Source organism: Cotesia typhae, unplaced genomic scaffold (genome assembly GCF_013202065.1).
Source record: "Cotesia typhae breed Kobodo isofemale line unplaced genomic scaffold, CoteBio_Ctyphae contig_43, whole genome shotgun sequence".
Taxonomy (NCBI): Eukaryota; Metazoa; Arthropoda; class Insecta; order Hymenoptera; family Braconidae; genus Cotesia; species Cotesia typhae.
In genome coordinates this window covers 4,345,807-4,400,769 of record NW_027423752.1, presented here as the reverse complement: position 1 = coordinate 4,400,769, position 54,963 = coordinate 4,345,807, and the positions used below count along the sequence as shown (strand labels likewise).

Here is a 54,963-nt window from a genome sequence, read left to right as displayed (position 1 = left end):
ATCCTTTCTTAATTTGTTTGAGAAGGATACAAAACGAAACGACCGATCATTAATAAAAATGTTTAAAAAAATATTGAAAAAGAAAGATATGAAAAATAAATTAAAAAAACCGTTTAAAAATTTATCAGGAGAAGGACGTCTATATTCGCAATCAAGTGTTTCTAAATAATAAAATATATATTTTGTAAAATAAAAATGTGACATTTATATCATAATTGTGAAAATTAGTTTATTAAAAATTCAAAAAAATTTTTAATTGTTATTATTTAACTAAGTAGACCCTTATCATGCTAGATTATAAATTATTTTTAATCGGAATTAAGTTATAATTACTATTAAGTAAAAAAAAAAAAAAAAAAAAAAAACAAGTTATATTCATTTTTTTCTTTATTTATCATTTTTACACCATTATTTTTTATTCATACTTATAAAACACTATTATTATTATTATTATTATTATTATTATTATTATTATTATTATTATTATTATTGCTACATATTTTTACCGAAGAGGCGGATTTTCTTTTTACAAGGTTCATTATTCACTATAGAGGGTAATGGTCTTTTTTTTTTGGGGAGAGAGCGAGATTTTATGAACTCCTGAACTGCCCAATCTGTCTCCTGTGATAATGAAGATGGCTCTTTTTCCAGTTGATCAGCCTCAGATGACAAGTCAAAAATATCATTCGATTCATCGTCCTCCAGAGTGACCACTGGAATAGCTGCAGTAACTGCAGTGCTCTCTTCTTCCAGCGTAATCACTGGAACTGGTGTGATAACTGAAGTTTCCTTCTCCGGTTCTTCTGTTTCCAAGTCGTCAGTTTCTTGGGATGTACACAAATCTGAAATTATAGAAATACAACATAAATAAATATACATAGTCTAATAGGAAAACAGCATAAAATATTATACATACCGACTCCTTTAATAAAAAAGGCCTCTAAAAGACCATAGATCAACTCTGTAGACTTTTCTACGACGAAATCATGCAAGCCACTTTGTCCTGAAAAAATAAAAAAGTTTATTACAAATTCAAAAATATTCCAATTGTCAACAAAATTTTGATAATTACCTTGATGACCATATGCCATGTAAAATGGGGCGATATTGATAATAATTGTTATTGATTGTTGAGACAATGTTTGCGGCTGTCTCCTTTAAATAATCCTTTAAATTTGTAGATTGAGTGTCAACTGCATCTTCTCTGATGAATTCTTCGGCTAACGTGAGAGCTGAAGTGAAGGACATCTCGCCCGGAATTATTTGGGTGGATGTAGCTAAGGGGCACTCGAGGACTCTGTGTGTCCAGTCATCCGTGCCAACTATAATTTGGCTATCGCTCACTCCACAGTCAAAACTATCATTATCAATATTATTGTTTGATTCACAAACAAACGCATCATACGCGTTTAAAAAAAACTTGTCACTAACGTCTTCCGAGCTATTTTCCATGTTTTTTTTTTATAATAGAACACAAAACTTAAAAGGACTTTATACTTAAAGAGGAAGATTGAGTATGAGGTCCTTTCCCAAAAACAGTAAAAATTTCGTAAGCATCCCCTCTCCATCTTAGTTTTGCTCATCATATAGTATTTTTCCCTTACCATGGTATAGTGTAGGAGGATAATATGGAAAATAATGAATTCCTGCCCCCCCAGAAATTATCTTTCCATACATCCTTTACTGCCATTGGATGTTCAACTATCCCAAAGTCTAGGGAAGGAGAGTTTTTCATCTCAACAATTTTTGTAGTGTGGTTGAACTGCATCAGAAAAGTAAGATATTTCAAATCTATGGTTTTTGGTAATTTCTCACAGTGGGTTAAGATAAAAGAACATGCTAAACTACAGAGTGATGGGGGGTCTTGTTTCACTTTCCAAGATTCCTGCTAATAGTAGCTTTCTTCTAGTCCTGCTGGTACACATAATTGTGGAATTTTAATAGATTTTTCAAAATAACTCGTTTCGTCATTTATTAAAGCTGAAAACTGCCAGTTTTTGTATACTCCAGGCTTATCTGATTTACATAACTTACACTGATTTTTCTCACTCAATGATTTTTGAACATGTATTTTCGAAATGGAAAACTTGCAGGGAACTGTTGTATTTATTTTTATCTTCCGTGTGATTATCCGGCGTCTACGCTCAGTTAGCTCATCTTTTAGGGTTTTACAGCGTAATGACTTTAAATTATAACCTTGGAAAGACATTTTTAGATAACTACAAGAATATAACTAGAAGCTTATACAAAATTCAAAATTTTCCCGAGGATCATAGCATTTCCCCCTCTCTGTCATTATATAAACATAAACTGTATAATGATTGGCTTGAAATATCCCCTCTCCTCGTTAAAATGCTATAAATAATAGGTACATACCCCCTCCCTTTTTAAAGTTATTAGGTTTATTTTGATACAATTAGTAATCAGTTTCATCTTGTACCTTCTAAAGCAAGTATTGAAAATGGCAAGCAGCCCGTTTGTATATTTATCAAAAGTATTAACATTAAATAAGTCTCAAACCAAGCAAGTGCGCTGCGGCTTAAAATACAGTGAAAATAATTTTTATCCTGTAGTTCAAATAATAGCTACTCATCCACGAAGCCTAATCCAACTGAATTTAAATGAATGGAAAAAATTGTGTTCTTCATGTGATACATTTTCAAACTATTTTCATGAAGAAGTAAACAGGAACTTTTATCGAAAGTTCTGCTCCATTCAGTGCGAAGATCTAAGAATTGACTTTTCTGAATTTAAACAAGAACGATGCATAATACTGAGTCACCAAGACTCTCGCATTTTCCTACTTGATCAATCAGTAAATACATTAAAATGTATCACCAAAAGTGTAAATCATTGGATGGATCATCTTGAACAACTTCCTATTCTGGACTACATAAGCTCCGTAGGAGAAAATATATCAAACTATATTTTAAAAAATCTGCTACCAAACGTTAAAGAAACACCAAATTTAGTAACCATTTTGAAGTATTTTGAAAAACATTTTCTCGATTTATATAAATACTCCGTACGAGCACCATCATTCAAATCAAATCTTGGGGACCTCGGTTTTTCATCCTTTTGGGAGTTACTGTACCATCATGAGGATCTAGCACAACGAATAATCTACGAAATTGATAACCAGTTATCAGCTCGCTTCACCCTATACTACAGTGCAACTGAGGGAAAAGACATCGCCGATTAATATGGACCCAATATTTTTATCTCTAATATTATCATTACTATTATTATTATTACTATTAACATTATTGTTTTAAGTGATATTATTATTATCATCAGCATTACGATTATTACTAATTATAGATGAAAAAACCTGTTTTTATAAGTATGAATGTAAGTGTGAAGAAAATTGGGAAATAAAAGAAAATATTATATACTTGTTTATTATTTAATTATATATATTACATCAGATATAATTTTATCGTTTAAATCTAAATCGATAAAATCATTAAAACCTAAATTATAATAATAACTATCTAAATTATAATTTTGCTGCACTTCCAACAAATGGTTAATCCAACGATCATGGTTATCATCGCTAACAATATTAAATTTTTTAGTGTACATTCTTCGTGATTGAATCTCACACTCAATTAAATAACATAAATTACAATCTCCATATTTCTTTCGCATATTATAGAAATGATAAGTTCTTACAATACTTTTCATTTCACTATAATGCGCTTCACAGTATTGATATTTTTTATGGTAAAAATTTTTACATCGAGAGTGATAAACATATGCTCGACATGGGTGTATAGGAAATACAATTTTATTATATAAATATGTAATCATCGTATTCCATTTATACATACACATGAAAAAAGTATTAATCCACATATTAAATTAAACACAGTAAACAATAAGATTCTTAATATAGTCACGTAATATAATACTACGGATACAATTTTCTAGTATGACTTTTGCAGATCCTCGTCCCCGAGGATTATATAACATCACACTTCTCCAAAACCCCCTCCTCACACCCCCTGCTGCGACCAATTTTAAAAAAAATCTCATCAGATCTTCAAAAATAAATCCTACATCTTTTTCCCATTAACCCCATGCCATCACTAATTTATGACATACGTCTTTATCACCCCATATACTAAAACCCCTACCCACTTACAGGAAAAACTTCAGGTACAAAATTTACCAAGAGAATTCCTTCACACGGGGAAACCCCCCCCCTCACCGCGGGGAGCGGAAAAGGTCTGGCGCCAGTGGCCGAGGAGTGGGGGTTTGTTGTGTCTCGCCATACGTGCCCCTAACTACTAGAATAGAATTTCGAGAAAAAATTTTACTTCGAGCAACAAGCTTCGGTCTTCTTTCCGGTACCCAAAAATTTTCTTGAGCCAAGAATTTTGTTCTCCAGTCAAGAAATTTTTCTTTCTGTGCTGATTAAATCCAAATACTGAGTTTTTAGACTGAAATACATTTTAATGTTGCTGAAACAAAATTCATACTCCAAATTTTTTTTCTCAGTATGAAAAGAAATTTTAATTGAAAAAAAATTTTCATTATCGGTATTTTTCATAATTAAATTTTTATCCATATAAAAAATTTTTTTAAATAATATGCATTTCAACAAAATTTTAATCTTGAAAATAAAAGTTCTTTATGTTAGCATAAAGAGGATCCCAAATCAAATCGGACAGTTTTAAGGAATTTTATTTTTAATTCTTTCAATTTTTTTGGATTTTTCAGTTGTTTTTTTTTTATTTTAAAATTTTCTATTTAATTTATACAAAAATTGTATTTTCACGCCAGAAAAGTGAATAAATAAAAAAAACAATTTGTAAAAGCTTGAGCATAGCATGAATAAAGTGTCAGTTAACCGATTGAATTGATCAGCATTCCTGCTTGGACCAGCGATAACGTGAACGACTAAGGACCCTAAGGACGCAAGTTCGAGCCCAACTCTCGACAAGGATTTTTCCGACCAATGATTTCGTTTCAATACAAATTAAATAATTACTAATGAGTAATGTAACATGAGTATCTAATTCTATATTATTTTTAATCTTTTCGAAGATCATAATATTTTTTCTTTAAAAATTTGGATTGGGTTCTGATGGGGGTTTCCCCATTGGGACCTGAGAGGAATTTCCCAATGATGGCCACATAGGACTTTGCGTGACATCCCTATTTGGGGTCCCTATTAGGCAGCCCAATGAGGACCCAATAGGTCTTACATTAACATTTCTAGTCGGGTTGCTCGTCATCAGTTTTCAAAAAATTCAATTATACAATTGATAGTATTTGAGGTATTACTGTGATTTACTGTGTGATAAATTTTTTTTATGGCAGAACTAAAACACTTACACTAGCGAAAGTTAGCAAGAATGAGTTATAACATATTCACTACTACGAACTACGGTAGCCTATCACACAGATAAACCCAAGCTTCGAATTTATTTGAAAAAATTGAAGATCGCTTCGGCTTAACCGCCAAGTACCTTCAATCCTTGCAATTTATTACGCATTCGATAGCGCTTGGTTAAATTAGTAACAGCAATTCATTTCGTGTCATCCATTACTAATTCGATACTGCGAATTTTTTTATAAAATATTAATTTTTAATCAAAATTTATATTTAAAAAAAAATTGAGCTGTAAAGTTTTTATAAAATATAAAAATGCCTGGTGAAACGATCCAGCAAGACGGGTACTTCTATGTTGTTGAAAAAACACGGGGTAGAAAAAAGTAAGTAATTATGTCATTTTTATGGATTAAATATTTAATTAAAATCTCATTTGTTTTTCATTTTCATTTTCGTTGAAATAGTTCATCCGTCACATGTCTGTTAATTTTTAGATCATACATTTTATCAAAATGAACTAAGCAAATATTTGATAATTTTTAAAATTAAAAAAAAATAAATTATGAAAAAAAATTGACTTTTAGAAATTAAAAAAAAAAATGTAATTTTAAAAAAAAATTTTTCGGAAAAAATTTGTTTGTTAAATAAAATTTAAAAATTGTCAAGTGTTTGTAAATTTTGATATCATTACATTTTCCTTCATATCTGTTTTTCATTCTTATCTGTTTTTAGGTACGTGTATTGCGAGAAGAAAAATTCCAAAAGCTGTCCAGTTCGTGGTGTTAAAATTTTAAACAACCCGATCGAATTTTCTCCTTCAATGCGGCATACTCATGCGTACGATTTACTCACCATTGATGTTAAGAGTTTTAAGAACGCATTAATCGCAGCTTCTAAGAAACATTTCTATTCTATTGATGACATTTATTTTAATATTTCAATATCGTAAGTACCAAATAAATCATATATTCGAACACTAGTTGAAAAAGAAACTTAATTGAAGAGAAACAAATCTTAAAGCCACAACGTAATTTAAAAATAATTAGATCATACGGAATCAAAAACATTTTTTAGTTCAACAACGTTTCTGTGTGTTTCATGATATTAAAAATGTTTTTAACACTTTTCTTAGTTCAAAAATTTTGTCTCTTCAATTAAGTCAATATTTGTATCAATAAATGCCTGGTAAAATAATATTTATTCATGTTTTTTATTTTTATAAATTTTTCAATAATTGTTTCAGTCACGTTGATGAAATTAAAACAAGATTACCATTAAAAATGGTTAAAGCAGGAATGCGTAATCATCAAAAGAAGATGGCTGCCAGCTTGCCGATATTAAATACTTATGGTGAAGTCGTAGAATTTCTTACAGAGCATATAAGTTTGACAAAATATTCTGCAGATAAGCTTATCATATTGCGTAATGTCGGAAATTATGCTCTACTACTTGGGGACCCTGGATTCGCGGCATCATGTCAATTTGATACATTACACATAAGTTCTACGATCAATGTTCTTCCTGCTTTTGGAAATACTCGTATCCTCACTTTTATTTTAGGACAATATGAACATTATGTAACTTATTGAGCCTTTTCATAGTTTTTGATAATTAAATTAATGACTTTAAATTATTAAGTACAAAAGTAATTAGATTAATTGAATTTCTTCATCAATTAGGCATTTCTTATTGGGATTGTACTGTAGGCTAAACAAACCGCAGAAATTTGCACGGAAATACTTCGTCAGATTAAATTCTTCTTGCTCCCTAGTATCAACTTATCAAAAATCTACGTGGACTTTGATTAAAAAATTTTTGTCAAAGAAGTTTTTCCGGAAAGTAATATTCATGGCACCTACCCATACAAAGTTCGAAAACCGGCCCTCGGATGGCCCATCGACGGGCAAAGGATACTGATTGACGGCCGATCATTGGCGACTTTTAATGGCCCACGGACGGCTGAATGTCCAAATGATAACAACGGCCCATTAACGGCAGTTGATTATCGGCCGATTGTAAAAAAAGTTATCGGGCCGTTAACGGCTGATCATCGGCTGAGTATGTTAAAATAAAAAAAAAAAAAAAAACTAAAAATTTAGCCGATATGCCGTAGAATTTTCTATTCCTATAATCGTATTGGCGTTATGAAGTCAAGTAGTAGAAGATGTAGCACAGAAGCGTCGATCCTAGTCGGATATTCTGAAAAAATTTTCAAGGTTAAGTGGAAGTGGGAATCGAACCTGGTTCGTCTGCGTAAAAGTCTCGATCATTACCGGCTGCGCTGCATGCTAGAATCTAACTGAAAAATTCTACTTAGCTATTTGAATGATTGAAATATATTTTATTACTGCATATACAGATTATGAAATTTATTAGTACTCAATTTTGTCGATTTTTGTATAAAGTTTTTAAATGTCTGAAGACGATTATTTTTTTTTATTCTAAATTTAATTTGCACCAAACCTATTTAGGCTAATCCCTTATTAGAAAAAGAGATTCAAAAAGATTACCTCAATGTAAAGTGTATATCTATGTAGTAGTAAAAATAAAATCTTTTTCAATTTTTTCAAACAATTTTAATCTTTTTAAATCTCTTTTTCTAATAATAAGGGACAGTTGATCCTTCCAATAGTTATATGTTTGTTTCAAAAATTATGCCATCCTTTTCTCAAGTCAAACTTCGAAATCACATTTAAAATTTTTATTGTCTTGTTTTATTTGCTCATTATTTTTGTTTAGATCTACGATAATCTTGTATAAAAGTTTATATATTTTTTTATTTATTTATATAAGTTTATATATAACTTCTATTTGGATCAATAATAATCTTAAATAAACATTACAATATCTTTTTTAATTTTTTAAATATTATACTTCGCGTGATGCATCTCCGAAAACCCAAATTTGTGTTATTATAAAATAACAAATTGGCCAAGAACAGCCAGACTTTGGGCGATAAATGGATATTAATTGCAAAACATTAATGTCCGCAATAGACGGCGACCAGCGTTTAACCAAGTATGGCCCGTTGACATATTCCTATAACTGGCCAATCGTTGGCTGCCAGATATCGGCCGATGGTTGGGATTGTTTCCATTAACGGCAACTTTGTATGGGTACAACAATTACTGCCGCGTAAGTTACTTTTTCTATAAAAAATAAAAGTACCTATTTCAAAGAGATTATAAAAAAAAATATGCTTTAATTACGATGTTATTTTTATTCGTAGATATTATATCATGAGTCTTATGAGAAAAATGTGAGAATCGTTAATCCTTCTCATGAAGAATTTTTAAAAAGCTGTTTTTCTCTTATTCTTCTACCCCATGAGAAAATAGAGGAAGGTTTTAACGAGTTGGTGAACAATCTGACACACGATGCAAATGTTCAGCTGACAAATTTTATTGGGTACTTCAGGACGACGTGGATACACCCGGGTCGAAAAATTTACACGGTTTCTGGTCAAAATAGTCTGAGTTTGAACTTGTACATCTGTTTTTAAACTAATATGAAAAATTTATTCTGTTTTTATTCTAATACCAAAAGAGGTTTAATCTGTTTTTGTACTAGTTGAATTGTTATTGAACTTTCACAAGAATTTTAGTCTGTTTTTAGTCTACTACCTTGAGTAATTATTTTATTACGAGAGATCAAAAGAAGACTTATTGAGGAACTTAGTAAAAAATTTATTGTAAAAAGTACTAAGGACAAAACTAGATGAAAACTTGTACTTGAAATTTTTTCTCATGCAAATTATATTCAGAAGATTATCAAAAATAAACAAAAAATTTAACCTTTAATTGAAGAATAAAATTTTTGAACCATGAAAATGATATTATTGATATTTCAGTAGAAGTTTATAGTTGGAAAATTTTTCTTGGTACACAGAAAAAAAAGTTCACTTGAGCCAATACCAACAATTATTACTCAAGAAAATTTCTTCAGTTAAATTGTTCATTTTGAGTCAAAATAAAATTTTCTTGGCTTATTTAAATTTTACTCAGTCTAAGAATTTTTTTTCTTAGCTCAATAAAATTTATCTCTTCAGATCAATTATCTGGATTCAAGTCTTTGTTTCTGTGTAATAAATTTTGCTTGTACTCAGAATTTCTCTGTCTTATTTAATGTTTTAGAAGGAATTTTCGAAATAAACAAAGATCAAAAATAATTTTTCATTACAAGAATATTTATTATTAGGTAAAAGTATTTACAATATGGGACTGGGTATCTTGAAAAATTTTTGTTAGTTAATTAAAGAAAAATATTATATACATCTTTTAAAAAAAAATATTTAGGATAAAAGGTAAGAAAATAACAATAAAAATTACACTTACAGTAATTTAACTGTGAAATATCATAGTATTTACTCACGCTCGTGACTATTAATTTGGCATCCTAAAAATAATCTATTATCGTTACAAACACAATAACACACACTTATTAAGCTTTCTACCGGTATTGAAATAATATTATTTGTAATTTTACATTCATACAAGTACGGTAACTGAAATTCATCTCCTTCGAATGTAAATGTAATTCTATTCTTAATTTGTATACAATTTATGATTGCAAAATGTCTCCCATCACATAAGCATTTATGAGTATTACAATTGCAATTAGAAATTTTTACAAAATAAAGAATTTTTGAAAAGTTTAATCCTTCTACCGATAAATATTGAGCAAATGATGAATTCGTTCGTAAGGAGCGACTGTATGATGTCGAAATATATAAAAAACCGTCTTTTAATAAGCGAAAATATTTTCTAGTCGTTCGGTTATTATTATTATTATTATTATTATTATTATTATTATTATTATTATTATTATTATTATTATCATTATTATTGTTAATATGATGGATACTATCTATGATGTACTGTATTACTGGATCGTTAACTGAATTAAAAATCTTATAAACTCCAATACTATGAATGCCATTGAAAGTTTCACAAATTTTAAACTGTTTTTTATGGCGTATAATAAAATTTCGTAGAGGTCCTTCCGGTAAAGCTTGAGCTTTTGAATTAAATTTTAAATGCTCCCAATGTCCACTCATGATTTGAGTTTCAATATTGGTTGTTCCATTGACACTACCAACTATTTTCCCGTTAATATCTTCAAAGGAAAAACAGCTATTTACCCACAATGGTCCAAATTTCTCTACATCATTCGTCAAATGAATCAATTGATGAATATTAATGCTAGCGAATCTTACTCCATACAAAATTTCGAAATGACTAACGAACTTGTTAATTAATTCAGCAGCCATTTCAATATCCTCAGATGAAACAATATCTTTATTCAATAAAGAAATAGCAGTGACGAATAGTAGATAATGGTTGTAATATTCTGCTTTCATGAACGTAGACATAATTACAGGAGAGTACTGATAACACCAAGCCTTTAGTTCAGATGCTTTCCATGATTTATACTTGGACAGATCTCGTGGTTGACGGTGGACAAAGTGTGGTGCTTTAATCTCAAGAATTTTTTTATCAATCAGATCTAAAACTGGTCGCAGAGAAAAAGGACAATCACTTAAAGAAGGATCTACCCAAAAATAAATGAGTTTCTTTGTGACTCCTTCATATAAAGCATGCATTGAGTCAATACCCGTGCCAGTTACGTAATTAGGCATTAATTTATGCAGGACACTGGGACCTTTAACTCCTTGAATAGTGTGTAAGTGTTTGGGAATTTTAGGGTTGTTCTTATTTATAATTGCTCGTCTTGCAAAATTAACAGTTTCATTCAGAGTGCGATAATCTACCACTGAAGTGTACCGATAGACTCGAATAAATTTTTGACTTGGAAGCTTTGTTCTTTCTGTCTTTATTTTACAGATTGAGCAACCATAGGTTCCGTTAAACTGTTGGAAGTTCAGAAAAACATACTTCGCCGGTAAATCACATGTACCATTTAACAATAGACCTCTTATAAGAATGTTTTGGTCAATGTGCGTCAAATAGAGGTTTATACCATTAAACAAAATTTTTAATTCCGGCTCAAAAGCATCAACAAATAAATGGGGTATAGGTTTATCTGTCCCAAACCACAGTCCCGCGAGAATAGTATTTTCTCTACGAATCCGCTTGTCATATGGAAGCTCATTTATCCGTAGATAGAACGGCCATACTGAAATTTGTGAGCTTTTAAACACCGGTACTCCATCAGTACTCCATGTGTACGATAATGAACCTGGATCAGAAAAAAATCTTCGTGCTCGCGATATATCAAACCGTCTGAAATGTCTTTCAAGGTGTTATTGTCATTTTCATTGTTGTAAGGATTCTGGACTATAAAATTATAATTCTCTGCTCTATCCAAAATTAATCTGGTCTGTTCCACAATAGACAAAGTTACAAAATATCGAGCTTTTACTTCCTTTTCACAGACAAGACAGTCGTCAATTTTTTTCTAGAGTAGAGCCACATGCAGAACAAAAATATTTTTTTGTGTCGAATTGCCTCGGTTGAAATATTTTTATAATAATATAAGTTTAATTTTTGTAAACTTTGAGGAGGACAGTGCATTGTTATGGCATCAAAAATATCATCGACACATGAATCAGAAAGATTATGCTTCAAAACCAAGCTCATCATAACCATCATACTCTCAGCAACTGTCAGAGGAGAACCTTCATAAACAGGGCTTTCATAAGAAGTATCATCATAATAAAAATCATCCCTATTATTATTATTATTATTATTATTATTATTATTATTATTATTATTATTGTTATTGTTGTTCATAATGTCATTTTCTGTTATTTCTTTATTTTCATTTATAATCTCGGATTCATCGCTGTCCTCAGCTTCTTCCTGTTCCGCAATTTCAAATAATTCATTGTCACTTTCTTCTTCATTTGAAGGTTCCTCAATTTCTTCTTCGTCTTCATCTGTTGTTACTTCGTCTTCATTTTCAATATCTTCTTCGTATTCGTCGCCAGGTATAATTATTTCTTTATTTTCTGGTCTTATAACTTCTTCATGCTCTTGTCTCACTATTTCTTCATTTACCTGTGCCATTATTTCTTCTTCATGTTGATCATCATCGTTTAAAGGGACAATTGCTTCAAAATTATTATTATTTTCGTTCGATGTTGACGGAAATGCGGAATCCAATCTGAAATATTTAAAATATACATTACTTATATTAATTCTTATAGTTTTTCCCTTGGAATGATACTTTCACGAAAAAAATTAGATATAGCAAAAGTACTTTCAACCCCAATATTCGCTATTGATAATAAACTTACCTGTTTGTTTTATTTATATTTTTTTTTATTGTATTTGTGAATACATTGCGTGATAATCGTACACGTTTAAGAAATTTATTCTTACCACTTGTACTTAATTCTTCAAAACGTTTTCTCATTTTTTTAACGTTTCAAGAACCATTTAATAATTATATTAATTTGTATATTTATTTTGTTAGGTTAATAAGCACGTCAAAAAATACACTATAATAATATAAACAAGTATATTAATTAAAAAATAATTGTGTATATAATATATGTTTAAGTCTATTATCTTTTGTTTTACATTCAGTAGATAGCTAGCTGTCAAAGATATTTTCAGTTAATGACACTGATATAAATAAAATTTTACTTAAGATGAACAAAAAGTTTTCTTTAATTTACTGGATAAAGAGCAAAAATATCCAAACGCTGGAGTCCAATAAAATTCCTGTAGCATCTAGATATGAAGGAGCTACAGTAAAATTGAAGTTTCAAGATAATGAAAAGAAATCTAAATATCTTGATGCGAAGGTTGTTCGTATGAGCAGTAAGTGGTAGTAAAATGTATCTTTGTGATTTTCCAAGAATCTTCTTGGTTTTTTATCTTATAATTAAGTTGCTCTGAATTAAAAAAATTTTTACTAGATTAAACAAAATTACAAACTTATTACCTTTTTTTTTTTTTTTTTGTACAATAAAGTTTAAGAAAAATTTGACATTGTACAAAAAAACACCTTCTAACACACTTGTATTAAAATATAAAAAAAGATCAAATGTATAGTGAAATCAAAAGAAGCTAAGTTTCAAGTTAGTCGATTCAGCGTGGAATAACTTTTTTAATATTGTCCAATTATAGATGATGATAAAGAATTAAACGAGCTACAGATTGACGAAGAAACTGGAGAAGTTATCGAGCCTTCACAGAAGGCTTTTTCAAAAACAGTTTTAGCTGAACGAGTTTCATTTCATGAGGAAAAAAAGATTGTGAGAAGAAAAAAAAATAGTTGAAAGAAAGCGTGAAGAAGATATAGTAAATAAAGAGTCGTTTTTACAAGAAGGACCAAAATCGAAAAAAGTTAAACTATCAAAAACTTTAAAAATAACGCTCCAGTGAAAAATGTTGATAAAGGACGAAGAGGCATTGCTACGATAGAAACTAAAGATCAATCATTTAATTTATTATTCGATGACCCATTGAAGATACACAAGTCTCAAGTATCTGTAGAAAATTCAACACCTGATACTCATCAAAATAAAGAAGAAGACGACGGGGAAGAAGAAGAAGAAATTCTGGATTCAATATCATCAAAAACGTTTGTTGGATACCTGGTGGTTTGTGTATATTATTTCTTCATCAAATTTTTTTTATTCAAAAATTCTTACAAAGCTATTAAAATTATATCATGACTTTACAGTTTTATTAACAAATGCTTTCAATTAGTATAATGTCAATCAATAATATTGAACACTTAGATAATAATAATATTAATAATAATAATAGTAATAATAATTATTATTATTAATGAATAATAATACCCGGTTTACTATTTTTTTACAGTAACACCTGAGATTTTTGCTTTTTACAAGAATCTACTAGCATCGATGGAATATTCTTTGGACCCAGGACGTCATGATGTCATAAAAAAAGTATCAAATGTATAAATCTCATCTTTTACTGGATAATAATTAATAATTAAATTTTTTATATCAAATTAATTTGATTAATTAATCATTTTCATAGCTGACCAAAGAAATTCTAACTAACTCTGCAGATAAGGTATAAAAACTATAAATTAAATTATAAAAATTAAATTATCATGATTATTGAAACAAACTTCGTAGATAAATCCTTTTTTTCATCAATTTGTTTCATTTTTTAGGTAGAAATATTTACTAATACTGGTTGCTACCTTCCTAAATCCATAATGGCAAGCATAGATCTACTCGATTCTCAAGAAAATGATTGGAAGAAGCTTTTGTCTAATATTTCAGTCCAAATGTTTGGGAACAAACTGAAATATATGTCTGTAAAAGGATATAGAGGGAATCTTGCTCTACATCCAAAAATTTGGCGAGCTCTTTTTAGTACATAGTCAATTCATTTTACTTTTATTTATTATAGTTTAAGAATTCATTTTTATATTACAAAAATATCTTTTTTTAATTAAAATATTCATCTTGATCATTTTTACAGGCTTAATTAATGACAAAGCAGGAACTCAAATCACTCCAAAGGCGTTCAACCAAGTTCTCAATAAAGTATTTTCAAACAGAAAGACCAATATTACTAAAGTTTCTGCAATCATTGAGGAAAAAAAAAGAAGACGGTGGAGATGAAGATGATGATAATTATGAAGATTTTGATAGAGAGTTATCAAATCACCAGTCCTTACCACCACGATATTTATCTCCTTCACCGAGCCTCGATAATGAGTCACGAACATCTTCACCAGCAAGAGTTGATAATCAAGAAAAATTCCAGAAATTTCCAGTGGACATTGAAGAAGTATCAACACAAGACAAATCAGCAACTGCTTCAAATTGCTACCAGAACTCATCGATGATTCCACCAACAGTTCCTTCCATTCATTCAATTATGTATACTCGAACACTGATGTCGACAGTCCCATCAGCAATCACTTCAAATAACTCGAATTCCCATTTTTATACTCAATCAATTATACCACCAATAGTTTCATCCGCTTACTCACATGAATATCCCAAAGTACTATTTATATGAAAATGAATAATAATTTTAACTCATTTTAAATTTCATCTACAGGGTGTCTCTGAAGTGGCGGGAGTAATTGTTGGGGTCGATAGAGAAAAAAATACTGAATCGAAAGTTCCTGAGCCAAAAATTTTTTTGGGCCATAGAATTTGAGTTATGAATTAAAAACGATAGCCAATCAGAAGCGCGCTATTCGAGAAATGAAAATGAGCGGGGAAGTAGAGGAGACGCGAGAGTGAGATGCTGCAATAGCAGCTTACTCGCTCACACAAAGCCGAGCATGAGAGGGGATTGTGACGCTATGAGCCGAGTACGTAAGTGTGAATGAGTGGATGTATGAGGTCGCAAGCGGACGGCTTAATGTATGAGTGTGTGTCCGTGTATCGCAGCATTATTGGAGGCGTTGTAACGCTGAATTAAAGCTAACCGGGTACTCTAAGACAGAGGAAAAAATTTTAATTTTTATTTTTATTCGAAAAAATTTAATAAAAAAATAAAAAGGCCCAAGATTTAACCAGACCCACAGAAACGGAGAGTAAATTTTTAATTCTCATTTATTTTGCTGGGGATTATTTTCAAATACAAAAAAAAAAAAAAGGCTAAGATTCAACTGGAATCTTAATTGCTTAATAAAAGGAGTAAAGTGTAATGATGTGAATGCAAACTAATAACATTAAAGTAAAGTTATCCTTGAACTGCCGAAACACCTGTAGATTTTTTTGAAATGATTTCTTTGCTAAGAAAAAGGGAAACTAAAATATCAAAATTACTAAAACGTGAATGCCATTTCTTTTTCATATTTTCTTCGACATTTTACCTGTCAGTGAATAAAAAGAATATTTAAATTGAAATATCAAAATTATAAGGACTTGAATTCAATGTTTTGTTAATTTATCATTTGACATTTTACCTATCAATTAAGTGATAAATAATTTAAATTAAAATATCAAAATTATCAGGGCTTGGGTGCGATTACTACTTAATTTGATACTTGGGATTTTACCCGTCAATTCATTAGAAATTTATTTCAATTATAAGATCAAAATTATGAGAACATGAGTGCGATTTATTTTTAATTTATTATTCAGGATTTTAACAGTCAATTGATTGATAAACAACTTTAATTAAAATATCAAAATTATCAGGACCTGAGTTCAATTTTTTTTTAATTTATTATTTATTTACCTGTCAATTAATTAAAAATAATTTTTATAAAAATATCAAAATTGTTCGGACTTGAGTTCAATTTTTTTCTTAATTTATAATTTGACATTCTACCTGTTAATTCACCGATAGATAATTCTAATAAAAATATCAAAATTATTCGGACTTGAGTTCAATTTTTTTCTTAATTTATAATTTGACACTCTACCTGTTAATTCACTGATAGATAATTCTAATAAAAATATCAAAATTATTCGGACTTGAGTTCAATTTTTTTCTTAATTTATAATTTGACATTCTACCTGTTAATTCACTGATAGATAATTCTATTAAAAATATCAAAATTATTCGGACTTGAGTTCAATTTTTTTTTTTAATTTATCATTTGACATTTCGCTTGTTGATTAAGTGATTAATAATTTTAATAATAATATCAAAATTATCAGGACTCGAGAGCGATTTTTTTAGTATATTTTTTTACATTTTACCTGTCAATTAACTGATAAATAATTTCAATTAAAATATCAAAATTATTCGGACTTGAGTTCAATTTTTTTTTTTAATTTATTAGTTGACATTTTACCTGTTAATTAACTGATAAATAATTTTAATAAAAATATCAAAATTATCAGGACTCGAGAGCGATTTTTTTCAATTCCTTATTTGACATTTTACCTGTCAATTAATTAAAAAATAATTTTAATTAAAATATCAAAATTATTGGGACTTGAGTTCAATGTTTGTTTTAATTTATTTTTGACATTTTACCTGACGATTAATTGAAAAATTATTTTACAGAATAATTCCCAGCAAAATAAATGAGAAATGAAAGTTTTCCATCCGTTTGGTTGGGTCCGGTTGAGTCTTGGGCAATTCCTTCTGTTTTCAAAAATTATTCCGAGCATAAGAAATAAGTAATAAAAATTTTCTATCTGTTCGTTTTGGTCCGGTTGAGTCTGGGGCCTATTTTCTTTTTTGAAATAATTTTGTCAATTAATAATTGATAATAAATTTTTCAATCAGTTTTTATCGTCTTGTCAAGATTAGGCTGATTTTTGTTCAATAAATTTTTGTTTGTTATTGAAAAGAGAAAATAAATTTTTTTGCATTCTTCTATTCTTGGCTCTGGTCGAGTCTTGGGCATTTTTTTCGTTTTTAAAAATAATTCCTAGCAAAATGAATGGGAAATAAAAGTTTTCGATCCGTTTGTTTGGGTCCGATTGAGTCTGGGGCCTATTAATTTTTTTAAGAATAATGTTGTTAATTAATAATTGATAATAAAATTTTTCAATCAGTTATTCGAAGTCTGTTTGAGATTGGGCCTTTCTTTTCAAAGAAAATTAATCTTGGTGATCAAGTAATAAAAAATTTCTATCCGTTTATTTGGGTCCTGCTGCGTCTTGGGTCTATTTTTTTCTTAATAATTTAGTTAATTAATATTTAGAAATAAAATTTTTCGATTTATCTTTTTCGGGTCCGGTCGAGTCTTGGGCAATTTTTTTGTTTCGAAAAATAATTCCCAACAAAAAAACAGGAATAAAAGTTTTCTTTCCGTTTGTTTGGGTCCAGTTAAGTCTGGGGCCTATTTTCTTTTTTAAAAAATTTTGTTGATTAAAAATTCATTATAAAACTTTTCAATTATTTTTTCTTGCTCCAGTCGAGATCAGGCCCTTTTTCAAAGGAAAATAATTTTGCTGATTAAAAATAGAAAAACAAAGATTTTCAATTTATTTTATTTCGGGTCTGGTCGAGTCTAGGGCATTTTTATCGTTTTCAAAAATAATTTCCTGCAAAATAAATAAGTAATAAAAATTATTTATCCGTTTGTTTGGGTCCAGTTGAGTCTAGGGCCTCATTTGTTTTTTTAATTAGTTTTGATGATCAACAATAAAAATAAAATTTTTGGATCATTTTTTCTGGGTCCGGTCGAAATTGAGCCTTTTATTATAAAAAAGTTAATTATGATGATTAAAAATGAATAGTAAAATTTTTTTATTCATCTCCCTTTCGGTCTGATGGAGTCTTGGGCATTTTTTTCGTTTTTAAAGATAATTTCCAGCAAATTAAGTAAGTAATAAAAATTTTCTATCCGTTTGTTTAAGTCCGGTTAAGTCTGTGGCTTATTTTCTTTTTTAAATAATATTTGATTAATAATAAAAATAAAATTTTTTAATTAGTTTCTCTTAGTCTGTTTGAGATTGGGCCTTGTTTCGAAAAGAAATTAATTTGGCTGATTGAAAATGAAAACAAAATTTTTCAATTTATTTTTTTTTTTGGGTCCGGTCGAGTCTTGGGCGATTTTCTTCGTTTTTAAAATAATTCCCATCAAAATAAATAAGTAATTAAAACTATCTATCTGTTTGTTTGGGTCCGGTTGAGTCTGCGGACTATTTTTTTTTTTAAATAATTTTGTTGATTGAAAATTAATAATAAAATTTTTTAATCATTTTTTTGCTCCAGTCGAGATTGGGCCTTTTTTTAAAAGAAACAATTTTGCTGATTGAAAATAAGGAAAAATTTTTGTACTGTTATTTTTTTGGATCCGATCGAGTCTTGGGCATTTTTTTCGTTTTTAAAGATAATTTCCAGCAAATTAAGTAAGTAATAAAAATTTTTATCCGTTTGTTTGGGTCCGGTTGAGACTTGGGCCCATTTATTTTTTTATAATAATTTTGTTGATTGAAAATTAATAATAAAATTTTTCAATCATTTTTTCTTGCTCCAGTCGAGATTGGGCTCTTTTTTAAAGAAAAATAATTTTGCTGATTAAAAATAAAAAATAAAATTTTTTTCATCCATCTCTTTTTGGATTCCAGTTGAATCTTAGCCTTTTTTTTTTTTTTTTGTATTTGAAAATAATCCCCAGCAAAATAAATGAGAATTAAAAATTTACTCTCCGTTTCTGTGGGTCTGGTTAAATCTTGGGCCTTTTTATTTTTTTATTAAATTTTTCGAATAAAAATAAAAATTAAAATTTTTCCTCTGTCTTAGAGTACCCGGTTAGCTTTAATTCAGCGTTACAACGCCTCCAATAATGCTGCGATACACGGACACACACTCATACATTAAGCCGTCCGCTTGCGACCTCATACATCCACTCATTCACACTTACGTACTCGGCTCATAGCGTCACAATCCCCTCTCATGCTCGGCTTTGTGTGAGCGAGTAAGCTGCTATTGCAGCATCTCACTCTCGCGTCTCCTCTACTTCCCCGCTCATTTTCATTTCTCGAATAGCGCGCTTCTGATTGGCTATCGTTTTTAATTCATAACTCAAATTCTATGGCCCAAAAAAATTTTTGGCTCAGGAACTTTCGATTCAGTATTTTTTTCTCTATCGACCCCAACAATTACTCCCGCCACTTCAGAGACACCCTGTATATTTCCAGAATCACACAGCTATAACATCTCTTCATCCCGACTTGTATCCTCAGCATCAGTCAACAAACCATTCCAATCTTTCAACAGCAAATAATCAGAATCAACCAAAAATCACTCCTAACGATTCAAGTTCATACTCTCACCATCAGCCAACAGTTCCATCAACAATTTCTTCAACTTACTCTAATCCAAATTTTCATACCCAACCAATGATACCACCAAGAGTTTCATCCACTTACTCACATCAATACCCCCAAGTATTATCTATACTCAAGTCACAAATAACCTTAATTTACTCCTAATTTTATCTATATTTCCAGAATCAAGCAACTGTGACATCTCTCCCCCTCATCTGTATCCTCAGCATCGGTCAACAAATAATTCCAATCTTTCAACATCTAACTATCAGAATCAAATAGCAATCACATCTACCGACTCAAATTCATACTCTCAACATCAGCCAACCGTTCCATTAACAATTTCTTCAACTCACCCAAATCCACATTTTCATACCCCACCTATGATACCACCAAGAGTTTCATCCACTTACTCACATCAATATCCCGAAGTATTATCAATAGTCAAGTTAAAAATAGCCTTAACTCACGCTTAATTTCATCTATATTTCCAGAGGCAAGCAACTATGACATCTCTCCCCCTCATTCTTTTCCTCAGCATCAATCAACAAAAATTATAATCTTTCAACACCAAACAATCAGAATCAAACAACCATCACTCCTAACGATTCAAGTTCATACTCTCAGCATCAGCCAACAGTTCCGTCAACAATGTCTTCAACTTACTCAAATTCACATGTTCATTCCCAACCAATGACACCACCTAGAGCTCCGTCCACTTATTCACATCAATATCCCCAAGTATTATTTATAGTCAAATCAGAAATAACTCTATCTTACTTTTAATTTCATCTACCTTTCCAGAATCAAGCAACAATGACATCTCTTCACTCTCATTTGTATCCTCAGCATTCAATGAATTCATCAACAGCCTCATCTTCGCATTCAGATTCATATTTTTACAATCAACCCCAAAATGTTTTTCCCGGATATCATGATGCACCTCAACGGTATTCACACCAACAAAATTTTGATCGAAATTATACAAATATATAATTATTAGAAAAAGGTATTGGTTCTTGTTTAGATTGATCATTTATCTTCATCAGTTGTTTAATTCTAAATGTACTTATGTCCTTTATTTCTTTGCCTTATGATTATTTATTCATATAATAAAGAATACTCGTCAATGTATGGCCATATAGGCATAGATGCTTCGCGTTTTGTCCTTCTTCACTTTACTTTTTAAATAATTGTTCAATCAAATGTTATGATTGATATATTTTACATTATTTTTTTTACTACTGTCTATAACGATGGAATAGAAAAATAATTAAGTTAAGATAGAATGTTATTGCTGTGTGTTACTTGAAAAGAGATTAAAAAATATTCAAAGCTCAGTAAGTATGATTATTATTATTATTATTATTATTATTATTAATATATTTGTTAATATTATTATTGTTATTATTTTAAAAATTATTATTATTATTAGATTAAATCTGTTTTTAATCTAAAGGCAATTAAAACTGCGTAAAAAACATTAAAATTAGGACTGCTTTTGATCTATAGGCAACTAAAAGCCGCCGTATAAATATGTTTAAAAAGTCTGATTTTAGTCTTACAACAATCAAGAATAAATTAGATATTATATTAAAATTGGTCTAGAAGTGGTCTGAATTGGGAATAGTACGAGCAAAAACAGACCAAATCTCTGTATAAAATGAATATCAGTAATAAAATTAAAAATACTACAAAAATTAAATATTTTCATATATCCTAAAACTGATTAAATTTTTCGACCCGGGCAAAGGGTAGGTCCGACAAATATGTCTCTTTTCGAGGAAACGGACAGTTTAAATACTGTACCAGTCGTATTTTGGACATTTCTTCAAAATGAATTGGGCGAAAAACCTTCACTATGGAAATTTTTTGGTAAGAATTTGATTTTGTAATTTAAAAAATTATTCTTCAGATAATAAGATTAATATTTAGATACATAAGAAATAATTTTTCAGACTATTAATTTACTTGATTAATTCCGGAAGGAATAATATTTTTTTTTCATTTTCATATATTTAGATAATTATTATTTATTATTTATTAATTCCGGGTTATTGTTTAACATTATCTACTTTCTTACATATTTTCTTAACTTATATTCTACATTTTTATAGATGATGTAATATATATTACATGCCTTATATATTTTTAATATTTTATATCTGTAAGTCTATCATCACAGCTTATTCGTATCACCCTTGTGACATTTATTTTATTCACTCTCTTTACCTTTATATTGCACCACACATGTATTTAATTATACCTTTTGTCTCGTTCCAATTTCTGAGAACAGAATACAGATGTTTTTAACTTAAATCTTGTCCTTATTTAGAAAAAAATTGATAGTTATCATCAGCAAATGTAGTAAAGAACTAGAACGCATAAAGAAAAAAAAAAAATGCATACATCTCTACTGCCGTGTCTGTTCGCTTATGCTGCAATAAAAACTTAATGATCGACCTGTGGAAGACTTTAAAGAAGTCGAAAATAACACTATTACAATTTTTGAAGACTGCAGCTTCTTACCAGGTTGATCATTATCATGATATACTTCACCATGCAGAAGCCATGGAAGATGAACAATTGGATATTTACCCCCAATTACCGGAAGAAGGTATATATTAAAATCACTTTGAGCTTTTTCAACACTGATAGAAGGATTTATTAACTATTAATAATTTAATTTATTTGGAGACAATTATTTAATTTATTAAATTTTAATAAATATTTTTTAACATTCAATAAATATTTATTTGGGAGGAAACCCTTGTGGAAATAATTCTCTGAAAAAACTCTTGACAAGTCTTTATAACTCTGAATAAGACTTTTCGAAATTCTTCACATCCCTAACTAAGTGAAGGAAAGACTTAATAAGTCTTCAAAACTCTGCAATACTCTTCAAAAGTCAAATTTTCCCTGCAATTTCGGAATTTCTCAAAGTGTTATTAAGACTTGATAAGACTTGTTCAGTTTTACAGGAAAAGAAGAAAATATTTCTTTTCAAAAAAATTACTTATCAGAATTAAATAAAACTATAAAAAAGAATTAATGCATGTTTTAAAAAAATTTTTTTTAAATAATATTTTCATCACGAAAATACTTTGATGGGCATCGAATCACTCATAGTTGAGCAAGTCAAAACATCAACAGCAAATGAAGTGCACTTGCTGTTGGAAACAGATATTACTCAAAGAGTAAATCCAATCCGTATTTAATTTGGACTATCAAATATTAAAGTCAACTTTCTAGGTAGGAAAGAATTTTCTAACCACATGCCACCTATTAGAAACTAAGAACACTCAAAGATTCTAACTGTAAATTCGTAAACTAAAATATGTTAGGTATCAATTAATTCCAGCAGATAGCGTGTGGATAGAAAATTCTTTCCTACCTAGAAAGTTGACTTTAATATTTGATAGTCCAAATTAAATACCGATTGGATTTACTCGTTGAGTAGTATCTGTTTCCAACATCAAGTGCATTTCATTTGCTGTTGATGTTTTGACTTGCTCAACTATGAGTGATTTGATGCCCATCAAAGTATTTTCGTGATGAAAATATTATTTAAAAAAAATTTTTTTAAAACACGCATTAATTCTTTTTTATAGTTTTATTTTCAATTTTCTCTAATTCTGATAAGTAATTTTTTTGAAAAGAAATATTTTCTTCTTTTCCTGTAAAACTGAACAAGTCTTATCAAGTCTTAATAACTCTTTGAGAAATTCCGAAATTGCAGGGAAAATTTGACTTTTGAAGAGTATTGCAGAGTTTTGAAGACTTATTAAGTCTTTCCTTTACTTAGTTAGGGATGTGAAGACTTTCGAAAAGTCTTATTCAGAGTTATAAAGACTTTTCAAGAGTTTTTTCAGAGAATTATTTCCACAAGGGAAGTAAATTAATAAATAGTTAATAAGTATTTATTAATAATTAACAAATATTCGTTAACCATTAATAAATATTTATTAACAGTTAATAAATTGTACTTAATAAATTACTTATTAACTGTTAATAAATATTTGTTAACTGTTAGCAAATATTTATTAACATTTAATAAATAATTTATTAACTGTTAATAAATATTTATTAAATTCTATTATGTTAAAAAATTATTCTAAATTATATTCGACTTTTTTTGTTTGATTTTCTATTAAAGCTCAATTCTTAAGCTGTTATTTATTTTGAACGTAATTTATTTTTCAGTTGAAGCAGAAGTTCATGATAATGATGATCAAGAAGGGATCGAGAATGTTGAGTTTGCTGATTATGATATAGAAAGTAAGATAAAAAATATACTTTAATAAAACTTTAATATTTTTTTTTATGTAAAAGGGACTCCACTGTTTTTTAAGCCAAAAAAACGAATAATAAGCCATCGAAAACTTTTTTTTTTCTTAATTCGTTCTTCACGGCGAATTTACAAATTATTTATAAAAAAATTATTAAATTCCATATATCCATGTTTATTTTTGCAATTGAATAATTTAAAATATTCTTACTCATTTTGTTTTCCATAAAAATTTTCAAGGGATTCATTTGTACCATATTATTTATTACAAGACAAATAGGTATTTTTTCAATTTTATAATTAAAAAATTTTAGTGAAAACAAATGTTTAAAATATTTTGACTGCAGATTCATAAATCTGCCGCGAAGACAAATAAAATGAAAGAAAAGCGTCAGATCACTTATCTTTTCGGTTTCTATGGCTAAAAGAAATTGCAGCCCCACATTTAAACAATTACTCAATTTTTTCTAATTAATTTAGGACATGTATTACTTAAATTTAAATTTTTTATAAACTATTAAACTTTTAGATGAAGTTGTTGGAAATGAAGATGAAGATATGGAGGAGTCGGGAGATGATGAAATCCCTCAAGACAGGTGTCAAATATGCATCAAGGGACCGCGGGAAATTATTGTCCACCCTTGCTGCCACTACCGTATGTGCCAAGTCTGCTCAAAAAAAGTGCAGAAGACAGCTCAAGAGAAACATCTCCCGTTAAAATGTCCATTTTGCAATGAGCTGGCGCAAATGTTTTGTCGTGTTTTCTGAAATTTAATCACTTCTTAAATCATTTGATTTTTTAAAACCATTTTAATTTTTTAAACCATACTTTACTAAAATTTGATACACATCCTATTTGAATAACTGAATAAAAAGACAGCTTAACTTCATTAATATTTATTTTCATTTAGTCATAATATTTTTGTGAGCACTAATTTACCTATAAACAATAACATTAATTAAGTCGTAGAAGTATATATACAGTACACTATTGCATAACATTATTTAATAAAATGAAGTCATAATCGTAGATAATGCCACTAAAATAATGAAAATCAGTTAATTGAAGTAATTGAAGATTTATTGTTTTAATTACCATAGAAAATTAAATTTATTTTTATTCAACTTATTAATTATATATTAAAAACTTTCTTTTTTGAATAGAAAAGAACTACAATTAACTTTATTTTATTAATTAAAAATATTAATTATAAGTCCATTGGACATTTAAGTGGTATTTCTATTTAAGTGGTAGGATTCTGTTTTTAAAATAGATGCGGTATTTTTTCTCTTTTCTTGACGGAGTACGCAGCTGTTGGTAATAAAGGAGGATTCTCTATCGACAAAGTATTTCATTTCGGGAGAATCTTGTTTCTGATCGTTATTACATTTTTTGTTTTCTCATTCGAGTATTTTTCAGTTCGGTTATTTGTTCAGTCCATTTCATTAGCTAATCGAAAAGAATAACTACTTATTATTTACTTTCGAAACATAAATTTTTCTCTTCCAACCCATATTCAAGTATCGTTGATTTCGAACACATTCATTAGTCGGGACTTAGTTCAGAGTCTAACTTTTCTGGCACCCACGACATCTACTATATCATCGTATATAACAGCGGCACTACCCTGATAGCCAGCGCTTTCTCAGTAAGTGTTGACTTCCAGCAGTTACGGTTAATTTATACATCAAGTTGGCGGTAATTCTTCTCTCAACAACAGTTGTAAGCAAATTGACGGAAATCTACGGCCGCAACTTGAATACAAGTTAACAATCAAACTTGTAGTTAAATTTCTTTTCAACTTTACTACAATTTGAAGGAAATACTTGTACAGCAAGTTTTGACGTCTATTTGCAGAGTAAGTTATAGGTAACTAATAGGTAATCGCTCGCTTTGCCAACTCTTTCCGTCAAGTTTGCTTCAAATTGCGGACGTAGATTGACAGTAAGTTATAGATAAGGTGGCTATCAGGGTAAGTTATCTGAAAGTTCTGAAAGTTATATATAGTATGAAATGGCTGTCAGGGTAACATAATTCTGGCACCCGCATCATCCAGCGTCGGTATATTCAGACAGTCGTCAAACGCATCACCGATGTCGCTACTCGAAAAATCCAGTCCGTTGTCATCTCATCAGCAGTCTTTTAACTTTAATAGAATAATTATTTTTCTATAATCTCATAAACAAAACCACTCAAAATTATCAATTAAAACCCCAGTACAAAATTTTCAAACAAAAGCTGAGCCCAAATGAATCTTAACACAGATATTAGTTTATCGTAAAAGCAAGTCTATGAATACTAAACTGGTGATTTGGTGATCTCGAGTCTGCTGAGGTTAGAATTAATTCAATAACCTATTTTCTTGAAATGATAAAGTTAATCATTTAAGCTAACAAATAAAAAACATCTAATGAATTTCACGCAATACATGTTGCCATAAAGTTTATCCGAACTACTATCAATAGCGAGATAAAAAATAGCTACATCGTTTAGAGTTGTATTTGTTTGTGTCAACGTGTCAACAATCATACGTTGTTATTTATTTATTACATATTACATATGTAATTTTATTTAATTACTACTGTCATAGTCTAGATTTTAATTTTTACTTTAATATTTAATTATGAAAATTACTGATTAATTTGGTTAATATCATACCTAATAATTGCTTTTGTATTTGACAGATTTGCAATAGAGAGAGAGAGAGAGAGATATTAAATGGTGCTCACAGGTGCCATGGAAAGAAGAATAAAATTAAAAACTCTCAATAGCCACATTACCTGTAAAATATGCCGTGGTTATTTAATTGACGCAACAACGGTCACTGAGTGCCTGCATACATTTTGTAAAAGTTGTTTAGTTAAGCACTTGGAGGAGAAACATACATGTCCGACATGCCAAATAGTTATTCATCAGTCCCATCCGTTACAATATATTAGTTTTGACAGGACTATGCAAGATATTGTTTATAAGCTCGTTCCTGATCTTCAAGAAAGTAAGTTATTGTTTTAAACATATGAAATCATACTTAATGTTATAAATTACTAATTTTTTTTTTTTTATTACAGATGAAATAAAAAGAGAACGCGAATTTTATCGCGCTCGTGGATTACCATGTCCAAAAGACGTGTTACCAAACGCCGGTGATGTTGAAGATGAAAAATCATCGGCAGATGCTCATGCTGAAGCTGATTATCACCGTGCTGATGAGCAAGTCAACGTATGTTTGGAATGTGTAAATACCAATCTGAAAACTCTAAAGCGACGATTCATAAGATGCTCAGCTCAAGCTACAATAACACATTTAAAGAAATTTATTGCCAAAAAAGTGTTGAATGGAATGGAAAAATACCGTGACGTTAGTATTTTGATAATCTTATCTTTGAGTAACAATACTTATCATGATTATCGAAAATTGTTGTATATTAATAATTTTTTTTTTTTTTTTTTTTTTTTTTCAGATTGATATTCTGTGTAATGATGAATTGTTAGGTAAAGATCACACATTAAAGTTTGTCTACGTGACACGATGGAGGTTTCGGGACCCACCATTACGATTACAATACCGACCAAGAATAGACATTTAAGTAAACTTTATATTTTGAAATAATGATAATGACAACCGACAGTTATTCAAATTTTATCAACGTGTCGATATTCGACAAATCTTCTAATCAATTTTCATTTTTCATTAACTTATCATTTATTATTAACTAGCAATCTAAGTACTGATTGCGTATTTAAAAAAGTTAGCAAGTCACCCAAAGTATTTTGTTTGCATTGACATGAATTTATTTAATTATTTATATTTTTCATTCAATATGCATATTATTGATTATTGTTTTAATGATAAGTGTGAATATTTTGAGGAATTTTAAATACGGGACGATAGTTTTAAAAAATTGATATAATTTTCTCTTTTCAATGAATAATCTTTTTATTTTTGATGATTATTTTATAAAGCTTTAGTTTTTCAAAAACATTCTTAAAAAGCAATTTATTATTTAAATGTACATTACTTTTATTTTATATTTTTGACTGAAGAATTATATGCTTTTAATTAATTGACTACTGAAAACTTTAATCATGTTTATTTTGATTCCGTAGTAAAAAAAAAAAAAAAAACAATGGACTTTTAGTTTTCTTTTTTTAAGCCAAACAATCAACTAACATTGAATTGATTTTTAACAAAATGATTGTTCTATATAAAACAAAATATTAGTATAATTCAGAGCTAAGTCAAAAAATTCTTTTTATAACTTTGTATATTTATGCACGTGTACATGTATATCAAAGTTTGTTTAAAATAACAATCATGTTCTAAAAAAATTTGAAATATTTTTTGACTTATTCGGTTAATAAGATTCTAAATAAACTTTGATACATTACTGCTTGTAGGAAAATATATTAATTTTAATTAGTAAATAATTAAAAAAAAAAAAAGAACCGGGTATATCGTTAAGCAAGTGTGTGATTGTATATAAACATAAAATATATTAATTTTAACTAAAGATATATCAGATTGTAATAAAAAATAATTCAAAAAATTGATACAGTTTGGTAAAATAAAAATAGTTGAAAAAGGTTTATAAATAAATAATACACAATTTCGTAATTAGAAGCATACGAAATTGTAAAAGCTTGTTTATTGTACACTGTGTGTCACTATAAATTATTATATTAAATAAATATGTTTTGTACAGTAATTTAAGTTTTACTTATTCTAAGATTTACTTTATTAAAAATTAAAATTTATTCTTAAGTTGAAAATTATAATTTTAAATTATTTTATACAAAATTTAGCAGCGTTTTAATAATAATTTATCAGAAAATCATTAGAAACTAACTTAGATCCTACTAACCGGTTTTAAAAGTAGCGCGCAATTTAAAAAAATGCGCGCGCATCTCCCTCTACTAAATTCTCTTGAATAGAACAATGAGCGTTGCATGTTGCTTGTGTAAAAATTTAATGTCTGTCGTGTATACCTTACGTATGCATATACGTATAAACATATATATGTACATTGATATACCTAAGTACTTATTCAACATACACATGTCACCTTTCACACACCACACCATGAAAACGTTACAAGTTATAGTTCATAGTTAACAGTGTGTGATGTGATATACGAGTAATAGCAAATACCAAGTGTACAGATATTATAATATCGTAAACAAGATCGAATGGATTTAACCTCCACGTTTATTGACAAAAATACGATTTTCAAATATATCATATTTACAGTGAAGAAAAATAGCATCTATTGTTTGTAAGAAAAACAACAATAACACAAATATATTAGTAACAATAACTATTGGAGAAGTTATAAAAATTGAATGCTATATTTTAAGTACGCCATTTCCATTAGTTACTTATTAGATAGATGAGTCTTCAAGACAGTCTTTTTGCAGAAGAAGTCGAATACGACGTAACATTATTTGCCAAAAATAATACTCGTAAGAGGTGAGTAACCGTTACCTATAGGTTTATTTTTTCTTCATAATAGTGAACAATATTTATAAGCGTTTTTGCTAATCACAATAAAATTATTTATTTGGATGGATTTGAACGTAAATATTTTTTTTCTAATTTTTCAGATTTTGTTTATTGCAAAAATTTTATTACTAGTGGGTGTGAACAATTTCTAATTCTAATTTTTATTCAAAATAATGTTGATATAATTTAAACTGTAATTATAATTAATTATACGGAAAAATTTGTCTAAGAAATGTAAAAAATTTTTACATAATTCGTTATATAAATATTAAAACCCAAATTTATTCAGGTGAAAAAAATAATATTAAAAATTTACGACATTAATTTATATATCAATATCAATGTGAGTAGTAATAAATAATAATAAGTAATGTAATTTAATAAATTTTCTTTTTTATTAAAGACTTATGATTTACGATAATATTATGAAGGAAAGTTATAAAACGATAAATGTTTTTGTTTATTTATTTCACGTGGCGTTTGATAACTAAAACAATTACGCAATTAGGTCGTATTCATAATAAACCCGATCTGTTACAGCTTAATAGACATTCGGAGAATGTTTAATTTCATTTGCTATGCTAATAAAATGAGAGGCTGGTTTATTCACCGTATCTACGGTATCTGCGCCCATATATATATTTTACATACATAAACATATATACATATGCACCGATAGTTACAAGTTACCGTTAACATAAGTATACACCGCAGAGAAAATAAACGAGCGGGTTATATACAAGTTATTTTCAATTATATAAATAACTAGCGAATTAACAAATTTCAATTATAGAAAACTTATTTGTATTTTTTAATAAGAAACTTTTTATTCTAATCTTAATAATTATAAAATCTTAAATATATAATTTAGCGCTAAGGAATTTTTGCGCTCTGTTACATGAATTTTTACGATCGGCATTAAATTTTTATCTTCTGACAATTGTTGATTAAAAAACTAGAGTCATGAATTTTATTGTCTTTGCATAATCAATTATGTTTTTTTTTCCTTTTTTAAATAAAAAAAACTGACGGTAAATAACAAGTGCTATCAGCTGACCTATTGTTTGGTAATAAATAAATAAATGGCAATTTTTAGTATAGTTTTATATATATATATATATATATATATATATATATATATATATATATATATATATATATATATATATATATATATATATATATATATATATATATGAGGAAGCCAACGAAAGAGAAAGTTAACGGAGTTATGTAAAAGTTTATAACGTGTTGTGGATCTTGACGGTGGGGTTTTTGTAGACAATCTAGTTGCATATTCTGTGGGGTATAGTGTGTAGTATTATACTAGACTCGATGCCTACTACTGCTCGTTTTGTATTACGTTGACCACATCCTCTCAGTAAATGTGTATTTATTTTTCTAATAATTATTATTTATTTATTTTAAATATACAACAAATTTATTACACAATCCCGTATTGAAAGCTGACAGAATAAAAGCACGGAACTCGTTCTGATGTGAGTTTTACTTTCAAAATTAACAACTTTTCATTTTTAAATTCTATCAATTTTAACACAAATCAATTGCAGTTGATTGATCATTATTTAATTATTTCGTTTGTCTTTATTTACAGAGTACTTCTTTTTCCACCCGTTAATAATTACAGAAGGTTCATAATTCACTCGATTGTGCAAGACAATTTTCAAGAACTTAGTACATTTTCTATTGGGCAAGGATACGAGAGGAGGACTGTCGTTTGTTTCAAGGGAGACTTATTCAGGTATTTTATTTTATTGTTTATTATTATCACTTTTTTTTTTATTATAATTGATAAATTTTTTAAATAGAGAGTTTCAGTTGGATGGTGGCCAATCAAGAAGCAAAAGTGAGCTTAAAACTTGGAAATCTAATATGGGTGTTGAGGGACCTTTAACATCTATTGATAATTCTAAACAAAAACCAGGTAATGACTTTTATCTAATAAATGAAATTGAAAAATGATAACATTAAATAGTTATAAATTATTAGCATTATTTGACTGTCGAAAATTACGAATTGTGATCAAGAAAAAACTTAAAATCAATGATTTTTTAACATTTTTAATCACTATACAATATTTGGGTATTTTAAAAATGAATTTTATAATTATTATCACTATGATAAGATCAATAATCGATCATTTATAGGATCTAATAGAATCAGCAAACTATTCAAAATTGTTTCAAAAACCTAACACAAAAAATGGACTATCAGAAAAAAATACACAAAAAAATTTAAAAACAACAATTGAAGACTTATCTAGTAATATCAAATAAAACAATAGAAATTTTATAATAAAGATATGCTCATTATAAAATTATTCTCATTTTCTTAATTATATAAATAATTACTGACAACTTAAAAAATTGCAGTTAAATCAGCGCCAGCTGTTGAAATTTACCGGCCACCAGCAGCTAGAAGATTACAAACTCCAACTACCTCTACAGAATCATCACAAACAAAGTAAATTTATTTATTTATTTATATTTATTAAAAACTATTAGTATTATGAATTAGACAATTTATTTACTGATAAAAAATATGAATTTAGAACGAAACAAAGACGACCAGATCGAGCAGTGTATGTCCCAAAACAGCGTCGAAGTGTCGATGATTCACAAAATGAAAATCTATCGACGAAAAACACTCGAAAATCTAAATCTGCGAAATCTCTTCCATCTGAACCCAAGAAGGAAATCTCCAGTCAAATCAATTCCGTTGAGATTAAAAATTCAGTGAATGCGGAAACTCTCACAGCCAAAGAAGTTGCTGACTTGGATGTTAATTTGGAAGTAAAAGTAGAAGAAGAAAAAATAGAAGTAGAAGTTGAGTCACAATCAGTAGATAGTTCAAACTTAGAAGGGCATTTTAACTCTGAGCAGTCTATTGAAGACACAGAAATGTCTGAGGATAAGTTGAGTGTTGAAGATGGCGTAGACAAGCAGAAATGTAGTAATAGTAGTAAGCCTAGAAACTTAGTATCGGATGTTTTAATAATATCGACAAGTGATAATACCAAGAGTGCAATTGTTAGTAAGAAGGAGGAAGTTTATCAGGAAAATGATGACTTATCATCGACGACAAATGTCTCACCGTTGAGACTACCGGAAAAAAAACCGAAGAAAGTTGCCAGGACTAAGAGCAAGCCTGCGTCACCTCCGTTACCACCAGTTAAAATAAACCGCGATGAGTGCGATTGGGACAGTCTCTTTGATGACAATGGCGAGTGCTTAGATCCCACATTAATTGAGGAGGTAAATTATAAATTATAAATATTTTCTCATTAATGTGTTATTTAATTGCTTATTTGAATTAATAATAATGTTTTTCCTTTATTCTATAAATAGTTGACGGAAGCCGTGGGAGAAGTGACGATAGAGCAACCAAAAAGCGACTACAAAGCATTTAGTAGACCTGTCGAGATATCTAACGACGAATTTGGGCATGTTGTAGAAATTTACAACTTTCCATCAGACTTCAAGACAAGTGATCTTGCAACCGTATTCAGTCCTTTCAAGAACGGTGGTTTTGAACTCAAGTGGGTCGATGACACTCATTGTCTGGGTGTATTTAGTAGTCCTCTCGTAGGTAAATGAATAATCGCTTTCATCATATTTTTTTTAGTTATATGTTGTAAGATTCGCTAGTTCTAATTACCTCGTCAAATCATTTGCTGAAGGATTGACAAATTGTGTTGTAAATAATTTTTTTTTATACTAAGGTAATATTTGAGTTATGTCTCACCATTTTCTGTGAATAATTTATTACTCAATAGATTACCGTGGGTCAAGGCTGAAAGTAGGACAATTTTCTTTGAGTCGCTTTCTACTTACTAACAAGCTTAAATTATGTAACACTCCTACACGTGTCACTTTACTATCTAATGTAGATTATTTAATTTAATTTTTTTTTTGTTTTTTATGAAACATCATTTATGAAATTTAACCATTTTTTTAAAGATTTTTTTCTAAATAAGTTTTAATTTGGAATAATTCAATTTCAGCTGCTGAAGTATTGGCATCAGATCATGCTTTTGTTAAAACACGTCCTCTGAGTGAAGCAACGGCTTTGAGCAAAACAAAAGTCAAAAGAAGCGCTGAATTTTTACAACCTTACAGAAGTAGACCCGAAACATGTGCAGCGCTTGCTAGACGGCTCGTTACTGGAGCTCTTGGTGTGAGATTGGCAACTGCTAGACAAGAAAGAGAACACGAAAAAATTGTATTGCGTGAAGCTAAGGGTAATGACACCATAGGTTATTTGAGAAAATTATTTCTCTGCCATTTATATCAATATATTGATGTATTATAATACAACTCGTATTATTTTACATTCGCAAGTTATTTTAATAAAAATATAAAAATAAACTATTTATTTTTCAGAGCGACGCCGATTGGCTGCCAAACAACGTGAAGATATTTGGGAAGGTATTATTGCCCAAAAATGATGATAATTAATGGTAGTATTTCATAAATCAGTAAATTTCACATTTTAAACTTACGTAATAATTAAAAAAAAGTTTTTAACTATTTGACATTTTTTGACTTAATTTCAAAACTATAAATAATAAAAATTATAATGAATGTTAATGAATAATTTTAAAGTGTGAAATTTAATATCAATGTACAATTAAGTGTACACATATGTGCCTTACTCATCTTAATTAACTTAGTAATTAAGTTTCACAATGCGCATTGTTTTTTTTTTTATGATAATGAAAAAATATCCATATTTTTTTTTTTTTCGCCAGTAGATGAGTGTGGCAGTATTTATTTAATTGCAATGTTAGTAAATCAAAGATGATATTTTAAATAACTTATTAACGTGAATAAACAATAATATTTAAAAACTATCGAGATAAACTAGCAAGTAATTTAATAAAAGTATCAATTATCTATTTAGTATGCAAAGTTATATACTTTATAAGAGTTTAAATGCAGCGTGTTTATTTAAAAACGCCTGATGCAATGTTGAAAAAAGGTAATAGAAAGTAAATTTATTAAAAGTTTTATTTTTACCTCAAAAAACTGCCTCTGATATATCACTAGTATCATAATAATATCATATTATTAATATAAATAGACGAATTAATAACCAAAATGTTAAATATTTACGACAATAAAGCCTGAAAAACGTATAAAATGGACAAAGTACATATAAAGCCGCTAGATCTCTTCTTAAGTAAACTTTAAAGGATATACAACGATTTAATGTTAATTTGTGTTGCGTAGTTTAATGTATCTTTTCTTTAAATTAAAAATTTTTTAATCTAAAGAAAAACTTTATAAATATTACTGTACGTTTTAAATAACAAAAGTTTTGTAATTTTATTAATTACATCTTACGCACAATCAATGATGAAATGATCGATAATCGCATTACAGATGTCCGGAAGGTTAAAAAAAAATTTTTTTTTAATCATTAAAATAGACAAGTTTTAATTTTACTTCAAGTATATAATTTTTGTGCTTGAAATAAAAAATTTTCGCTTGATAACTTCTAATAGTTCAATAATTTTTAAAAATTTACAATTTCAATAAAAGAAATATTTATTCTTAAATAACCTTAAAAATCGAACTCCAGTATCTGTAATTCAAAACTCAAATTATAATTTTGTAAAAAAGGTTATAATATTTTTCTATGAAGCTGTTTCTAAACTTTTTTAAATGTATTACAAGTACCTAGTCATTGTGCGAAATGTTATTAATATAAAAGTAACTATAAGTAAACCAATAACCATGCAAATCTTGATTCAACAGAATTGATAACAAAAAATAAAAAAAATTTATGTAATTAGCCTTCTTTTATTAATCTCTTATGCAATAGGATTACATTTAATTAATTTCGTACAAATATAAACAAAAAATCTATCAATCAATCAAACTACCATTTACCACCTTTCTTCTTTTTCTTCTGCTGAACTTTTCTCTGCTGCTGTCTAGGTCCAGCAGGTTCCACAGCAGGACTATGTCTTGGATTAGGTGAAGGTTTCACATTGGCCGGCATCTTGGTGATGTCATAAAGATCACTAGCTCCCGCAGCAGTTCCCTGAGTTCCCTTCATAGCAGTGTCCCTATTCCTGCGGTCCCTCTTCTTCCTAAAACCACTTCTTTCATGTCTAGGCAACCACCTCTCCGGATCAGGCGCTACCGAGGGGTCATAATTCTTCGGTAATTTTCCCTTCCTCTTTCTTTTCTTGGTCTTCTTAATCTTCTGAGCCGAATCCGTTCCAGGTTTCCCTGGCGAAGGTTCAACTTTTCTCTTAATAACCTTCGTCCCAATGACCCAGTTACTGCTCTCTAGTACATCAACATCAATCACCCCAGCGACCTGGTCCAGCGGAGGTAGTTGTTTAGAAAGTACCTGTGCTTTTCCCGGTGAGAACTTGGAATACGCGATTATAAGCTGCGCCAATGTCTTGGTGTCGTTCGGTGAAGCCTCTAGAAGCGCTTCGAGACTCGCAGCAGCGACTGCTACTTCCCCACCACGTAGATGGAAGTCAGCAGCTTGACGCCAGAGAGTTCCTAAATCTCCAGTTTTTTCTTTGTTATTTTTGTAGTAATTAACCGCATCCTTGAGAACTGCAGAAGCTCGTTCCCGGTTATTTTCTGCCATGTGCAAAGTAACCAGAGCACTGACTACTCCCGATAATGAACGATCGCGTTCATTCAAATTTTCTAAAATTTCAATCGCCTTTTTGCGCTCGCCTTGCTGAAGCAAAAGCTGAACACACGCTAGCCTCATACATAAATCATTATTAGGATTCAAATTGTTCAGCAGTAAGTCAACTGCTTCTTGAATCTTGGCTTCCTTGCTGAGCTGCACAGCCTGAACGAAACTCGCGTCCTTCTGCATGTCTGGATAATCTTTGACCAGCTTCCCGCAAAGCTTCTGGCACTGCTCGCCCTGGTTTGTGTACAATGCAAGCAAACACTGATTGTAAGCGATACTTTTACGCTGCCGGGAAGTAAGCTTGTGTTCGAGACCCTCCAATGTGGCGCTCTTCATGCGCTTCTTGCTGCTGAATACATTGTGATCTTTGTTCAAGGTGACAAGATTATTACTAGCAACAGCAGCGAGTGCGATGTCATCCGGTTTCATTTTAAGCGCGTTCATATAGAAAGCTTGAGCCTCTTTTTCACGGCCTTGGAGCTGTAGACAGTAACCGAGTTGGACTCGAATGATTCCTACCTCATTGTCGATCTCACTTTCGGTAGCGTCTTCTTCGAGGGCTTCTTTGCACATTTTCTCGGCAGCTCTTAGCTTCTTCTCTGCTTCTGCTAAAACTACCCGGTCGCCGGAGCTTCCTTGCTCGATTAATCGACATGCTGCGTTGTAGGTCAGCTCGTAGGTGTCCTCTTTCAACTGTGGGACGTCGAGTTTAGATCCCTCGGATGTCAAGTTTACGATGACAGCAGCTAAGTTTGTCTCGCGCTCGTCTTCGTACTCATCGTCTGTGTTTTTAATAATGTCACGGTACACTGCAAAACATTCCTCATATTTTTCTAGACGGTAGAGGATTTGCGCTTTCAATTCTTTCAGTTTTAGTGATGGGTTAGATACTTTTTCGACTACTGCTAATGCTTCGGGGACTTGGTTCAGTCGGTATAAGCAGTAGGACTTTTCAAATTCCCAATTACTAAAATAATAACTATGTAAATTAATATAATATACTAATAACCATAACAATAATAATAAATTAAATTATTATCGAAAAATTGGTAAGTTTGTAGTTATAAAAATTATATTAAGCCAATCCTAATCCAATTTTTTACATAAATTATTTAATTTTATGTATCACGACATTTCAAGTATTTTTAACAGATGAACAAAGTTTTAATCAATTAAATTGTATCATTAACAATCTATTTTCTTTCTAGTATTTTTGAAAAAAAATCTTAATTATGACAGTAGCATGAATCCATGCCGAGATGCTATGATGAATAAAATCTAATAATTCATGTTAAGAATTGAATTAGGGTTGGCTCTATATAATTTTTACAACAACAATAATAATAGTTAATAAGCTTTGTTAATAATAAAGTTTTAATAATTAATAAAATAAATAAACTTCAAACCTGGTTTGTTTTCCATATCTAGATATAAGTTGAAGCGCATCATTAAATTTCGATAATTGAATAAGACAAATTATTTTACAATGCAAAGCAGCTTCATCATCTTGAATAAATGCTAAAACTATAAATTACTTACGTTAATTTTCTAAGTTTTAAGTTTCAACTTGAAAAATTAAAAATTTTTTTATAATGTGGATGTTATTTTTAGAGGTTACTTTTGGAGTAATTTGTATGGAATGTGATTTAAAATAAGTGAAAGATTTTTACTACTTACTTTTATGAGCAACTTTTAGTGCTCTCTCAAAGTCACCACTGTGTCCTAGTTTGTTTAATTCGCCATATAAAACAGGCAGATTGTTGTCTTTTGAAGCCATGTCTCCTCGTTAATGTATCGGGCTGCCAGACAAATGTAAAATGTAAATATGTAGCAAGTTCCAACTCGACACAATTAATAATAACCATCACAATAGTAAAGATGAAAACGCATGCGCAAGAAAATTTTTTAAATTCTGCTAAAAATTATTCATTACTTTTAGTTCGGTAAAAAGTTTATGAATTAAAATTTTCTAAAAATTTATTTTCATCAGTTTTGTTATAAAAATTATTATATATTTAGGTTTAATTAGAGTTACCGAGTAGCACAAAGAATTTTCAAATCAGTAGAAAATTAAAGTTTAAGTACAGAAAAAATCTTCATTAAATCTTATTCAATTTTTTAGTAAATATTTTTGCAATAATAGATTAATGTATAATAATTACAAATGAAAAACAAAAATAAATATTTTTATTTGAAGGTGTAGCGGAAATAACGGTTTTTTTTTCTCAAGGCAATCAACAGAAACAGAATAGTTGTTTTGTCTGATACCCTGCGTACTTTCTCTTTGGAGTTATTCTTCAGTCAGCTCAAGTAATTCAGCTATTAACCATTCGAATAAAATCTAACATCTTTATCTTACTTTCTTATTAAACGTATATCATACTCGCATGTATGCGTAACTTAGTTATATCTTTATGTATAACTATTTTAATAATTTATTATTGTTTTATCCTTGATCAAGGTCCAAGATCATTTGTGTTAACTATTTTTTTTTTAGAGGTTCCAACGAAAAAATCCCCATATGGGTCTCAAGACAGTTTAAACACCCAAACAATGTCATAGTTTGTTAAGTAGTTTAGTTTGTTTATACTTTTAAAATGTTTAAAAAATGTAACTTGTTTGCTGTTTTAATGTTAATACCGATTGGTAAGTTTATGATACAATTACTAAGTATAAAAAATGTATGGTAACAATCACTTGCAATATACATATAATTCTATATTAAGTAGTAAAAGTTATTAATTGTCGATCTAAAAAATTAATTCATTCAGCTATTGTTCATTAAAATACATTTAATAAAAACAATTTATTTTATTTGAAAATTAATTTCCATTCAATTTTATAGAGGAAAAATGTAATGTTGTTAGTGTTTTTATTATTGAATATTATGAAAAAATTATTTGTTTTAATTCGTTAATTTTTATTAACAAATTATTTAACAAATTTTGAAATTTTTTCTGATATTTACTACAATTCTAAAGTAAAAATTGTAGTTTTAACCATCAATTTTTTTTATTCGTTAGAATTTTGTGATGCAGAGGTTATGCTTTCTTCTTAAAGTTCATCCCATTTTTTAAATTAAATATTAATAATGTAGACTTTCAAAATTTTTCTGTGGTTGATACGAAAATTTTTTTAATACATTTAAATTTTGTTTATAAATTGAAGAAAAATCTGCCAAAAAAAATTAAAACAGTTATAAAAAAGAAATAAAAAGTGCTCACAAAATTTAATCATCTTTAGTTTCAAAAATTTTACAATTTTATTACAGTAACATCACAAGAGCCTGAAGAAGAATATAAAGGAAAGGCTTTAGGAAAATTCAATGCATATCACCACCAGGTATCTGGAGAAGTTCACGCCGTCGATGAATACACATTACTTTTAACCTCATTCAACTACGACGGAAATGGCGCTGACGCATTCTTCTGGGCTGGTGCGTCAAATCGTCCTGGTCCTCAAGGATTTATTGTTCCAGACGAATGGGGAAAGTGAGTATAATAAAAAAACCCGCTTTTATCAATGATCACAATATGTTTATTGTTATAAATTATAAATAATTATTCCATGTATATACATTTTTTTTATTATAATTTATTTTACTCAACAGAACTAGTATATTAGATCGTTATTTCAACAAAGACTTCACATTAACATTACCAGACAATAAAAAAATAACAGATATCAAATGGCTTGCCGTTTATGATATTGGGTCGCAGGTAATTATTCTGAATATGATTAAGCTAATTAAAATGTATATAATTAATTTATGATTTATACGTGATATTGTAGAATACATTTGGTGATTTATATATTCCCGAAGAATTCGAGCCACCGGCACCGCAGAAGATTTCTCAACTATCGCGAAGATCACACGGAGTGACTTCAGACCCGATTGTCATCTTAGACGCTAAAACAATTAGCATTCCGCGGTTCCAGTACGATGGCAAGGGTAATGATACGTACTTTTGGGTTGGTTCCGGTGCACAACCCTCTAGCAAAGGTGTCAAAGTACCTGATGACTATGGATAGTAAGTAGCAGTCTTAAGTTTATTGATAGAAAAATTTATATCATAAATATTGGTATTATTTTAAATTTTAATTATTATAATTATAATTACTTATTTATTTGTCAATAGTTTAGATTCGCTGAGAGAATACAAAGGCGAAGATATAATCATTCAACTGCCCGGTGAAATGACCATCTTTCAGATAAATTGGCTGAGTATTTTTGACGTCAGCACGAGGAGTAATTATGGGTCTGTGATAATTCCTGAAGGATTGAACGTTCCACCTTCTTTGGTCAAGGTATTTATTATTTCACTACAATTTTTTTTATTTAAAATTATAATTAAATTTCCAATGAGATTGTTTTTAGAGGCTATGAACTTTTTTTAGGCTATTAAAACAATGTCGACATTGCCAAATTGTGTGCAGTTGCATAAAAATTATCAGGTTAGCTGGGAAATATTTGGACCGCAAATAACAATTCAATTATCCGGTCAAATTGGTAATTATTAAATGAATTAAATTTTTTTTGAGTAAATTGAATTAAAAGCGAATAATTTTAAGGCGATGATGAGTACATGGGATTCGGATTGTCTGGATCTAAAGAAAAAAGTCAAATGGAAGGTGCTGATGTCACTATTGCTTACATGGATGATGTACGTGGATATGCAACTGATTACAATATTACTTCAAAAGCGCCTTGTGGTAAGACGCTAGGTCAATACAAGGGCGTTTGTAAAGACGAGCTAGTCGGAGGTACCGAAAGCAATCAATTTTATACCGCAGGAAAGGAAAATGGAATAACCACAATTACTTATCGTCGCAATCTTATTTCTCGTAAGTAAACTCTGGTTAATAATTAATTATTAATTAATCAGTAATTATAATTTTGATTTAAAAATTTTAGCTGACTCTGGGGACAAGCCATATCCAACAGATCATCCAGTTTACGTGGTCTGGTCTCTAGGTCGTTTAGACGAAAACAAAGAGCCTAATTTCCATGATTATTATCCTAAAACCAGTTTGAAACTTGAATTGAATCGAGCTGAGCCGGAGAATACATGCTCTGACTTTACGGAGCTTAATAAAAAATATACCGAGCCTTGGGAGAAGTTTGACATATTTGACCGGAGTATCAGATCATTCAAGGCAACGATAGGACCTTCTGGAGGAAAAAAAGGGTACCAAGGGATGACTGGACTGACTTCCATGGGCTACGTCTGGTACTTGAATGGGCTAATGTCACCAGAAATTTACCTACGTCGCGGGTTGACCTACAGCTTCCGAGTATACGGTGGAAATAATCCTCACAGTCCTAATTTTTATCATCCGTTTATTATCACTGATGAGATTCACGGTGGGTATGACAGACTTTCTGATGTAGCGCAAGCACAGGTTCGAGTACTTGCTGGTGTTGAATTTACTAGACGTGGTAGGCCCAGACCGACTGCCGTAGGTCCGCTTTGTCTGAGTAAGCACGGGGAACGTGACCGTAGGCTCGATGATGATTTTTTGAGCTTCCAAAAATTCAATCGAACTTTAATTCACGTCTGCGAACCAGGTAATTTTTTTATTACCTTGAGAATCTCTTTGATTAATTTTAATCATCATGACGGTTTTGATATGTAAATTATTTTCAGTGATTTTTTTTATTTTATGTAATTAAATATTTCTTTTTTAATTAAAGGTGACGGTGGAATACTAGAAGTAACTCCAAATTCAAGTTGGCCTGACACTGTTTACTATCACTCGTTCACCCACGCGAATATGGGCTGGAAGATTCACGTTGTAGACGCTTACATCCGTGTAAGTGGGAGCAGCACCGATGTCTTAACATCTACCAGATGGTTATTAGTCATTACACTTTTTATACTATTTTTTCGAACTGTATAAATTTCAATATACGTTAATTAAATTTCAATAACTCATTAAATTAATTAAATATCAATAACTATTAATGATAAATTTTAGTTGTAAGAGCTTGTAAATAATAAAAATTTGAAGCTAGCGCTCAACGACTTAAAATTTATTAACTAAAAATTAACGAAGTAAAGAGCAATTTTTGAATATTATTTTCAACGTGAATAAGTCGACTTTATTTTTATGTTATAGTTATCACTTAAATTGTATATTTATCACTCAGATCCTATATTAGATCTTTTTTTATTTCATTAATAATAATAGTTATAATAATATTTGATATTTTTAGCAACGATAGTTGTGAAGTAATTAATAATTTTTTAAAACTAATATAATTATAATAAAGACAAAGAGAAACAATAAAAATGAATAAAACAGTCTTTGAAAAATTATTTAACAATAATAAAATTTTGTTAAATATGTATGTAATCAATAAACTAAAAAGCCAATACTTAAAAATTTAATTATTCTCTCAATTTGTCTCTTTTCATCAATATAATACGTATATTTTTTGTGTATAGATAAATTTTTTTAATACACACACACATATATATATATTAGGGTGTGCCAAAATGTAACTTCCTTGATGGACCTTTTAAAATTGGAATTTTCAGTTCCGTTTTTGAAATCAGCTGTGTTTAGGCCTTTCCTAAGATATTTTGGGGTAAGACGATAGATTTTATTTTCATAGAATTTTTTAGCAGGAGGTTTAATTGGGCACTTCCGGCGAAAATTTGAATTTTCAGCGGAAGTGCCCTAACTAAGCTCCAGTTAAAAATTCTATGAAAATCAAATTTATCGTCTTACCCCAAAATATCTTAGGAAAGGCCTAAACACAGCTGATTTCAAAAGCGGAACTGAAAATTCTAATTTTAAAAGGTCCATCAAGGAAGTTACATTTTGGCATACCCTAATATATATATATATATATATATATATATATATATATATATATATATATATATATATATATATATATATATATATATATATTGATCCTTTACCATATAATTCGCCGATTAATTAGAAGACGTGATATATTCATAATTTATATTTAAAAATTAATTTGATATTTATAGTACTTAATAAATTCGTAATAACTTTCTTTTACTCCCGATGAAATTCCAAGAATTGGTGTAACGTCACCGGCAAATCTTTTCGGGGAATTCCGTACTTGAAAATCGCCTGGGCTGCGTAACAACACAGTGTCATGTAATTAACGAGATTAACATTGTTATTAGGGTTTGAGGATATCAAACGCGCTGGAGTGTCGCCAAGGCGATTCGGGATATCCAAGTGCGCACCATAGTCGAGCAAAATTTTTATCAAAGGATTGTGAAAATTGTAAGCGTTACTTGCTACATGAAGCGGAGTTGAGCGAAGTTCGTTTTTAGCATTTACGTAAGCACCACATTCGAGCAGCAGAGTCACCACGTCTATTTCCGGAAAAATTATCTGAATCATAAAAATGTTATGTTAAGTATTAATTTGAAACAAAGGTTATAGTTATAATTTTAATTAAATGAATGGTTTGAGACCTGGGTGACTTCAGAGTTGAAGTAACTTGATGTAATGGTATTTGAACTCGATACACACAAGTGTAGTAGTGTGTCACCGGTAGACGTTGATCGATGATTTTGTTTAACTAATTTATACACAAGTTGACGGACTTCTGTCTTTTGTTCTTCGGTTTGCGCGGTTTTTATTAGTAAGTATATTAAATGAGTAATACATTTTAATATACGATCGTAATTGTCTTGTTGTTTTTTATGAATAGGACGTTGCTGAAAAAATTTAATTTTATAAATAAAATGACATAAATTTTAATATAACTGTAATTAATACCTGCAGCCATTGTCTTGCTTCAGCAATTTGGCAAGAAAGTAATTTGAAAACCCCAATGATATCGGAATATTTTGGGCCTTCTTTATCACCATTCTGATCAATTGATTCATTTAGATCAATCATAATCCTGACAATAGCCTGCGCAGTGAAACAAGTATCTGTATAAAGTATCTAAAATAAAAGAAAAAATAAATCCATAATCAAAATACTGAAAATACCATAATCATTTTAAAAAAATGATAAACCTACGGAATCATTTTTAACACGAATTTCTAATGCACGGCGCCATAAATCAATACAATATTGATATCTACAAAAATAATTAATGAAAATATATTTAATAACGTTTAAGAAAATAATAAATAATTATTGAACAAATTACCGTAAAGCGTCAGCGTAGGCTGCACCCCGGAACATCAGTCTATAAAGTGTGTCCTTGTGGTGTTCTCCGAGGATCCGTTCGCAAATAAGTAAACTCTGTATCCGTATTGCGTCTAGATCATAAGCGATAGTGTTAAGTTCATCTAAGGTAGAAAACTCAACGATATTTCTAAAACAATCTCTCTTTGGCATCTGTGGTTTCTTCGGCAGCGGTTGATTATCGACTAGATTAGCATTTCTTATCGCCATTGATTTACGCCAGTACTTTAATGCTGTCTGTGCATCGTTGTGTTCATCGAAAAATGTCGAACCCATTAATTCATGAGCATTTGCTAGACTTTCTGCTGAATAATTAACACTTCCAACTGCGAATAAATTATAATTATATAAATATTAGTTGTTTATCAATTCTATTAAAAAAAATTGATATTATATGTATTATAGTTGTAATGAAAAGTGTATGATCATTGAAATATTATTCAACGAGCACACTGAAAATAAATTATGGATTTGAATTTATAAATATTTATTATAATTACTTAAATAATCAAATATTTGCGTAGCCTCCTTGAGACAGGCTGTTTGTAATGCATCATCATTATATCTTGATCTCAAATGTGGATCGGCATTGTACGCTAAAAGTAATTTTGTTGTATCAAATCTATGCTCTTGTATTGCATAATGTAAGGCAGTCTTATTTTGGATATCTCGTGCATTTACATCAGCACCATTTCTCAATAAAAATGTACACAATTCAACACTTTGAACAGAATTTATCAAACATGTACCACCATTATAATTAGCTAATAGTATATCAGCACCATTTTCAACTAAATATTCAACGATATCTAAAAACATAAAGTATTTATTAATAATTATTAAATTAATTAATAATGATAACAATAAAAATAATTGAAAATTCCCTTGAACGACTTCCTTGAAAGTCTCAGTCTAATTATAAAATAAAAACTTGCATAATTAACGTTATTTAAATTAATTACCTAAGTGTGTCATAAAACACGCTGATCTGACGGGTGTCGATCCGGTATCAGACATAGCATTGACATCGGCTCCATGGGACACAAGACACTTCAGTACAGGCAGTTTACCAGCAACGGCAGCACACCATAGAGGTGTCACATAGTGAACAGATCTATCGTCAGGTACTTCATACATCCCACGTTGTTCAATGTCTGCGTTGCATACTGTTATCAGGTATTCAACAATCTCCACGTGACCTCTTTTGCAGGCAATAAATAATGGGGCACAATCATCCTTTATACGACTAACTATTTCTTTCCGTATAAATTTTTTATGATGCTCTAGACGATTTCGAATCGAGTAGGATAATCGTGCTCCAGGCGCTATGTATTTTAATTCTTTTATCAAGTCGTCGAACAATTGGTCCATCAGATGTGCTGAGTACTTGTTAAGCCACATGGTTAATAAATGGCTGAAATAAAAATTATTATTATTAATGAAAATAGTAAAAATCAAAATTTATCTATATTTGTAAAAGATTGCGACTGAAAATTTTTTGTTAATAACTTTCAAGCAATTTTTCTTTTAGTAAAAAAAAAATGAATATTAAACTCCAGTTTATTAATTCTACATAAAAGTGAATAAATCTTCTTCAATTAACTTCACACACGTCACATTTTTCTTTTTATATTTTAAATTTGTGATCATCACAAATTAATATTTTCAAAACAAATAAAATTGTGTTTATATTTTCCCAAGTTACCTATAAAAAAAATAAAGATTATTATCAGCAACAATAACAATAAAAATTTATAAAATAAACTTTATTGTTAGAAAAATATAAAACTATAAATTTATTGTCTGTAAAATTATTATGAATAATTTTTCTTTTATATACTTTGTTTGTGAATCACAAACAAATAAACAAAGAATCAATTTTATAAAATCTTCAATAAGAAAATTGTGGTATAAATGTATTTTTAAAACAAAAATAAATCGCAAAGAACAATTAAAATAATTAGTAGGTAAGCACTTATAAAATTATTTTCGAATGATTTCTTATTAGTATTGTATATTTCGAATGAAGTAGAATAATAAAAATAATAACCTGAAATCTACCAACCAGATTGTTGATTATAGGACGTTACAAACTAATTATAAAATAAAAATAATGTATTTCTACTTATAATTATTTGAACCTAGTGACACTTTGAATAACGGTGGAGCGATTTTGAGTTGTCAATGTCAATTGGCTGATTGTTCACATACTGTAATGTGTGTAGTTAAATTGGTGTGTTAAATAAATAACTAGCTGTAAAGTAGAGGGACAATGCATGAGTCGTGAATCGTGTGTGAGAACAACAAATTCTCCCACTACTCACCACTTCAATACCTTTTTAAAAAGAAAAGAGAAAGGCGATAAGAAAGGGGTTCTTTTCTTGGTATGAATTTTTAGTTTAAATTTCTCGCGTTTTTGCGTAGCGTTAGTTGTTCTGGGATGGCCAATCAGCGACGTGGATTTCCGCTCGTGAAATCATGTTCGCCATCACCATCTTCGTAGTCAAGGAGACGGGAAATACACGAAGGCTAGATAGAAGGAGGACGATCGGGATAGGGTTTCCAGCTGTTATAGCGTCCCCGTATCCGTGTAAAGATTTTAGTTTATATTTGGTCACCAGATAGCAGTGGTGTTGTGGAGATCCGCTTGAGGTTTCTAATGCGCATGACCACACATGACTATGTAGTATTGTTTTTTCATTAAAAGTGATAAATTAAAAAATTATTTAGTGTATATTATTTGTTTTTTTACGTTATAAAATTACATTTTGATTAAAAAATGGTGAAAACTTGTTCAGTGCTTAGTTGTGAAAGTGGGAGAAAAAATGCGCGTAAAAAAAATAATGTTTGCAATCTGCGTCAGATTTCTTTATTCAAAATTCCAAAGGTAACCTTAAAATTTTTATTTCATAATTTATAACAAGTGTATTTATTTATTATTTAGATTAAAATAAATTTATTTATCATGTATCACTCATAATATGATAAGGTATAGGGTTATGAAAACTTTCTTATATTTTTCAAAGGATCCTGAAAAATTAAGGAAATGGAGCTCAGGGTTAAATCAAGACTTAACTGCCAATAAGTTTATTTGTGAATTACATTTTTCTAATGATGATATTATTAAAAGAGATACCGTAGAATTATTTAATAGTGATATTTTTGTATCTGACCGAAAAAAGTATACATTAAAACCAAATGCAATTCCAACAATAATTAAAAATAATACGTCTTTAGAACGCAGTGATTTACCGTTGAATCCTAATAATGTAAGTACTATGACGGTTCTAAAATATCTATAATTTGCTCAATCGATGAAATATACGCCATAAGAATGAAATATATATTTTTATCAATTCTAGAATGTTTCAACGCTTGAAAATTCACCTCCAAGGACTTCTAAAGATGAAACTCTTGTTGGTTCTCTAGATTTTCATGTAGAAGTGAGTCACCAAGATACTTCCGCCAGTACTCCTAATCTTAATTACGAGGTGAGTAATTGCGTCTTTGAGATGAATTTACTGTCACTACTTCACTGTTTTTTAATTATTTTATTGTATTGTTGTGTAGCTTCCACCCGATTCTCTAAGTGAAAATTTAAGTACAGAAGACACTTTAATAAAATTAACTATTATAGAATTAATCGAAATTTTAAGAACTAAAATGTTACCTGAAAAATGGAGCTGGGCCAGTGACGTAAAGGATTGTCATAAAGTTTATTTATTTTATGCAGATCCTAAATCTCTTTCGTTAAAATTTCACGTTAAAATTGATGAGGAGTTTAATATTACGGTAAATTATTTTAGCCCTTAGTAATTATTTTTCGGTATAATTGAATTTACATTCTAAAATAAAAATTTTTTTAAATAATTAGTTAACAAACATAAAAACCAATAAATCAACTGGGATATCATTTGATCTGTTGATAGTTGAAGATTTTTGGGACTTATTGAAACAGTTACAAAGCAGTGTTTTTTGTGATGGTACAGGATTTGATTCTGAAAGGTAATAATTTTAACTAACTTTTTTTATGATGAAGGATTATGAAACTATTCAAAATAAAACTCTTAAAAATTATCACTAATATTTTGCGCTACTAAATTTTTAATATTGATTCACTTACGAATGAAACATAAATCGGTGAATAATAACGGTTTTTTTATAGATGTTCTTTAAGCTGTGTAAATATATTAACTGATGAGAAGCATCAACACTATCAAGGTATTATTCGATGCCAGTCTTGTCGTGTTTTGAGACGCCAACTACAAAATCGTCAAAATAAATCTACTAAGGACTTGAAATTGCAATGTAATAATTTGAAACAGCAATTGAAATTGCAGAAGCGAAAATCCGCACGCCTGCAGCGAAAGGTTGTATTTGTACAAAATTATTGATCGTAGTATTTTAATAATGTTTCTATTTTTTTCATTGCTTCTTATGTAAAGAACATAGAGTTATATCAATTGATAGATGAGCAAAAGTTGAAATGCGCTGCTGTTGAAACTGAAGTAATTGAAAAAGCGATAGCTGATTTACCTGAAGTTCAACAAAAAGCAGTACGAGCTTGTTTTGATTGTGCTAAATTAAAAAACTCCAAGCTAAGAAGATATGATGTCGAATGGGTGTATGAATGTCTACTAATGCGAATCAAAAACTCCGCGTTGTATGATCGTCTGAGAGAAAGACAAATTTTACCGCTTCCATGTAAGGATACATTGAATTCTTACATTCAAAAATTAGATAGCGCGTTTGGTTTCCCGAAAGCTATTTTTGAGACACTTGCGTACAGAACTTCACGTATGGAAACTTATTCTAAAAGGGGTATCATTGTCCAAATTTTGATCACGCTTCTGCAGTAAAATTAACATTTTATAATTGGCAGTAGTTACTAACAATATGAAATAGTCGATTATACTAATTTTCAATGGCTTTATTTATCTTTATTAGGGTGTGCAAAAAGTTTTTTGAGCATCATAAAGAATCTCTAAGTTTCAATTGGTCAAACTAGAAACTTCGGAGTAACTCTGAAAAATAACTTTTTTCGGTTTTCTTTCGTCAACGATAACTCACGAACGAATCAACCGATTTTGACTGGAGTGGCGGCAATCGACGTGGTTTTCTAATGTTAAGAGCTGATTAGTTTTTGAAATTGATCGGTAAAGCCGTTTAAAAGTCATTCAAAAAAACCACTTTCGAAAGATTGAATTTGTCGAAAAATAAGAAACCTTTTTTAATCAGCGTTCAATTTCCTATAAAAATATTAGTTGTTTGTTCGGCAAAGTTGGTTCAATCAAGAGAAATGAAAATCCAAACTTTCTGGAATTTTTTTTTCCGTATGAATTAAACGAAAAATCGAAAAATTCAGTTCGCGACCTATAAATATTGATATTAAGAGCTCAAATTTTAACTGAATTTTAAATTGTGGTATCTTCTAACGAAATTTCAAAAACTTTTTGAAAAAAATTAGTTGATTTTTTTGCACACCCTAATCTTTAGAGAACCAACAGTTTCGTAATTGGCTTTATGTTTATGCTTATTTATTTATTTTTTTTTATCTTGGAATTTCTCAAGTAGTTTGTCTCTACTAGCTTTTTATGCTAAATAATTTTTTTCATTTATTGTTATTATTTTAATATTGTTATTACGTTTTTTCATTAGGTACACTTCTTATTGATGAAGTAGCCTTGAGTGAAGGGGTGAAATTAAATTCGCGAACGATGAAATTTGATGGTTTTGTCGACTTAGGAGATCATACACCACAAAAGTACTTAAATACAAGAGCTGACCATGCTCTTGTATTCATGTTTCAGCAGTTTCAAGGCGACTGGGTACAAGTCGTTGGAAGCTTTTTAAGTAAGAATTCTGTTACCAGTGATATTTTACATAAGCTAATAACAGAATACATACTGCTGCTTGAAAAAGCTGGTCTTCAAGTTGACTGTGTGACTACTGATGCTGCACAATGGAATAGAGGTGCCTGGAAAATATTTGGAATAGAAGACCAAAAATTCAGTTGTGAGCATCCTTACGATGCTAATAGAAGGTTATGGTTTGCATCCGACTTCTGCCATTTGTTAAAAAATTTTAGAAATGGAATAATTAAACTTCCGTGTTTTTGGGTAATTCAAAAATTTTAAAATGATATAGATATGTACTAATATAAAATACTTTTCAGACTCCTGATGGTATTGTTAAAATGCTCCATTGGGAAGTACTCCTGAAGCTTGAAGCGTATGGAAAAATGAATATGAAAATAGGTTTCAAATTATCTCCAAGTCATTTGAAACCGGAGGGATTTCAAAAATGAATGTGTTACTTGCAACGCAGGTATTTTGGAAATTATTATGTTGAACTAGGGTAAATGCACCAATTATTGACCGATTAAGGTTTTTTTTTCTATACTAAGCTATAAAAACTATTAACTTATTAAGGTAGTACTCCCTATACTAAATCACGTTGGAGAAAGAGAGACAGTGATAAATTTTGAATGTTTTTTATTAATAAATATTTTGACATTCTCGGAAATCATACTGATTGTTATTAAATATGTTGTAGATGTTATTTTCTCTCGTTGTCTTAATTTTTATAAGAATCTGAACGTCCAGTTTTGTGAAATAAAATAAAGTCTTTGATTTTCCATAAGGATCAATGGTAAAGGCAAAAATATATAAATATTTAATATCTTTTTTTCAGGACTTTCTAGGCTTCCAAAAATTTTACTGCTTAATTATAATATTACTAATAATAATATAGAATTAATAATAATTGGCTACCCCTCTTTATATCTCAGAAATAACATGCTCGAAAATAGGCCAACACAAACGCCCGTAATCGTGTTGCGCCCTTTTAACATGTTTTGTGGGTGTGTTTATGCTAAAAAAAGGCCAAAACACACGAGATATTATTGTCTGAGATATGATTGCCGAGATGTATTTACCAAGAATTAACAAAATTGTATTAATTCCTTTTGATGACGATAATTCTTCTGATTCACTTGAAATTTTTCTATTCTTCTTTTTTTCAATTAAAGCTTAAGCTTATTTATTTAAAAATATATTTTTTACTAGCTTGCAACTTTTTTTTTCTTTAATTGTTTAGCAATTTTTTCTTCTAACAATTCGTTCCTCGATATAACCGTTCACTAAAAAAATTAGAACAAAATAAAATTTAATAATCAAAAAAGATTTTAAGTATTATATTAATTATAAATATACATTTTATAGTCATTTATTAGATTGTGATAAAATCAGAGGGTCTAATAAATGACCGAATAAATTTTTACTGGTTTATGGGCTTCTGACCGATTCTGACGGATTGAATAGTTGACCGGTCTTAAAATAATATTTAAACTGATAATTTTACTGTATTTTTCCGTAAAAGTTGGAATCTGATCTTTAATTAACATAATAAAACTAAAATATTTTATATTATGTCAGTTAATATCACTAAATTAATAATGAAATGCACTTACTCTCCAATTGTACGCCAGTTATTTTTTACCGGTTTATGGCGGGTCGACTAATTGGTGACCGCTCAACAACTGGTGCATTTACTTTATGTCAACCTTGAAATTTGGAATATATTTTTTTCCTTATTATAAAAATATTGTTAAGGATGAAAAGTATTCTTTTCATTTTATGGTTTTCAGTTATTTTTGCGTCAGTTAAGAGTAGCAATGTCGATTTACAAAAATGATAATTATGAGCTCCACGATTGTGAACCAACTATTGCTTTCATGGCGAAAGTGGATAATTTAATAAAAGCAATGAGCTCTCGAACACCTGAAAATGGTTTACGGCAAAATGCTGATTGTCCGATGAAAAAGGTATTTAAACTAATACTTAATAAATTTTTAGTAATTTCATAATTCCAGTCTTTTGACATCAGCATACTAAGGCTGGATCAAAATAAAAATTACTTCCCGATTTTTGAAAATTTTCGATTTTCTTAGCGGAAAGTTAAAAATCACTAAACTGCAAAAATTAAGAGTAAGTAATAATAAAAATTAATGTGTTAAAATTAATTCCTTTAATGTTAATACATATTATCATATCTTCTATCTCACGTATCATATAAACATATGTTAATGTATAAAAACACAATTTATATCTAGGTTTTGGTATCCCATTCACATTTTTAGATATCAAGTACTACTACACATTTATAATTCACACAATAAAATTTATATCTTCCTCTTCTTCAATGCAATGTCTGCAAAAAAATTTTACATTATTTATTTATATTTCATTAATTTATTTTATAGGCCATTATTGATTTCGACCAGTATCTTCGTGATTGGGAAAAGAAAGCTAATGAAGAGAAACTTAAAAAGAAACGTAACAAGAAAAAGTCTAACGTGGAGAATACTGATGATTTCGTAGAAGAATTTGATTTTCCTATCACAACTAGTACGTTAACTGGCTTTAAAATTACGTTAGGAACCATTCTAGAATTATCAAAGTTCTTGTATGATAAGTGGAATTTTAATTATCTCATGACATCACGTTTAAATCAAGATGCTTTGGAGGTGAGATTAACAATTTAATCATGATCTTCTTTCTTTTCAATTAATATATATGCGATGTATAATTATTTTTATCACATAGCTTTTTTACATATTTTTTTTACATTGTAGAAATTCTTTGGTATCATGAGGTCAGCTTGCGGATGTAATGACCACCCGGACCCAATTCTTTTTGGTCAAGTCTTCAGACTTCTCTGTAGTTATTCTCTAGCTACACCCCCAAGAGGCTCTAACGTAACTGGTGGTGAATTACTATCCTCATTAATGCAAACAAAAGAATCATTAGCTGCATCTAACTCTAATAAACAAATTTGGCTCCAAAAATTGATTCAATTGTCGAAAATGGTATTGCCACTGTACATCGAAGTTCCAACTACGAAAAATCTGATACTGGATATTTACCTTTCGAGCACTGGGTCGATGATTCAACTAGCGATAGTGATGACAGTATTAAAACTTCAGACAAGTGTTATATTGAACCGAAAACCGTAAACTCTTCAAATAATAATAATAATAATAATAATTGTGATCTTAATAATAATTGTGATCTTAATAATAGTAGTGATTATAATAGTGATAATGCTGATGATCATAATAAAGGTGCCGATATTATTAATAATACAAACACTGCTAGATATATAAATAACACAAATGATGATGCCGATGATATTGATGATGAAGATGGTAATAATAATAATAATAATAATAATAATTATTATAATAATGAAAGTAGCAATAATTATAATTGTAACCATAACGAGAGTGTTGATGATGATGTAATTTTTGATCACGATTACGATATTACCAATACTAGTGTTATGTCCGAAAAATATAATCTTAGAATTTGGTAGCTGGACTATCGGAGGTTCGGATAACAGATGAATTTCCCTAACGAAAGGATCGTTAGGTTTTTAATTTATGGGTTCGCGAAGGTGAAAACCCCGGAGAGGGCCCCTTGGAATAGACAATCGACCTCGGAAATAGTGATAATATCCTCCACTTACTATTACGAATTGAATGATGATTCGTCCTTCGATTGGACTTTATACCTTTGACTTCCGCTACTTGGCTTCTCCCTTCCTCCTTCTGACTGGAGATTGAAGATCGAAAGTTGAAGGATGAATAGCTTCTTAATTTATAAATGATGGGACACTTCGATTCGGGTTTTTAGTTTATATATTCTGATTAACTGGCCCTATGGGCAAACACGTCTTAATTTACACTTATCACTTATTAACTAATAACAATATAACGTTGTATTGAAAGTATATGAGTTCGTAACCGGAGTAACGACTCCGGCAAACAAAAGTTCGCCGATTATAAATTCACAGAAGAAGAAAATAATTTGAGAGGGGACCTGGTCACTGGGACTGCGGGAATCTCGATTATCGTCAAAACGAATCGTGGCTCGAAGAATCACTATCACAGAACTCAGAAATACCGTTAAGGAAATCGAAATGAATAATTAGGGAAAGGATGACTAATTAATTTAATAATTGAAGTCTGCCTATACGTGTCGGGGTATAGGACTCACCCGGGCTTTAAGGCAGAACTGTTACCTTGTAAAATAAGCCCGTGAATTATAGTGTTCGCGGTTTTTATCACCTCGGCCGCGATTTGAAAGAGGGGCTACTAATTAAACAATTGGTTCTTTTGATGAGGTGACAATGCGCGATAATGTGTATTCTTCAGCCACGAGTGAGTTGTCGCGCAGTCCCGTTAGTGGTTCCCTAAATATGCAAGCGCTGCACTTTTCGGCGGGAATGGGAG

The 54,963-nt window shown here is 29.6% G+C and overlaps 6 protein-coding genes and 1 long non-coding RNA gene across 14 annotated transcripts; 5 read left to right on the top strand and 2 right to left on the bottom strand.

Annotated features, from left to right (window-relative positions):
- The first annotated feature begins 14,024 nt into the window (after window positions 1-14,024).
- Window positions 14,025-14,858, top strand: LOC141528478 (uncharacterized). Its single transcript, XR_012479380.1, has 3 exons — window positions 14,025-14,358; window positions 14,462-14,666; window positions 14,776-14,858. It is a non-coding gene; the product is annotated as an uncharacterized LOC141528478 (long non-coding RNA).
- An 11,472-nt stretch (window positions 14,859-26,330) lies between these two features.
- On the top strand, window positions 26,331-28,989 carry L(3)73ah (polycomb group ring finger 3-like lethal (3) 73Ah). Its single transcript, XM_074244348.1, has 4 exons — window positions 26,331-26,617; window positions 26,968-27,278; window positions 27,352-27,641; window positions 27,745-28,989. Exons 2-4 carry the CDS (start codon window positions 27,002-27,004, stop codon window positions 27,868-27,870), a joined length of 693 nt encoding a protein of 230 aa, XP_074100449.1. The 5' UTR covers window positions 26,331-26,617; window positions 26,968-27,001; the 3' UTR covers window positions 27,871-28,989.
- A 347-nt stretch (window positions 28,990-29,336) lies between these two features.
- LOC141528339 (uncharacterized) lies at window positions 29,337-35,597 on the top strand. 2 transcript variants are annotated; one of them, XM_074244346.1, is made up of 8 exons: window positions 29,337-29,750; window positions 31,399-31,545; window positions 31,613-31,728; window positions 32,177-32,267; window positions 32,356-33,058; window positions 33,152-33,392; window positions 33,808-34,044; window positions 34,187-35,597. In XM_074244346.1, the coding sequence occupies exons 1-8, from the start codon at window positions 29,671-29,673 to the stop codon at window positions 34,249-34,251; spliced, it is 1,680 nt and encodes a 559-aa protein (XP_074100447.1). In that variant the 5' UTR covers window positions 29,337-29,670; the 3' UTR covers window positions 34,252-35,597. The 2 variants fall into 2 exon arrangements, with proteins under 2 accessions (XP_074100447.1, XP_074100448.1); XM_074244347.1 differs by lacking the exon at window positions 29,337-29,750 and adding an exon at window positions 31,066-31,282.
- On the bottom strand, window positions 35,589-38,312 carry Srp72 (signal recognition particle 72). 2 transcript variants are annotated; one of them, XM_074244344.1, is made up of 3 exons: window positions 38,154-38,312; window positions 37,883-38,000; window positions 35,589-37,455 (listed from the first exon to the last, which is right to left on the bottom strand). In XM_074244344.1, exons 1-3 carry the CDS (start codon window positions 38,251-38,253, stop codon window positions 35,688-35,690), a joined length of 1,986 nt encoding a protein of 661 aa, XP_074100445.1. In that variant the 5' UTR covers window positions 38,254-38,312; the 3' UTR covers window positions 35,589-35,687. The 2 variants fall into 2 exon arrangements, with proteins under 2 accessions (XP_074100445.1, XP_074100446.1); XM_074244345.1 differs by having other exon boundaries at window positions 35,589-37,443.
- Window positions 38,313-38,810: 498 nt separating this feature from the next.
- On the top strand, window positions 38,811-42,492 carry Knk (cytochrome and DOMON domain-containing protein knickkopf). The gene is made up of 9 exons (XM_074244336.1): window positions 38,811-39,122; window positions 39,748-39,967; window positions 40,087-40,195; window positions 40,269-40,507; window positions 40,616-40,784; window positions 40,875-40,986; window positions 41,049-41,321; window positions 41,392-42,045; window positions 42,172-42,492. The coding sequence occupies exons 1-9, from the start codon at window positions 39,074-39,076 to the stop codon at window positions 42,375-42,377; spliced, it is 2,031 nt and encodes a 676-aa protein (XP_074100437.1). The 5' UTR covers window positions 38,811-39,073; the 3' UTR covers window positions 42,378-42,492.
- A 948-nt stretch (window positions 42,493-43,440) lies between these two features.
- LOC141528335 (protein fem-1 homolog A-like) lies at window positions 43,441-46,948 on the bottom strand. Of its 3 annotated transcripts, XM_074244337.1 has the most exons (9): window positions 46,735-46,948; window positions 46,243-46,374; window positions 45,632-46,083; window positions 45,170-45,478; window positions 44,632-44,995; window positions 44,499-44,559; window positions 44,250-44,420; window positions 43,943-44,188; window positions 43,441-43,859 (listed from the first exon to the last, which is right to left on the bottom strand). In XM_074244337.1, the coding sequence occupies exons 2-9, from the start codon at window positions 46,317-46,319 to the stop codon at window positions 43,512-43,514; spliced, it is 2,028 nt and encodes a 675-aa protein (XP_074100438.1). In that variant the 5' UTR covers window positions 46,320-46,374; window positions 46,735-46,948; the 3' UTR covers window positions 43,441-43,511. The 3 variants fall into 3 exon arrangements, with proteins under 3 accessions (XP_074100438.1, XP_074100439.1, XP_074100440.1); XM_074244338.1 differs by lacking the exon at window positions 46,243-46,374 and having other exon boundaries at window positions 46,720-46,947; XM_074244339.1 differs by lacking the exon at window positions 46,243-46,374 and having other exon boundaries at window positions 46,735-46,947.
- Window positions 46,949-47,207: 259 nt separating this feature from the next.
- On the top strand, window positions 47,208-53,072 carry LOC141528336 (uncharacterized). 4 transcript variants are annotated; one of them, XM_074244343.1, is made up of 12 exons: window positions 47,208-47,556; window positions 47,696-47,938; window positions 48,032-48,160; window positions 48,240-48,461; window positions 48,544-48,674; window positions 48,835-49,039; window positions 49,115-49,490; window positions 50,328-50,522; window positions 50,592-50,788; window positions 50,845-50,996; window positions 52,318-52,657; window positions 52,933-53,072. In XM_074244343.1, exons 1-10 carry the CDS (start codon window positions 47,449-47,451, stop codon window positions 50,974-50,976), a joined length of 1,938 nt encoding a protein of 645 aa, XP_074100444.1. In that variant the 5' UTR covers window positions 47,208-47,448; the 3' UTR covers window positions 50,977-50,996; window positions 52,318-52,657; window positions 52,933-53,072. The 4 variants fall into 4 exon arrangements, with proteins under 4 accessions (XP_074100444.1, XP_074100443.1, XP_074100442.1 ...); XM_074244341.1 differs by having other exon boundaries at window positions 47,210-47,556; window positions 50,328-50,788; window positions 52,318-52,494; window positions 52,621-52,657; XM_074244340.1 differs by having other exon boundaries at window positions 47,210-47,556; window positions 50,328-50,788.
- The last annotated feature ends 1,891 nt before the right edge of the window (window positions 53,073-54,963 follow it).

What these genes read in the sequence shown, in the direction of transcription:
- LOC141528339 (XM_074244346.1), top strand. Translation starts at nt 29,671, where the DNA reads ATGAGTCTTCAAGACAGTCTTTTTGCAGAAGAAGTCGAATACGACGTA. An exon ending in AAAAATAATACTCGTAAGAG is followed by an intron (nt 29,751 to 31,398) that starts GTGAGTAACCGT and finishes CTTTATTTACAG; the next exon opens with AGTACTTCTTTTTCCACCCG. An exon ending in ATCCCACATTAATTGAGGAG is followed by an intron (nt 33,059 to 33,151) that starts GTAAATTATAAA and finishes TTCTATAAATAG; the next exon opens with TTGACGGAAGCCGTGGGAGA.
- Srp72 (XM_074244344.1), bottom strand. Translation starts at nt 38,253, where the DNA reads ATGGCTTCAAAAGACAACAATCTGCCTGTTTTATATGGCGAATTAAAC. An exon ending in ACTAAAAGTTGCTCATAAAA is followed by an intron (nt 38,001 to 38,153) that starts GTAAGTAGTAAA and finishes AGTAATTTATAG; the next exon opens with TTTTAGCATTTATTCAAGAT. An exon ending in AGATATGGAAAACAAACCAG is followed by an intron (nt 37,456 to 37,882) that starts GTTTGAAGTTTA and finishes TAATTTACATAG; the next exon opens with TTATTATTTTAGTAATTGGG.
- Knk (XM_074244336.1), top strand. Translation starts at nt 39,074, where the DNA reads ATGTTTAAAAAATGTAACTTGTTTGCTGTTTTAATGTTAATACCGATT. An exon ending in GTACCTGATGACTATGGATA is followed by an intron (nt 40,508 to 40,615) that starts GTAAGTAGCAGT and finishes ATTTGTCAATAG; the next exon opens with TTTAGATTCGCTGAGAGAAT. An exon ending in TTCCACCTTCTTTGGTCAAG is followed by an intron (nt 40,785 to 40,874) that starts GTATTTATTATT and finishes AACTTTTTTTAG; the next exon opens with GCTATTAAAACAATGTCGAC.
- LOC141528335 (XM_074244337.1), bottom strand. Translation starts at nt 46,319, where the DNA reads ATGATCACAAATTTAAAATATAAAAAGAAAAATGTGACGTGTGTGAAG. An exon ending in GTGTTTTATGACACACTTAG is followed by an intron (nt 45,479 to 45,631) that starts GTAATTAATTTA and finishes TTATGTTTTTAG; the next exon opens with ATATCGTTGAATATTTAGTT. An exon ending in AAGCAAGACAATGGCTGCAG is followed by an intron (nt 44,189 to 44,249) that starts GTATTAATTACA and finishes AAATTTTTTCAG; the next exon opens with CAACGTCCTATTCATAAAAA.
- LOC141528336 (XM_074244341.1), top strand. Translation starts at nt 47,449, where the DNA reads ATGGTGAAAACTTGTTCAGTGCTTAGTTGTGAAAGTGGGAGAAAAAAT. An exon ending in CTCCTAATCTTAATTACGAG is followed by an intron (nt 48,161 to 48,239) that starts GTGAGTAATTGC and finishes ATTGTTGTGTAG; the next exon opens with CTTCCACCCGATTCTCTAAG. An exon ending in GGAAACTTATTCTAAAAGGG is followed by an intron (nt 49,491 to 50,327) that starts GTATCATTGTCC and finishes TTTTTTCATTAG; the next exon opens with GTACACTTCTTATTGATGAA.